General features: G+C 37.8%; 3 protein-coding genes across 5 annotated transcripts in view; all 3 read left to right on the forward strand.

Moving 5' to 3' along the window:
• Positions 1-10031, forward strand: part of si:ch211-116o3.5 (uncharacterized protein LOC325902 homolog) — a 10516-nt gene extending 485 nt beyond the window's left edge. The window contains exons 2-5 of one of the 2 annotated variants that reach the window (XM_036557718.1): positions 508-943; positions 2279-2581; positions 4141-4639; positions 8162-10031. In XM_036557718.1, coding sequence (XP_036413611.1) covers positions 547-943; positions 2279-2581; positions 4141-4634 — 1194 coding nt within the window. In that variant the 5' untranslated portion in view covers positions 508-546 and the 3' untranslated portion in view covers positions 4635-4639; positions 8162-10031. Of the gene's footprint in view, positions 1-507; positions 944-2278; positions 2582-4140; positions 7638-8161 lie in introns of those variants that run through there. The other variant, XM_036557710.1, reaches the window with a different exon arrangement.
• Positions 10032-12540: 2509 nt separating this feature from the next.
• Positions 12541-29289, forward strand: LOC118797267 (calcium-activated chloride channel regulator 1-like). Its single transcript, XM_036556560.1, has 14 exons — positions 12541-12690; positions 18410-18544; positions 18681-18831; positions 19033-19138; positions 19237-19399; positions 19603-19833; positions 22462-22686; positions 22868-23048; positions 23680-23786; positions 24775-24999; positions 25594-25864; positions 25979-26143; positions 28312-28536; positions 28898-29289. Exons 1-14 carry the CDS (start codon positions 12541-12543, stop codon positions 29287-29289), a joined length of 2727 nt encoding a protein of 908 aa, XP_036412453.1.
• A 15626-nt stretch (positions 29290-44915) lies between these two features.
• LOC118798305 (calcium-activated chloride channel regulator 4-like) lies at positions 44916-58322 on the forward strand. 2 transcript variants are annotated; one of them, XM_036557730.1, is made up of 14 exons: positions 44918-45263; positions 47216-47350; positions 47495-47645; positions 48030-48135; positions 48234-48396; positions 48626-48856; positions 50819-51043; positions 51196-51376; positions 52335-52441; positions 53194-53418; positions 53771-54041; positions 54211-54375; positions 55250-55477; positions 55813-58322. In XM_036557730.1, exons 1-14 carry the CDS (start codon positions 45120-45122, stop codon positions 56214-56216), a joined length of 2736 nt encoding a protein of 911 aa, XP_036413623.1. In that variant the 5' UTR covers positions 44918-45119; the 3' UTR covers positions 56217-58322. The 2 variants fall into 2 exon arrangements, with proteins under 2 accessions (XP_036413632.1, XP_036413623.1); XM_036557739.1 differs by lacking the exon at positions 50819-51043 and having other exon boundaries at positions 44916-45263.
• Positions 58323-72089: the final 13767 nt, after the last annotated feature.

The raw sequence follows: 72089 nt of genomic DNA on the forward strand, positions 1-72089 counted from the left end.
AATGCCATAGTACAGCTGTAAGTTAATCTTTTTGTTTGTTTGTTTGTTTGTTTGTTTGTTTGTTTCCTGCACATAGAAAAATAGGGAAATCATATAATTTTTCTACACGTTTTTATATATGTACATAGTTGATCATTTCCACAATAAACATATAAAGACAAGCTGACAACGGCTCTATGCAATAATAACGAAAGTATAAGATATACTTATAGATAAAGAGAGAGAGATAATACTGTGATATAATTTTTGGCCATCCTGCCCACTACTATTAATACTACTAAATTACCTCTAAAGCAGACTTTTGCTGGTATCTTTACAGCACAGGAGGCAAAGAAGTTGTTTAACATTACAACCATCCTGCTGTTACAGCTGTACTAAGTCTACCCTAATAGCCATCTCATCATTAGCAGATAAGAACAGTGTAATGTAACAGACCACAAAATCTAAAAGAAGGGTGTTGAAGTCACTGAATGGTATTTGAAATGTTGGTTTGTTTCTGTCTGTTAGATTCTGTGCCCAATGGGTGGCTGTGTCTGGGAGTAGACCATGAACCTGAGCGAGAAGAGGCCCAACAAGTGGTGGACTGAGCCGGACACGTTCGCCATGCTCACCCTCATAGAGCAGTTGGACCTGGTCCGGGAGTTGGACAAGAAGCGCCAGCGTAACGAGTCTCACTTTCGCCGCCTGCGCCAGAGCCTGGCCAAAAGGGACATCCACTTCACTGTCAACCAGATCCGTAACCGCTGGAAAAGCCTCAAGCACAAGTACCGGAAGATCAAGTTGGCGACTTACCGCAGTCCCGCTGCACGCCTCTCTGCCATGGAGTCCTTTCGCTACTTCCGCAGGTTGGATCGCATGCTGGCCTGCAGGCCCAGGTCAGGAGGTCCAGAAGAAGGCGAATGCAGCCTAGTTGGCCAGTCGGATTTGGAGGATCACACAAACAGTACTGCTGCTGTGGTTTTTTGCCTATCGTTGCTTCCATGCATGAAGTAATGCTTCTTGCTTTTCTTTTGCCAATATCCATTAACCCATCTGCATGCCTTATACTGTTTAATTTTTTAGCTCTTATCTGCATTAAAGGAAAAATTTTCAACCTATTCTGTATCTGCTGCGCCTGCAGTGTACAGTTGATCACTATGGACAGTAACTTTGACACATGTTCTCAATGGGTCAGTAAACCTGTTGACTCAAGACATATTTACAACAAAAGCTAGTGATCAGATGCTGAAGCAGCTACGTCTGTTATAAGTGTGTCAGTGAGTTTTCTGAATGAGTCAGTGAGTATGTGAAAACGTCAAAATAACTGTCCAATATTAGCTAGAGATTAAGTTGAAAATTCTGGATTCCTTTAAGCTTTATTTTCCTACTTCCCCTTTCTTTCCACTTACCATCAAGCAAATTTGATGTGCTTTGTAGCATTAGAACTGTTCATTCTGCTTGACTAAATCTCCTGAGAATACACTGACAGTCTCATAATGACGTGACTGATGGTTTAAGGGCTTTACGGTACTGCGCAAAACTTAGAGATCACCCTTCAATTATTTCATTTTCAGTCAAAAGTTACTTAAGCCATGAATTAATCAAGTAAGTTATTATTTTCCAGTGTCAGGACATTTAACAAAATAACACAGAAGCCTGTGCAACTAATTATAATGTAATTTTTTTTTAGTATTAAGCGTGTTTACCCTTTGCTTTTATAGCGATCATTCTTTTTGGAAGGTGTGCTTTTAGGTTTTTCAAGGAAACCTGCATGGATATTTTTCCACATCCCCAAAGTTCTTAGATTTTGGTTGCTACACATCCTTTCAGACCTGTAGCACTGAGTTGTCTCACAGTGAAAAGATATACAGAAACGCTTGTGATTTTTTTCCCTTGATCTAAGGCAAGAGTGGAGCTTTTCTTCTCTAAAAGACGGAAGCTTTACCATTTTTAGTAAAGTTTATCTGATGGTGACAGTTTTGGTGGTCTACCAGGTCTTGCTCAGATGTTAGGGGTGCCATTTTCTCTGTATTTTTTTTAAACTCTTGTTTTGGAAACTCGTGTTTTTCTCCTATTTTCCTTCCTTATGCAAGTGGATTACTTTATATCTAAACTTCCCAGATGTATCTCCTGTAAAATGACTAAATGGCTGTTCTGGAAATTTAGTAAATGAAGGTAGTTCTCTGACATTTGCACAGTAATGTACATTAAACAAAATTCCATTTTGTTTAATCTCTGAAGTGAATGCAGACATGTTCAGTTAATATAAAAGTAATTGTTTGGCTCTCTCTCATTGCAGTTCTAGGTGATGTTGGCCAATCATGTCCTGTAGCTCCTTGGTCTGGTGGTGCTTCGCTTGAGTCTGAAACCGAAAGCATTGCCCCTAAGCTGGAATCCAGTGCTGATGAGGAAGTGAATGCAGAGGAGCTTGCCAGAACAGAGCATCCAAGCTGGGCTGCAGGCAGCCACGAGGTCATGACGCTGGGACTGTCCGGAGAGTACCTTTATGCCGTCAAGACTGAACCTCATTCAGATCTCAACCCTGTTCCTACTGTTGATAGAAGTAGCGAGGCCACTGACAGCAGACAAACCGCATTTCCAGGCAAGTGTTAACATCACTATTAGAACACCTCCGCTGACAATCCAACATTTTTCAAAGTGTTTCAGAACCTTGTCTATGTACGTTTGTCCATTGTTTATATTCAGAGATTTATTTTTTCATTTGAAAGAAAAAATTGATCGGAACAAAGGCTAGGTAAAAAATACCATCATCTCAAATTATCTTTAAAAGGCCCATGCCATGGAAAACTGATTAAAAAAATAATAATAATAACATCTAAAACAGTTTGATGTACTTTGTAGACATTGTTCAAGTTTACATAACATTCACTCCCCAGTTCATACAATCCATATATATGGAAATGCAGCAAAAACAGCCTGTTTTGAATTCAGTGTTTTTGGCACAAAAACATATATAACATATATTTACATATATCCACCTGTTCACCCTATAGCAATTTAGCCCCATTCAAAAACCATAAGAAGGCCCAACCCATGGCAGCCAATCAGGAAAGAGATTATTAACATATTACTGTCTTAAAAGCACAGTGTTAAAAACAGCATGCGTAATTCTAATGGATAAAGAGAGGTTGGAAAAGGGTCATGTAAAAAATGAATTAGGTCCATTAGAGACCTCCACACAAACACTATAAGTGAACTTCAGGCAAAAAAATAAAATACCAGAAATATGTAGGATATGGGCCCTTTTTACATTTGATTCCAGTTTATTTGGATAGTCCAATATAGATTATCTACAGATTTTCAAGTTGTTAACAAACACTCTTGTGTAACTTAATTGATTCTCAATAGTGTTTAAGAATCACAGTTAGGCTTAGGTTTATGTTTTGGATTGAGGTTAAGATTAGAGTTACAGTGAGTGTTAGGTTTAGGGTTAGAAAAAGGTAGGTTGATGTTAATAGATGCATAGTTGGATGTAAATTAAAGATGAGTTCCACTAGTTTTTCTCCTTGTCTGTATAATGTGTGCATTAAAATGTAAGCAGTGTCATTCAGAGTAGTTTGATATGAAATGCTCTGTTGTAGAGAAACTTATACTGTGTATATTTTGCATTGTGCCAACATCTTAGGCACCTAAGCAAATTGTTCAGAACCATTTCTCTTAGCAGTAAGGGTAAAACAGCATTTGCAGTAAAAAACAGCATTTGAATGAATACAAACACACATTAATGCAATAAAATGTAACAACAGTTCCTTGTTTTTAAAATAGTAATTGAAAAAAGAGGTTCTGATAAAGATTTCTCTTCAACCATTACCAGCAACACTGATTACGTGTTTACTGAGAAAATAAATTATTTACTGCCCAGATAAACACCTGTTAAAATACAATTTCTGCACAGTGCGTGTATCGTGGCAAAACCAAGGAAAACAATTTTTCAGATTTACCACTGTTTCACATTACATAGAAAAAACGTTTGGTGGTTGTTTTGGACAGCTAATAAAATGATATTTGTGTTGCAGACATTCTGTCTAAGCTTCTGTACAATGCACCATTTCACATCAAACCACTCTCATTGAAATTCTCTCCCTTGATCCCTTACTGTGGGCCGTCCAAAATAAAGTGTTACTTTACGTTTCCTCACAGGCACTTCGGAGGATATCTGCACCCTGATCTTACAGCAGCTCACAATTCTGAACCACCAACTGGAAGAGCAGCTAGCAGAGCAGAGAGCCTTCCACTGCAGCATGCTGGGTATGATGGACAGGCAAATCGAGGTGCTGGAGCAGCTCTCTAGCTTCACCCAGAGCCACTGCCGCCAGCCCAAGCCTGAACCCAGCGAGACTGATTCATCAATCAACCAGAAAGTCCATGAAACCCTGCTGCGAATCCTGAGGGGAATGGAGAACCAGGTGCTTCAGCCATGCCTCTCTAGACCTCCACCTTCAACACCTCCCCCCTGGACGGTTTCTCTTGTGGAGGTCCACAAAAGCTCTTCTAGTGTTGATGTGGAGGTAAACAATGAAGCTGAGAACAGTAAGTCTACAGATGGGTGCAAACACAACTCTTCCAGCCTTCCAGCTTCAGAGCTGCTCTCTTCTTCTCCCATAAATGGTACTTTGCAGAATGGACTCTGTTAATGCAAGTGAGTATTGCTCACAACTGTGAGGCTTCAGATATATCCTAAGCCTTTAAGCATGTCGAGAAAGGACATCCTCTTCAGTTTTTTGTATTTCTGCATTTGGTAAATGAATTAGTTGATATATGCCTTTATGTATTTCTGTAGTTAAATGAACGACGCTTACTTGCTGTTATGATTAGCACTTTGGAAGAGGCCAACCATTCTAAACTTTGAGGGCTTAGGCAGTAGGAACTAGGCCTGGGCGATAGGGCCATGTAATTGGATATTGTCGATGACTGACAGGTAACCTGATGACAGTGCTTAAAAGACAATAATCACCATGTTGGAGAAAAAGAACTGACAGAGCACCAGTGAGGACTAATTTACCTTTAAACAGCTTGCTCAATAATGTTAAATAATATGTGCACATAATGTTTTATTCACTTTTTCTGTTAAAACATTGGGTATTATGGAGCCTTGAAAGGTTGTTTAAGCAACGATTGAGTAAATTTCCCACTGTCTCTGCTACAGGTTTCCTGGTATGTGGTTCAAATTAGTTAAATTATGAAAATTTTGAAAACATAATACTTTGTGCTTTTCCAAAGAGATCTGTTGCTGATTTCCAGAGTGATTCCACTATAACAACAGAAAACACTTTGTTATTTCAATATATAAAGCATGTGAGTTTGGCTTTGGAAATTACTCATTTAGTGCATGTGTTGCAGTCTGAAGATTATCCAGCAAGGGGCACTATTGGTACACAAGTCACCATGAATATACCCCAGAAGCAGGGTATTTTATTATTTTATATGATTTTAATTTAACATTAATTTAACATTAATAGTTAATGTTTAAGAACAGCATATAAACTAAATAGAATAGAAAGTAGGTTTTATACTGCGTTCAGGTGCTCATAGGAAGGTTGTATATACCATATGGTTAATTAGTAAATATGACTTCAACCCGTTCGGGGACTTCATAATTTGATACACCCACCGCACAGATAAAGAAAGCCTGGAGGTCTGGAAAAATACTTATTTGTTTTGTTAAAAATTACATTAATATCATAGAAGTGCGTTAAGTATTTTATTTTTTTCACATTCACTGCAAGTTGATTGTTTTTCACTCATGTAAAAGTGTTTAACTAGAAAATATTGTGCTATTGAATTTCAGAAGTCGCCCAGGCCTAGTAGAAACCCATTTCTTTCTCCCTCTGCCATTGAGCACTTTACCCAGCAAAATTTGCGCAATTTGGAGACAGATTCATTTAGAGAGTTTGCTTATTTTCATTGGCCAAGATCTTGGCTTGTGCAGCGTTTGAATGGCTGATTACACAGATCACCATCATGAGGTGATAAAAGATTAAAAAATGATTCACAGTATGTTTGATTAAAAACACCATTATCAAGCTACTTCATTAGCTATGAAAAGTACCAACTGCTTTTCTAGAACAAAATACTTTAAAATTTAAAATTCTTTGATGTTAATAATGTGTTTACTTTTTTAGCCGCAAGCAGTGATTCAAGTCACTGCCTCACTTTTTTTTTTTTTACATGAGAAATTTTAGCACGCACTACATGCATTAGTAAAATAACCCTGTACTGATGTTTTAGTTGAGGGATGTTAGACAATTTTAAGTGTATTAAAGTGTAGACAATATACACTCACTGGCCATTTTATTAGGAACAATGTTGGTTAGAACACCCTTTTACTCACAGAACATGCTGAATTCTTCATGGCATGGAATAAATGTAATTGCTGCAGATTTGTCAACTGCACGTTCATGCTGTGAATCTCCCATTCTACCACATCCCAAAGGTACTGCTGGATATACATCTAGCAACCGGGGCGGCCATTGAAGTACCTTAAGCTCATTGTCATGTTTATGGAGCCATTTTGAGACAATCTGATGCTTTGTGACAAGGCGCATTATCATGGTGGAAGTAGCTGTTAGAAGATAAAATGTGGTCATAAAGGGAAGAATATTGTGAGCATTTATACTCAGATAAGCTGCAGCATGCAAATGATGCTGTTCAATTAGTGTTAGGAGCCCCAGTGTGTGCCATTATACTAGCACTACCAGCTTGAGCTGTTGACACAAGGCAAGCTGGGTCCATGGATTCATTGCTGTTTATGCCAAATTCTGACTCCACCAAGTGCACGTCAGAGTAGAATCAAGATTCTTCAGACCAGGCAATGTTTTTCCATCTTCAGCTGTCAAGTTTTGGTGAGCCTGCACACACTGTAGCGTCAGATTTGTGTTCCTGCTTGACAATAGTGGAACACAATGTGGTCTTTTTGTTGTATCCCATCCATCTCAAGGTTTGAGGTGTTGCACAGTCAGAGATGTTTTTTCTGATCAGTGGTGAAGTGTTAATGTCGGCTCAAAGAAGTCTAGCCGTTCTCCACTGAACTCTTCCACCACAGAAATGCTGCTCAATTGATGTTTTTTGTCTTCTGCACCATTTTGTTTAAATTCTAGAGACTGTTTGTGTGAAAATCTCAGATCACCAGTATCTGAAATACTTAAAATCACCTTTGGCACCAACAACCATACCATGGTCACTGTTTTCCTCCATTGTGATGTTTAATGTGATTGATACGCGAAACTCTTGACCCTTGTCTGCATGATTTTATGCATTGCGCTGCTGCCACCTGATTGAATAATTACATGACTAAGCAGGTGTACAAGTGTTCCTAATAAAATGGCTGGTAAGTGTGTATGCACTGTTTATTTATTGATCTGTCGACTCTGTTACATAACAAAATTAGTAACATTAAAGGAAAATAGATTAGCTTGATAAAGTGATATGTTGACTGGAACTCACGTAAAACATGCTGCTTCTTTCCATTTTGTCTTTTTTATTACTAATGCTTAGTGGAGCGCTGAGCAGCCCAGCTAAAAGTGCTCAGTGTATCTTAGTGACTGACTGTGGATTGTTGAAACAGTTGTGCTCACATGCAAAGTGGACTAATTTTTAATCCTCAATACAGTAATAAATGACTCTGCCCTAAAGAGAAACAACTGTTCTCTCACTTATTACTTGGATGGATGGCTAGTTATATACAGAGCCGAAGTGAGACTGGGGTTTTCAGACTCGGTGTTACTCAGACCAGCACAGCCCAAACTCTAATTATCCTACTACCCACAAACACGCACAGCACATGCCAAATAACTTTTTTTCTAAAATGCTCATTTTCATCTTCTTGATTTCTTACTCTTATTTATTACTTATATCGCTGTTGTCAGAACAAAAACTCATGTCTCCATTTTTGACAATTTTCAGGTTTTGTTCTGACAGCAGCGATGTACTACACTGAGATAAGCAAGGTGGCTAACTAGTGATAAAATGGAAACTGGTGAACGATTTTAGCTAAAATGTGACAACCATGACATCAATAAGCTACAAACTAATGCTAGTATGTTAGTATGCTAGAAATTAAGTTGAGGTCAGCATTTCTTACTACCCACCTGCTTGGATATGTCCTCGTCCTCCTTACGTAGCTTTTTCATTTGTCTTCTTGTTGTCGCCTTGTTTTTTTCAGTTCCTGTCACTGCTGCACATCTACTACTACTACTACCTGCTCTATGTCTGCCAGTACCAGAGTCACACTGCAGTGCTGAATTTGATACACTGATCTCTCATGGCTGATATTAGCTTCTTATTTGAATTTCTGTTCCACCTTAAATAGTGCAGCAGTTACATGCTAGTGCCTGTACAGGTATCTGAATTTAACTGCTACATCACTGAAGGTGAAATGAGAATAAGAAGCTGACAGCTTCATGTAATCTCTATCCACCAAATGAGACTCAGTTACAATCAGCAAACTGGGGCTGCACCACTTGAGGTGGGGGCAGATTTAACCCGTAAATTACTAGATACTGCAATTGTTACATTGGATGTGTTTACATGCACTTAATAATCCGATCATAATCGGATTTCTGCAGTTATCTGATTATTCAAATGGTCATGTGAACAGCACACTGCTTTCTTAGAATTTAAATATTCTACGTCTTTTAGATGAGGTATGTCCATATTTCCAGGTAAAGAGGTGCAATGTTTTAAAAAAAAAGCCGCAGCATGACATTTGAGTTTTACATTATGTTTACGTCACATCTTCTTCCGTGAGATTATTGGCCAGTTTCAAAGCAGAAATCCAATTACTTCCTGACTCATGTAAACCCAGAGTTTTCCCATTATCGGATTACACATGTGCATGTAAATGCATTAATCAGATTACTGACAAAATCTGACTTTCTGCAGTTAGCCGATTGTTAAGTTCATGTAAACACACTCAATGTTTTGCAAGGTGGATAGCAAATTATAGAATACAGATTAAAACAATATAGATTTCAGGTGAAATCCATCTCTCCTCACACTCTGGTCATCATGGTATGATTCCTGGAGAATGCAGAGGATGATGAGCTCCACTACAACGCCAAGCTCTTAGCAGACCACTATAACAGGGATGTATCCTAGTTTTCCAGCGCAGCTTCTCTCATGAAAACTGTTTCTGACTAGTAACAGTGTTACTGTTCCACTCACTGACTACTATTGTTAGAAGCATATCTCAGTGAAAATGAGAGTTAAATCCATGAATATCAATCACTACTGTTAGAAGCCGATCATGACGATATGTCAATATGACTATGTAAAGAACTCTATTGTAAGCTATATTGAGGCAATATATATAGGCAAGTGAAACAATGTCTGTGATTGAATGTTTCTAGTTTAAGTAGACCAATATCATCAGAAGAGTGAGTGGGGCATGCAGGTAAGGCTTTCTGCACAGCAGGAGAGTGACTGGACATCCAGGATTTTTAGCCTAAGAGTTTACTAATTAATTCTGGTGTTTCTGTTTCTCTTAGTGCCTCTACTTTTAAGACACAGCACAAACATTACCTCTCATAGGCTTTCACAGGACAGAGATTAAATGGTTGTTCCAACCGCAAGCATAAAAACAGCTGAACAACATTCTCTGGCTATTTTGAGAATTATGAATGAGAACTATTCATCAAACATCCATCACAAAACTTTGATCAGACAGCACAAAATTGTGATTGGAAAGTGTTGACGTAGGCTTGTTACCTTTAATATTCAGATAAGCACAAAGCAGGACAAAAAAATTGTAAGTAGATAACATGCATTGGGCCTTACAATCAACGGAATATATCAGCTCCAGCATTAGCAACAGGGCAAAAGTAAAACAATGTCTCAGGCATCAGGCAGCATATTTATAACCGTTTCATGTAATAACTTTTTATGACGGAGCTTTTAGAGGCCTTACACTGTTCAGACATCTGGTTCCTATCACTACCACTGTGAACAATTCTGACTTGGTAAGTTTCTCTAGAATAAAACATTTCAAATCAATCCACTCTGACTTTGGTTACATTTAGTTATGCTCAATTATTTTTGAAAAGTTGGTGGAATGCCCCTTTAAGTTCATTGTTAGCCAGATTGGACAAGATACAAAATTCTGTTGTTTTGTTAGTCCACAAGATGGTGCTAAAAAGCCATTTTTGCTTTCTGGTGAAAGGCTCTGTTAAGGATTATTTAAATGTAATGTGCATGTTGGTTTGTCTACTTCACAATTCTGTTTGTGTCAAAAAAAAAAAAGAAAACACAAATTTTATCACTACTTATATCACAAATAGATTTTTTTAAATACTGTGATTGTATTGTATTGTGGCTTATTCTGTGCTCACTGACATTTGCAAAAGGTTATTATTTGCACCATATCTTACTTAAGTACAAATGTCACAAAGAACACCAAAACCATTATATAATAACTTCTATTATCACACAGTGTTTATGGACTGGTTGGCTTTTAAAGTATATCATTGTCCTATGTATGTGTTTTCACAGCATGTGAAAAAAAAATCAGATCTGCACACAGACTCCCACAATATTGGAATAATTTTGTCTGTAATTATTGCAAGTACTAATGTAACTGGTTACCCCAAAGCATATTCTTCCAAATGAAAAGTTCATTCGTGTACTAAACCCTAAACCCTTTGCAGACAGTACTCTCAAACTCCTGTAGCACCTGGTCAGCTTCCTCAGCCCATATTTTAACAGATTTACTTACTCAAGGATTTGTCTGTATGTTAAGTAGAGGAACAGGGTGGTGTGGTGGGAGAAGTGAGGACGGGATGCAATAAGCACCCTTCCCGTTGCTCTAGATGGTTGAGGGTGTTTTTTGTTTTTTTTTTTTCTTGTTGAAAAATGCAAATGCTAGTGGTATTTCAAGAGGACAGCTTGTAAATTGCAGTTATTAAAATTATCAGCAACAATAAATACAGTGTCTGTTCTGTTTCCTGTGCATCATGCAGAAGCCCAAGCAATCCTCTGAAGGACTGCACTTCACTAACAACAGTTCTGCATCGCATGGACAGTATTCATTTTACTAGTCTTAATGGACTACTAAGTCCTGCTTGTGTTGCAATGCTTTGCTACAGAGTCCTTCCTCCGCTGTGGTGGTGATCTCATCAGTGTCCATCAGAGCACACAGTGCACGAGGTGGCCATGGCCCTTGTTTCTGTGACTTATTGATATGAAAAATTATATATGTAGAAGGTAGTTTTGACATGTCAATTTTTTCCCTTTTTCTTTCTTTGTACTCTTTGATTATTTATTCATTCTTTTTTTCCTTTTCTTGCTGTCTTCGGCCTCTTCATTAAAATGAAAACCTGCAACCCTCCCATTTGATAAATACGGAAAAGGCAAAGGCACAGGCAAGTAGTGGTTGGTATAATGTAGTGGGTAACACCTCTGCTTTTCACACTATAGACTGGGGTTCAATTCCCACTTAGGTAAGTACTCTACACTATAGCAATGTGAGTCCTTGGGCAAGACTCCTAACACCACTTCCACCTACCTGTGTAAAATGCTCCAATTGTAAGTCGCTTTGGATAAGAGCATCTGCTAAATGCCAGAAATGTAATAAATATAGGCAAAGAAAAAAAAAATCCTATCTTTAAAGCTTTATTCTACGTAACATTCAATGTTTAAATAATACTCTATACTATATTTAATCTTTAATCAATATTTTTAATATTTGTCCGTTAATAATAACATGCCATCACAACACGCAACTGATATTATCAAATAGTTTTTATTAAATGGAGTTGCAACATTTTGGTATAAGAGCAACAAGGCACAAAATAATGTAGCTATCAACATTCACATACATTTAGTACAGTACATTTTATATAATGAATGCTATGTCTATATATGTATCTTGACTGAAATGCATAGCTATGCATTACAGCAAATGTTTAGTGTACATTACAGATAAAGCATGAATAGCTGTTTAAGTCTGACAGCTAAACATCCTTACAATTACATCTTACATCAAAAGTTTCACCACTTGTCTTATATATTTACTTCTTTGTTTCTAATGTATTGCATATTTATATACAAGTTAAAAGATCAGTATACATACATTAAGATCTTACAGAGCTCTTCAGCCTAAAGAGAGCTACCTGCCTCCCTCCTCACTGGCCTTGTTTACTCTTGTTTACTATGTACTCCTTACATTTCAATTTGGACCTTTTAAAGCACTCGTTACAAAGTGAGATTTTTCTTTTTTTCTATAAAGTTCCTGTGCATGTTAATTCATTGATTTTATTAAAACATCCAGTCAGAATCATATCAGTGTAACATGAAACTACCCACAATTATAGTAATTTATTTTTGTGCAAGATCAAGTAGTACCTGTTTACCACACCAGCACATCAAACAATAAAAGAAAGACCAAGTTCAGACTTTCCCCAGACCATCCATGCTAAAAACAAAAAGAAGAATATTAGTGATGGCATATTAAATACAGCAGGTGATTTCCTCCTTTTGACTCATTGGGTTGGTGCAACTTTAGACATAAGAGTTACACTCTGGGCTTCTTGTTTCAGTGTTGCAGTCATGGCCAAAGTGTTTGCTGTAGTGCTGCTGCTCCTCAATGCTCTGGGACCAAATACAGGAATCAAACTGGATGGAAATGGATACACTGACATTCTCATAGCCATCAACCCAGCTGTACCTCAAAATGAAGAGATCATAAATCAAATCAAGGTATTCAATCATGTGTATTCCAATAATATCAGACATTCCTAATTTCAAATATTAAGTTAGGTTAGCACCAATAATGGACATGAAAATGTAAAGCTGATGTTGATTTCTTAAATATTAACATAGTCTTATGCAAAGGTTTGAAAACCCCCATCAGATTACATGTTTTTTGTTGATTTTCTAAGTAAAATGCTAACACTTGACTGTAGATCAAGTTCATAAAGCTACATAAGAGGCAACAATAACTTTTTATGATAGCAGACATAAACCTATGGAAGCATATCAGTAGCAAAATTCTAATGAAAATGTGATATGTAAAAAGGCAATGTATTCTTATGTTTGCATTTAAGTTTCCCACTTTGGGCTCAAAATGAAAATTCAATTTCAGTTTTACCATTTTCATTTGGCATTTGGTACAATAGTATTGACATTTCATTTAAACAGAGATTTACACACGTTTCAAGAAGCTTTTTTAAATTAAAATGTATTTCCAGATTTTTTCGGATATGCAAGAAAAGCAGCTATAGCTGAGCTAAAACTTAATGGAGAGCAAAGTAAGCCTTAGTTTTTTTTATATTATGTTTTTAGCCTATACTAGGACATTAGCACATACTGAGACACACTTACAACCAAGATGGTAAAATGGACATAAAATGTTGTGGCTCCCAAGGTGGTTTGATTTTTGTTGAAAGGACAAAATGGCTCTTCTTAACATTAGGGTTGCCAACCCCTGACCTAGCCAAATGCAGTTAGGCTGGGAGAAGCACTGATGCTAATGTGCTCTAGTTTTTATAAGGTTATTGTGTTAGGAGAGGGGTCATCGAACCATGACGAAAAAGTTTAACTGTTTAACTGTTCCTTCCTGGATCTGGGCCTTGTTGAGGCGGAAGGGCTTGTGTGGTCTAGGGATCTTCAGAGCTAAGTCGTCGGGAGCAGTATGCTCCTGGTAGGGTCTCCCAGGGCGAACAGGTCTGGAGTGAAGACCCAGACTAACTCGATCCAAAAATCCTCTATGAAAAATGGACACAGACAATCGTGTACCCTGCCCGGGAGAGGGTCACCGGCACCTACCCCTGGAGCCAGGCCTGGGGGTAGCGTCCCCCGGCGAGCGTCTGGTGGCCGGGCAGCCCACGTAACCCGGCCGGTCTCAGCCCGAAGAGGCAATGTGGGGGGACCATGTGGGCCCACCACCCGCAAGGTCCATCATGGGGGAGTGCCGTATAGGCAGTGGGAGATTGCGGGGGGGGGGCCCTGGTGGCCTAGGCCCCTGCGGCAGAAACTGGCTCTTGGTACGTGGAACGTAACCTCACTGGGGGGGAAGGAGCCAGGGCTTGTGCGGGAGGTTGAGAGGTACCAACTAGATATAGTTGGGCTCACCTCCACCCACAGTGTCGGCTCTGGAACTCCTTGATAGGGGTTGGTCCCTCTCCTACTCCGGGATTGCACAGGGTGAGAGGCGCCGGGCGGGTGTGGGGATACTCACGAGTCCCCGGCTGGCAGCCGTGCAGTTGGAGTTTGTCCCGGTGGACAAGAGGGTCACCTCAATGCGAATTAAAATCGCAGAGAGGAAAACTCTGGTCAGGAGGGCATTATGTGTGGAGGCCGAAGGGTGGCGTCTCTGCTATTTGCAGACGATATTGTTCTTTTGGCTGGATCACATGGATGCCTCCAGCGCACACTGGAGCAGTTTGCAGCTGAGTGTGAAGTGGTTGGTATGCACCTCCAAGTCTGAGTCCATGGTCTTAGCCCAGAAAAGGATGGCATGCCCACTCCAGGTAGGGGGAAAGAACTTGCCCCAGGTGGAGGCGTTTAAGTATCTCGGGGTCTTGTTCACGAGTGATGGGAAGAGGGATCGTGAGATTGACCGCAGGCTGGGACAGGCGGCAGCAGTAATGCGGTCGCTGTACTGGACTGTAGTGGTGAAGAGGGAAGCTCTCTGTTTACCAGTCGGTCTACATCCCGACCCTCACCTATGGTCATGAGCTATGGGTAATGACCGAAAGAATGAGGTCGCGAATACAAGCGGAACTACATTTCTTGGCGGAATACTTGTTTATGTCGATTATTATTAATACTATCTCAAATTATTTTTGGAAAAATTGTGTATTTTATCATATTTTATGTTAGCCACCATTTTATATAAGCAATAAGCCACTTAAGGCTGTGCGTTACTGAGATTTTATCACAGGGAAGTGAGTTTTAGGCACTCTGCTTTGCGTCGTTCCTAAGAACACCCTTCCCATGATAAAATCACAGTAACCCACGGCCTCTCGTGCCTTATAGACCACTGTAGTCGTGTTGTCATTTTGTAGTAGGCTCCATGCTCTTATGCCTATATTAGGAACTCCGGGTCTAAGCTCAATTTCTCTATGGCCAAAATGAATAGGGGTTTCAAAAAATCGCATCTATCACACCCTGTGTTAAATGAAAATGTTCCGGTCTTCATTGGTTCATCTTTCGTTCATCTTGCCTGTTTTTCTTTTCTCATAATGCTCCATTTTGAGCGAGCCTCCAAAAAACCTCCATTTGGAGGGCCATGTAGCCATAACACTTCACCCTACCCCTCTATCTCAAGAAAAATCGGGACACCCTACTCCTAGGTGTGAATGTGCAAAACGGAGGGCTAAAGCCTAAGCGTTAGGGGCAAAGGGTCAAAAGGAACTGGGCCTTTGACTCGTACTTAAGCTTTATGACTCTGAAAGACTCAAAACCCAACATGAAGAAACCATTAGGTTTTAACGTTAAACACGGATACGAATGGAGCCTTCTGTTCGTACTCTGCGTTTGTTTCGTTCATTCTCTGAAAGCTTACAGATACGGATGAAATGGAGCAGTACCACCGGAAGCCGTGGGGGCAGTGTAGCCAATAGTTCGCGAGAGATGCAATGTCAGTTTCTCTCATTGGCAATGTAAGTTAAAAAAAATCTCCATCCACATGTCACAAAGTATTTAATTGCCTCACAGACCACCAGAGTCTACAATATTGCTTCGTTCGTCTCTTTTGTAGTTGGTACATTATAGCGACCTCCTCCACCTTATCTGTGTTTGTTGTTGTCAGAAACTTTTTACTCTGGACTGACCTCTAGTGGATGTACTGCTTAACATACTTGCCAACGTAAATTACGCATGGAAGTATGTGGGCAGTGACGGTTACATTACGGTCGTGTTCTTTTTCGTATGTAAAGGGAATATAAATGAGGCTTTAATGGTTTCTGTGTTTTTTTTTTCAGCAGGGGTTAGCGGTTATTTTTAGTTTGCTGTGTTAGTCTTAATGCTGAGCTAATTTTAATTTTGATCCTATGCTTATTTCAGTGTTCCCAGAAATAATTAAATTATCTTCAAATATAGTTCTTTTTTAATTATGTTCAACTGTACTTTGAACATTCTTTTCATGTGTAGTTGCACTACTCCGTGTTTATGCCATTATTCTTTTATGATTATCTGTCTTCCATGGATTTTGTATTTTATTTGGAAGCGGAAAAAAGAATATGCAGCCACACACTAATAACATGCTGTCAATAAAAGGCTATATTACTGTTACCATCATTTTTGGTTTTCAGTGTTGAAATGGCCTGAAATTAGCTGAAGAATGCAGACTGACTTATTCAGGACTTGAAGATTAGGACTTGGGCCTTGAGACTTGCCTGTACTAACTCCGGATTTGAAAAGGGACTCTAGAATATTAGCAGGTGCAGTGACGGCAGAGCAATATATCCACATGCTCACTTTGTAGAAGATTTCCCTACATGGCATCAGCTTTAATCTGTATGACGGGTCTCCCTGCTACCCTGGTAAACTTAAACACCCTTAAACGGTGTTGCTGTAACATTCAAGAGCATTTAGGCACCAGAATGTAACTACAGCACTGTTTAAGGTGGACCGAAAATGTGAACAAAAAAGCCAGCGGATTGGATGTGAATTGTTCAGCCTCATTTTTATCAGCCAGAATGATAAACCAGAGACTTTGGCCGCAAATTCGATCAAACGCTTTCTCATCGGGTCATCTACAAAACAGTAAGCATCATAGGTGGACATATTACTCTGCCTTTTCTGCCGAGAATGCTGTTGGCCTTGCCCTGACAGAATGATTGACAGGTTGGGAAGTCAAAATCCTTTTGCCAAAGAATGAGTGCAGTAGGTGAGGATATTTAATTGCAAAGAGGAACTTAAAACGTAAGAATACGTTGCTATTTTACATGTTTTCATTTTAATTTTGCTACTGATAAGCTTCCAAATAAGCCTACAGAAACATTTATAAAGGCCTATGCCAATATGCGGCAGTCGTCATTAAGGCTGTTTTTCAAATTCAGTGTCAAGTTCACATAACAGCATCTCAACAGCAAATGTATTTGCTGACATTAGGTATTATCGTAACAATTTCTGAGGTGAGTTGGCATTGCATGTTCTGATAGCTGACTTTGTAGCTTAGAAATTTTGTCAGGAATAAAATGTCCACTTTAGTGTTTTAAGAATTGCATGTGAAGTGAACACTATTAGAAACAGGAGACAAAGTGTGAAATGGACACAATTCCTCTAAAAATGTCAGCTTGACACTGAACTTGATAAAAGCAGCCTTAAAGGCAGCTGCTGCTTTTTGGAATATGCCTTCATAAATGTTTATGTAGGTTTGTCAGTAGCCATGAAAGTCTTATGTAATTCTCATGTAGCCTATTGAACCTGACCTACAGTAAAGTGTTACCATAAAAATAAGTTAACACACAGTACAGAAACAAACTTAAATATGCCATTATTCTGTGAATGGGAATGCACAATTTTTATTTATGTGCTGCGTTTAACACATTGGAAAAAAAACGAAATGTAAAATGTACCATAACTTTTGCACATGCCACATTTTACGTTTTATTTTTACAGCCTGTTCAATTCGGCATAGAAATATGCAGATTGTGAACGTGAGCGTGAACATTGTTGCCCTTAGAAAATTAACAATATGTAATTTGACCAGGAGTGTTCAGACTATTGCATATGACTATGCATAATAAGGCAAATACTTTAGATATACTATTAAAGGACTTCCTGTACTAATTTACAACTTTTTGGGGGTTGTTTGTTATATTTGGTTATATAGTTTGTTCACTTCATAAATATAACAAATTCATAATGTCTGGGTCCTTTATAGACTATCTCACGTCTTTACTAGTAATACAAAAAAAAACACAGCCAGTAACTTTTATTTACCATTTACTATTTCTCTGCACTTAAAATAACCAAAAGATATTAATGTAATGTTGGTGGTGTGTGTGTGTGTGTGTTTGTGGATGGGTGGAAGGAATCATGGACCTCACATGTTTTTGAAGCTTACGTTTATACATGTTGTCATGTTTATACATGGTACTTTGATTAGAACGGAGCTGGGTGTAGAAGTGATGCAAATTTGAGGAGTGTTACAATGTAAAAACACAGCACAAAGGATATGACAGTTACATGGGGGAGTACTCAAAACAGTCAGCTGTAACGTCTGAATTTCAATGTATTAATAAGACCTCTTCAATAATTTTCACCCTTTTTTCCAAAATGGCCTTTGAGTGTGCTGATTTGTTCTACTGAGACAGTAGAAACAGTAGAAACAGTAATACTTTTACAGATTCAACAGCTCTTTGTAAAGCTTATTTATTTTTCATTTTCTTCACTCATATTGATATCAGATTTATTTTTGCAGAGCTTTGATACTGACATTATAATGCTTTACTTTTTTTTTAATCAGGAAATGACTACCAGTGCATCAAAGTATCTGTTTCAAGCTTTAGACAACCTGCTGTTCTTCAAGGAGGTGAAAATACTTGTACCACCAAATTGGAGCGGAACATATGAGCGAATAAGAAGAGAAACCTATGATAAGGTACCAAATGTAGTCACTTTTTATATAGTGGCTGTGGAGACAATATACTGCATAGGAGTAATAATATTATTTATTCGAGAAATTATTGTGTTGATATATAAGAATATTCATAAAATGTCATGCATTCCAATTACAGGCTAATGTAATCATTGATTACCCACACCCAGCATATGGTGATGAGCCATACACTAAACAGATAAAAGGTTGTGGAGAAGAGAGCGAGTACATTCACTTCACCCCAAACTTCCTCTTAAATGATGATCTTCTTATTGCATATGGGCCTAGAGGTAGGTGCTAAATGTAATCTTTGTCACAGCATCAAAAGATGATAAACACAATTTAAAAGAATTTGAAAGAAATTTGTGTTTTAAAATGTAATTATATTTGACATCAGTGATCAAGGTGTAACACGTTTTGCACAAATTTACAAGCATGTAATCAGACATGTGGCCTCTTCTGTCCTTAAAATACATATGTTTTATTTTCAGGAAGGGTTTTTGTGCATGAATGGGCTCACCTCAGGTGGGGGGTGTTTGATGAATATAATGAGAGAGAGTCATTCTACATGTCTGACAACCAGGCCCATAAGACAAGGTCATATCAGCTTTCGAAGATATAATATCTCAAATATCTTTTTTACATGAACATGCATAAAATTTTAAGATATACTTATGCACATCTGTTTACTGCAGATGCACTGGGCAGATAACTGGCCAGAGATACGAAGTGATCAATGGAAAATATCTGTGTTGCCGCTATGATGAAACTGGGTTACCCACAAAGGAATGTCAGTTCTTTCCAGACAAAGAGCAACAAGCAAGTACCTCAATAATGTACATGCAAAGTTTAGATTCTGTAAGTTAAATGTATAAACAGAGGTAACATGGTTATACCTTTTATTTTCTTGCCTTAAGACCTTTAGAACACTTTTGAGTAGCTGGAATCATTGAGCTGCTTCTTTAAAGGCCAAACAAAGAGACCACATTGAGAAATATAAATCAGTTATTATTTCTTGATGCTCATGAAAACACAGCCTAACACAGTAATTCTTCCTGTAGGTGACAACATTTTGTCAAACAGGGGAACATAATGCTGAAGCCCTAAACATGCAGAACCAGAAATGTGACAACAAACCTACACGTACAGTGATTTTTCAAGACTCTGTAGACAAAGACGCCCTTCAGACTTTAAAACCTCTACAATCCCCACCACCACCCCCAACATTCAGGGTGATCCAGAAGCAAAATCGGGTCATCTGTCTCATCCTTGATGTCTCTGGAAGCATGCAGGTATGTTAGAATGCAACAGACTTTTACAAAACAGGAGAAAATTTAAATTTAAGACATTGTAATATAATTTATAATATAGAGGAGTATATTATAAACAGATATTATATTATTAAAAATATCTTGCCAAGAGTTGTTCTGTGGTCAGAAGCTGGTCATTGATGAAAGATTAAAAAAATTGCATGGCAACAGATGCGCTACAGTTAGGTGCAGGAAAGGGTGCAACTACATATCACCTGCAACAACACTGCTGTTGAACACTAATTAAACAAATTAAACAAATTCAACTCATTAACTAATTAGCAAGAAAAAAATGCTAACAATGCAAACTGCTTATTTTTGCACCCCTGACCTACAAGCTAGATGTTTCTAATAAACTGGCCAGAAATAGGGCGCTGCAGTCTGGTGTTTTTTATTTTATTTTATTATTTTTATATTTTTTATTTTATTTTTTATTTTAGATTTTTTGTTTTAATTTTCTGACTTTAAACTGTGACTGAGTAACAGGCAATGCTAATACTGCATTCTTAGAAGTGAAGTAGCCACCTGCTTGTTAGTAGTATTCAGCTGCAGCCCTATTGCAGAACTGGTGAGCCTAGGCCTAGTTGTTAAAGGAAAAGGTATTCTTGCGTTAGGTTGTTTAATATGGTTTTTGACTGCAATTTATGACTGCAAACTTACATGCATTAGTGAGACCTGCTGGTGTGGGCCTATGCCAGTCGCTTCTCTTTCAGTGGCTGTGGGAACAGACACCTTACAGCATACAGCAACATCATCAAAATTTCTGATACTATGGCCTCAGGCTTTAACTACAGGGTAATTGTGTTATTGCCCCACAAAATTAAAGAAGCATTTTACAGTTAAAAAACTGTTTTAGTGGGTATTTCAAGCATGCAGGGATGCTATGGCATCAAAAAAAAAAAAAGTACTGTTTTCATCACATGCATATTCCACCTGCTGGTTCATTCACCATGCAAGGAAGCCATACTCGCGGTTATCCCACGAAATTAGGCTACTTGAAAGTGCAGTAACAGGTGGAAATTATAAAGTTGCAGGGTGCAGAATGACTGCTGTTGGTAGTAAAAACAAATCGCTGTATGAATATATATATATATATATATATATATATATATATATATATATATATATATATATACAACACTAGGAACTATATATATAGAGATCCTAGTGTTGAATAGCTGGCAAACTAAGAACACATGGGCACATAGAGTAAGAGGTGGTGCAGTATGAATGTGGCATGTTTTGTGGCACATCACTAGTCAGCCAGCTCTCTTTATATGGCAATCTGATGGATGAGTCTGGTTTTGGCGAATGCCAGGAGAACGTTACCTGTCTGATTGAGTGTGCCAAGTGTAAAGTTTGGTAAAGGGGGGATAATGCTTTGTTTTTCAGGGGTTGCCTTAGGCCCCTTAGTTCCAGTGAAGGGAAATTATAATGCTTCAACATACTGAGACATTTTGGACAATTCTATGCTTCCAACATTGTGGGAACAGTTTGGGGAAGGACCTTTTTCATTGTAGCATGACTGTGCCTCAGTACACAAAGCAGGGTCCATGAAGGAATGGCTGGGTGAGTTTGGTGTGGAAGAGCTTAACTGCCCCTCACAGAGCCCTGACCTCAAACCGAACACCTTTTGGGATGATTGTGAGCCAGGCCCTCTCGTCCAACATCAGTGTCTGACCTCACAAATGGTCTTCTGGATGAATGGGCAAAAATCCCCACAAACTCCAAAATCTTGGAGAAAGCTTCACAGAAGAGTGGAAGCTGTTGCAGCTACAATGGGGGGAACAGCTCCATATTAATGGCTGTGGATTTAGAATAGCATGTCATAAAAGCTCCTGTGGGTGTAATGTGTAGGTGTCCCAATTTTTTGGTCTGTATAGTGTACCAGTTGACCTACAGAAAAATATCCCTCACTACTCTATGCAGTTTTGTGTCACACACTTAGTAAAAAAGAATTACAACTCAACACCTCATTTATTTCATTATTTATGGAGCTACACAAAGCACACATAAAGCACAGGCAAATATACATCACCTATAGTCTCATCTTGTTTCCTAAAACATTCAGTTTTCCTGTTAAGTGAAAGTTGTTTTATGTTTTGTCTTGCTTTGTCTTGTCTCTTGTCTTTTTTCTTGTTGAAAAGTAACATTCACTCTTTCCAACAAACTCTGGGGACATTAATCTGATTATGGTAATTATTTGCATTAGGTTACAGACTATAACAGGTAATCTTTAATTTTAGTCACAAAATATTTTTAAAGTACCTTCCCAACCTTAATTATTTGCATATTTAATCTAAGTTTATTGATAATTGAAATTAAGAAGTTATCAAATGTTATAGGCTTTCAGGAAGAAAAAAACACTCTCTTGCTGCTAAGAGTCATTTGATTTTACCGTAGAAAACACAATGATTTTTAAAAATTGTATTATTCTGTTCATAAATATTTGTTTATCTGATAGATTTCAAGAAGAAGGTGGCAAAGCTGTTAGAGCATGTAGTGACCTACAGATTTCTGATTTAAGAGGCTAAGATACTCACTGTGTGGTTAAAAGCAGTTTGAATTTTTTTTCTGATATTTGGCTGTTTATCATCTTTGATTTTAAAGGGCCAGAGAATATTTCGACTACGACAAGCTGCTTCGCTGTTCCTAAGTGAGATTGTGGAGGATGGAGCATATGTGGGCATTGTCAAGTTTAGTACTGCTGCAGACATTATAAGTTCATTGACTAAAATAGAAGGTAAATTTTCAAGACACAGTTTAATTAATAAGTTGCCAACAGCTGCGTCTGGATCAACCAATATGTGTACAGGTCTTGCACTAGGTTCTGAGGTAAGACAATATGTGTGTAAAATGTGCTTTATTATTTGTTATATAGAATTTCATACAAACATGTTGTACTAGACAAGATTGCCCTGTCAATGGGCAGTTTCTGTTGGAAAAAATAATTGTTTAATTTTCAGTCTAGATGTAACCAACCCAGAACAATCTTTTTTTTTATTGTTTATTTCAGGTACTCAAGAAAGATGATCAAAGTACAGAAGGAGATAATGTGATTTTTCTGACAGATGGTGAAGCGACAGATGATATTCAGAGTTGTTTACAGTCAGCTGTGGACAGTGGTGCCATCATCAACACGGTAGCACTTGGTCCAGCAGCCTCTAATGTGCTGGTAACCATGGCGGATCTAACAGGTATGATAGTCAGAGTAATGATGTGTATCAGGGAAATTAAGTTGGTCATCTATACACTTCTGCTTATGTTTAATCTGTTGGAGCTTTAAGCTCATTCCTCAGCAGTGTGTGTGGAATGCCCCTGAGTATTCTGGGAGTCCCATATTGGGACCTGACTACTCCAGCGTTGGCTATCTGCTAACTCACTGCCATAACAGCACTGATGCTAGCTTCAGATTGCAGTAATAAATGAGTAATAATTCAGTCTTTCCACCAAAATTTTCAGATTTACGAATATGCTGCGGCATATTGTAAAGTTTTTCAGAGGTATCCTGGTATCCTGGGCATAGTTATAGTTTCAACAGGGTCAACCAATTTACCACTGCGCCACACTGAGGCAGACTAGCACTGCACCTCTAGTTAGTTACTTAAGAATATCTAAGACAGAAGCTTGCCGACTATGGGTAAAGCAGGCTCAACAATGATCCTATAATCTTATAATTTCCTTATAATTGTATTTAAGTGCTTATTTCTCCATGATGGACAACATAACATCATAATAAATGTAGCAGAAGTCCTGAAACCCGATTGGATGGTAATGTGACTTTGGTAATTGAAGTCAAATATTTACTTTTTTAATTAATTTTGTTAGATGGAAAGTTCTTCTTCGCTGATGAGAGTTTGCTTTCCAACCAACTTGTGGATGCCTTCTCTTCATTTACAATGTCAGATGGAGATCCCACCAAACAGACAATTCAGGTAAGCTACTTACATATTCACTGCAAGAAACAGACCCTTTCCATACTTTCTTACTTGACTTACTTCATTTTTCAGCAGAAAAGGTCATGGTAGGGAAAACATTATACAGCAATCATGAATATGAGTTAGAATGTAGAAAGAGTCCTCCTTTGTAATGTCCCTGATGTAGAGAACTTGCTTATTTTTACATTTTTTTACAACTTATTAGGGTATTTACATAATGTTTCCACAAAAGACATGGAGCAGTTTATATTTTTAGAAGGAGCTAGCTTGACAAGGTCTACAAGCTTTTCTTTGAGCATGACCACAAAGTTAAGTTAAAGACCTCAATGAGGTTAGCTAAAGTTAGCTGCTAATGTTTTCAGAATATAGTTAATGTTGTGAAAGTTGGGAGTGTAGTTAACATAGTCAGTTATACCTCATTGTCCTTTGCACATGTTCAACTTTACATTTTAAAAATTTTTTCTCTGTCTAATGTTAATGTTGCGGTGTTCAGTGTCCAATATTGAAAATGGCCAGATTAGTATTCTTATGTAAGCTAACCAACATGGCAATTTTTAATTATTTCAGTGTGATCAGTAATATCGCTGACTATGAAAAAGTGTCAAAACGTAACGTAACACTACCTATTTTTAATTTTTTTACTATGTCACATATTTTCTCTCTTATCACAGACAGCTTTTTATCTTCTCTAAATCTGTCCTGCTCACCCATCCTGCACTGAAGCAACAGGTGTCAGTAGCCATTTGTTAACATAGGCCTTGTCAACCTTGCTTGTCTCTTAAAAAAAAGACTGCTCTACTAATGATCGCCATCTTTAGTAGAAAGATTATGTTAAAACCTTAATAAAGAGTCCTCTTCATTCTCATTTATAAATGCCGCCACTGCTGTAATGTTTTCCCTACTGTGACTGTTTCTGCTGCATCAAATACAGATGTGTAAAAAGCATCGTGAGCCAGCATTTCTGAACAGCTTTTTTTCTGAACAGCTTGAGAGCACTGGAACGATTACTACCAACTGGTTCAATGGAACAGTGCCCATAGACCGCACTGTGGGAAACAGCACCACCTTTACAATAATCTACGAAAGAAGTGCACCCACAGTGTACATACAGACACCAAGTGGTTCAGTGTATGATCAGAATGATCAGACTCATGTCACCGATAACGCAGCAATAAAGACAATCACTTTAAATGTTCCTGGAACTGCAGAGGTATGACACCGTTTCTGGAGAGTCATCACTTACTTCACTGTAATTCTTGGCTAATAATCTAATAAATGAATTAGTGGCAACAAAAGCACAATCTAGGAATCCTGGTAAATGCTGTATCCACCAGTTTATGCTGTATGAAACTGACAAATGTAATATAGCATATGAGGCATATATACAGTACTGAGCAAAAGTCAGAGACCACCTTTCATTTATATTATTCTCAGTCAAAACAACCATTAAACACAAGAAAATCAAGCTCCACTCTTGCTTCAGATCTGTCCATCCTTCCACCGTGAGAAGACAACTCAACACTGTGGGTCTGAAAGGATATGTAGCTGTCAAAAAGCTGTTACTGACAAAAGGAAATACACAAAAAATAAGAAAATTTACAAACCAAACAAAGAAGCTGCTGGTGTTCTGAGAAGAACTGTGGTAGAATATTCCTAATAGTGACATTTACTGTTTTGCCTGGAAATAAAATAAACTGAGGGTGGTCACTTATTTTTGCACAATACTATATATCTACATTTGATGTATACATATGAGACTTTATGATTTTAGTGAATTATTCCTGCTTCCTCTTGTGCATGGCAGCCTGGAGACTGGAGATACAGCTTCCTCAACACAGAATCAACTGCTCAGACTATGACTTTAACAGTAACAAGTCGGGCAGCACGTGGCAACGTTCCACCAGTCATGGTTAAAGCCCAAATAAGCCAGCCAACCAGTGATGGCAGTAAACCTGTGGTAGTTTTTGCTGGGGTCAGTCAGAATTACCTTCCTGTGCTGGGGGCCAAAGTCATAGCCACCCTGCAGTCAGATACTGGACATTCAGAAAAATTAAACCTCTTGGATAACGGAGCAGGTACTGCCCTTGAATTCTGTGTTCTACATGCATATACAGGTTTTATTAAGCTTGCGTTAAATAGCAATAGATTTTAGATGCTGCATATATTGAGCAAGAATGTATCTTTTGCAGGAGCTGATGCTTTTAAGGATGATGGCATCTATTCTAGATATTTCATAAAACTACAGAATGGAAGGTACAGTCTGAAAGTGCAGGTTATACACCAAGGTGGAGTCATCAGTGGTTCACACAACAGAAACAGTGGTGCTCTGTATGTCCCTTGTTATAGTGTGCATGGTATGTTGGGCAAACTTTCATCATACTACATGGTAACCATTGTTTTTAGGACGTTCATTGCTGAGTACCTCTACATCTATGTCTTATTACTGTGTAAAAATCAACTCGAGTCCACACCTCTGATTTTCACACGAATCACAAATTTAATGACTTCAGTGTCGTGTCGAGAAAATCGAGAAAGACTTGTGACTCGACTATGACTTCAACACCGATGACTCTGACTCTGACTCGGACTTGAGCGTCATGACTCAGGAAGACACAAGACTTAAACTGGAAGAAAGTTGGAGAGTCTGATTGCAGACGGGACTCTACACAGTAAAGAGAATGTAAGTGAATTCGTTTCCTGATGTAAATTTAATAAACAGCAATGTCATCAAGTGTCTGTTACTGTGCTTATGCTTGGCCTACTGCAGAAACTTACCAGACGAACTGACCTTTTTCCTCATGGTAGTAAAACAATAGAAACACAGCTTTCTCTGTCTTGACCGATTCTGTAGGTAAAACAAGCGCAACATCTAGCACAAACTTGACTTTTTATTTGCTTTTAATTCTATGTGCCAAATGTTTTTAAAAATTATCAAAAAATATCTTCAAATAAAAAGTGTGAGTGTGTGTGTGATTGTGTATGTCTGTCTGTCTGCCCTGCGATGGACTGGCGACCTGTCCAGGGTGTATCCTGCCTTCCGCCCAATGACAGCTGGGATAGGCTCCAGCACCCCACCGCGACCCAGAAGGATAAGCGGTTTAGATGATGTATGTATGTATGTATGTATGTATGTAAGTTCAGTAGTACTTTCATGTATAGTTGCACTATGCTTTGTGTATACAGCATGCCTGTCATGGTTATCTGTATACCATGGATTTTGCATTTTAGTTGGAGGGATAAAAAAATAATAACAAAAAAAAATTATATACAGCCATACACTGCTAACGTGCTGTCATTAAAACATGTAACAGTACTATAACCTGTTACATTATTCAGAGTTATGACCTTAAATTAGCTGAAGAATGCATACTGACTTGTTTAGTACTCAAAGATCAGGACTATTGACTTGGGACTCATCTTGAGACTCACCTGTACTGAATTGGGACTTGAATCAAGACTCGACTATCTTGACTCGGGAATTGAGAGTTACTTAATGATGCTTTACCACACTCAACCCACTATAGTTAGAGAGGGCAAGTTCTTCTGATTGTTATGATACTTGTTTACCTGTTCCTGAGATATGAAGCCTAACATCAGAGAAATAATATCAGGATAAGGAGTGGAATTTTGGGTCGTGTTTCAAACACACTCTGATGCTATATATATATATATGTATTATGGCAAGCCAAACAGGAAATATTTAATGAACTTTGATATATATACAATGAACATTTATATATATATAAATGTTATAAATATATTGTGTTATTTTGTGTCCAGCTCAGAGTTAGGGAGAGTGTGTTTGTGTTTGGTGACCATCAGAAAAAAGAGTAGGGCTAGGAGTGACCTACCTCAATTTTCAGTTGCTTTTCAAGTGGCATTGTTTTCCCTTGCTCTCAATGAAAGACCATTTTTCAAACAGAAATTATGGCCTCAGCTGACTCTTCTTCTGCACCATGTCAAATTATGTATATATTGAAGCTCCACCCATCTGTAGCTTCACCATATATCAGCCACTCTCAGGTCACTCTGTCTAAGGGATCACTGTGTATAGATACTGGTCACTTTATCAGAATTCCCTTCCTTTAAGCTCCACCTGGAGTTTGTTAATGCCCATTTATTGATGTACAGTTTTTCTTGGCCATCCTCAACCCTTCAACAGCGACTTTCATTCAATATATATCAAAGTTCATTCCATATATATCAAAGTTCATTGTATATATATATATATCAATGTTCATTAAATATTTCCTGTTTGGCTTGTCATAATATATATATATATACATATCTGTTTTATTAACCGTTCCTGAGTCTGGAGTACAGACATGCAAATTGCCTGTGTAGGTTCTAAGGATTAATGCCTGACACTGGATAGTTGCACTCTAGTCTCGCCACAGAAAATGCTTCTGAATTAGACTCTTTAATTAATAAATGAGCAAGCGGTTTAGTACCTGTGTGAATCTAAATATGTCCAGTCTCTCAAAATGCAGCATGAAGACTGCCATTGAGCCCTTATTTTCAGGTCAAGTACAGCGAAACCCTGAGAAGCCCCCAGTAAATGTGCAGTTGGCAGATGTTGGCAGCTTCACTAGAACAGTCACTGGAGAGAGCTTTGTGGCGAAAGTCCCACCAGGTGAAATCCCAGACTTCCCTCCCAACAAGATCATAGATCTGAGGGCGGAAATGCGGGAGGACACTGTGCTTCTCAACTGGACGGCTCCTGGCGAGGACTTTGATCAAGGAACAGGTAAATATTGCAAGATTCCACTTTAGACGACCCACTGCTCTAACACTGAAGGACTTGATAAGGATTTGTTGACAAACCAAATTAAGTGTGCAGAGAATGCATGAATACATATCCTTAAGCCTGTAAAAGTGATTACTGCTGCAATGTCTTTCTTTAGCTTTTTTCTTTAATATTGCGCACAGATAGGCACCAAGACAGACTAGAATGGTAGAGATCAGGGATTTCAGACTGACAGCACTGCAGAGTTTAGCCTTTTACCTTGTTTAACACACCTGATTCTTCACAGCTAATTAGTAAGTTCTTTAAGTTAAATTGAGAATATATTTTATAAACCAGGTAATTTCTTTCTTTTCTTTTTAAGCTGAATCTTATGAAATTAGATGGAGCAAATATTTGGAGACACTTCAGAGCAACTTCAGAAAAGCTAATCTAATAAACACATCTGCACTCCAACCACAAGAGGCAGGTTCAGATGAACAGTTTTCCTTCCTGCCCGATGTCATAATCCAAAATGGGACCACTCTGTACTTTGCTGTTCGGTCAGAGGACAAGGAGGCAGTGAAGTCTGAGATATCTAACATTGCTCGAGTGACAAAGTTTGTACCAAGTCCTAAACCTTCAGTAATTTCAAATCAAGGCCTGAACCTGACCACTATTATGGTCTCAGTCTGTGTAGTATCTGTTTTGGCATGTCTCGTAGTTGCTGTAACCATTCTGGCAATGAAACGAAAGAAAGCTGGCAGAGCAATTTAAAGTCACAGGAGAGTTACTGATGCCTAGCAAATGACGAGATTTAACAGAACATTTCACCCAAAAGTTGTTTATATGAGGCATAATAACATCCTAATATGCTAACTGTTTTTTTTTTTTCAATCTTTTATTCATTATTAGTTAAATCAGTATTTTGAACAAAGTTTTCCTTTAAGTACTGGTGTTTTTATGATACCTTTCCAATGTTTAATTGAAGAGCTTTGCTACAAGCAACTGATAGAAATGGCAGACTTTCCTTAAAGACCATTTTTGCGATCTGTACACAGGGGAAATTGTGGGATTATGTTATCCATCCAATTTAGTGTTAGCCTATTATCCTGCTGGGGTCTTTATTTCAACAGCGTGAGTTGGTGCATTTGGTTTGAGCAATAATATAATGTTGTTTCTTTTCACTTTTTTGTTTTTAACAAATGGCAGTGTTCTCCTAGCGGCAAAGATAAGTTAATGTTACTCAGCTGTCAAGCAGAAATAGAGCAACCTGCTCATATCATGCCTTTCAAGTCTCCATGAGGCTGAAGTTAGCTTTTTTTTCGCCAGCTGCTTGTTCGAATTTTCCTGTTCCACCTTAAATGGCACAGCAGTTCAGAATGTAACAGAATGTTATCGGGGGAAAACAGTAATATTAAGCTGAGTCTGTACTGAATTAGCTGAGTGCAGGTAAGCTTGTAGGGTTTTTTTTTTGATCAAGCTATGTACAGAACGGAAAGATCTATCGTGTTTCAGTATCAGATGAAGAACAGAGAACTGCAGGGAAATCTGCTTCTTTTGTTCTGACTTTTTGTCATCTCAGCCCTCAGTCTGTACATGGAAATACGCTACCGTACTGATAGCGTGCTTACGGAGGCTGCCAGTCTAATGTTGTTAATTCAGTATGCAGTAGCTTTAGCTTACATGTAGCAATATTCATATTTCAACTCTTTAACAACCTCATAATTCAAAGGATTCAGAGATATTCGAGAGAAGTCTGTTCACAGCACAAAATCTGTTGGGTTCTGCACATTTTCAGGGTGTGATAGAGGTGATTTTTCAAAATCCCTATTCATTCTGGCCATAGAGAAGTCGATCTTAGCTGCGGAGTTCCTAATATGGACATAAGAGCATGGCACCAATTACAAAATGACGACACAACTACAGTGGTCTATAAAATGGAGAACTGACTCCACGTTATTTTCTCAGTACTCCAGTTACTGCACAGCAACCACTCTACACTATTACTCCAGGACTTCAGTTCACACTTTTAGTGTGCAAGTGTTTAAATTTGGTTGGCTGCAGTTAAAAGATGTGCCTGGGGATGATTTAAAGTGAGGTGCTGTCCTGTAGAGTATGTCAGTTTTTACCCAAAAAACTTTGTTTCTGTCATTGTCAGTTTACTGCAAATGGGCTTTGAGAAAATGTCAAAGTAAACATCTTATGTTACTTCAGTGCATTAGACATATATATTTTTTGTGGCTCCCATGGCTTTGATGATTAGGTTTAGGTTTTTCAAATCAGCTGCATTTCCTCGTTTTTGCATGTATCAGCTTTTACCCTTTATCTCAGTCATGTCATCTTCTTTGGAAGGTGTGGTAGTGTGCTTCAATCTAGCATGATTAGATTTGGGTTTTAGATTTCGTGAGTTTTCCCTCACCTTACATCTTATCTTGAGTTGAACTTATTATGAAATTGCAATGTCATGGTTATTGGGCAAACATCCTGCGGTGAGCAGATGCTTTATAGCTAGTCTGGTGACACTTTATTTTGAGTGGTCCTTTTCAGATGAAACAAATACTCAGTATTATTCAGCAGTGAATAAATTCAGTAGATTATTAAGAGACTTTTAATTAACACTGTAAATAATTTGTTTATAGTCTGCTGAAATCAGTTGCTTTTCATTTTATTTGGAATGACATTCATATCTGTAGATGAAGACCTGAGAGATGACTGAACATGTGACAGGAATAATACAGACCATCTTAACATCCTCCACAAGCTTTTACAGACATGCTGCTGACACCATTCTGTATGTGGAGCTTAACTGGATTAGATTTTGGTTTAGATTAGGGTTAGGATTAGGGCCAGGGTGAGGGTTAGGATTAGGTTTTGGGCAGAGGTTAATCTTAGGGTTAGGATTAGATATTGGGTTGAGGTTAAGGTTAGAGTTAGGATTAGGGCCAGGGTTAGGTTGAGTAAGGTTAGGTAGGTTTAACTATTTGTTAAATTAGAAAATGTCATTTTGACCAGGTACCACCTTTGCCCCTAAACCAGGGGTGTCCAGTTTTATCTGCAAAGGGTCGGTGTGGCTTCAGGTTTTCACTCCAAACAAGCTGAAGCACACCTGATTCTACTTGTTTAATCAGTTTGTCTTAGTCTTCAAATATTTTATCAAGTGACCTCCTGCTTTGTTGAAGTGAAACCCTACAGCCACACTGGCCCTAAAAAATTCATTCCATTTCTGATACCTTTTCTTTTTTTAACCATAATTTGTATCTATCATACCTGTTAGTGTGGTGATTGTGGTGTTTTAATGCATATCTTGTGCACTGTGTTTTGTAATATGCTTCTTTTCTTGGTAGTCTAGATGTAGATATTTTGCTTCTTAGTTTTACCATTTATTACCATTTCTGGATCACTTTTGATCACTGTTGTTCAAAAAAAGTATGTAATGCTTGCTCAGGTTTAAATATATTTAAATATCTCATGAATAATGCTCTGACAAAATGTCTTTTCACAGTCAAAATGCTGTACAAGATACTTTTTTTCTATTTTTTTAAGAATACATGAAAAAAGAGTGAAAGTACATACAGGACTGCTCAGCTTGTAAAAACAGGAATAAAACATGCATGTACAAAAATGTCATTTGTTTTTATTTAACAAGTTTTCAAGTGAGAAATATCATTTTGTTCACCTTTGTACGTTACTAACAAAGACCCTACAGGACATCCACGCACAGCTTCAGAGTTTGTTTTGCTAATTTGTTACAGGTATTCCATTACAAAGAAAGCTGTTTATGGCAAAGGTTTGTGGAGAACTGGTGCTACTGTGCTGTTTTATAGGCTGCTTTTTCAAACGTTCCTGCACACTGCAGCACAGCTGCTAGTTAACTATGACAGCTACATGCTATGCTCATAAATGGGGGTGGTTAGAAATTAGAACTTGAAAATGATCGAGTGACACCAGTGAGTGGAGCTTCAGAGTTTTCTGTACTGTATTCTAGTTTGCTGGTGCACTGTAGCTAAAAGCAGATTTTCCCAATTCAGAAAAACTCTAGAAACCTAACAGGTGATGCAGTCGCTGAAATGAATCTGATAACTACCATCAAAAACCAGATTAATTCTGGCCATAGTGAAATCGAGCTTAGGTCTGGAGTTCCTAATATGGGCATAAGATCATGGCACTGACTACAAAGGGACAACGTGACTACAGTGGTCTATAAAATGGAGAACTAACTCCACCTTATTTTCTCAATCCTCTAATCGCTGCACAGCAACCACTCTACACTATTACTCCAGACCTGAACGGATTACTTCAGTTCATTTTTAGTGTGCAAGTGTTTGAATTTGGAGCTTCAGCTGCTTTTAGCTGTAGCTAAAAGCTGATTTTCCCAATTAACAAAAGAAAAAAAACTCTTGGAACCTGACAATCACTGGAGTGAGTCTGATAACTACCATTACTTACAGGCAGCATAGATGTGATACAAGATGGCATATAACTGGAGAGCACCCTATAAATAAAAACAAACCAGATGAGTATCCCACTGCACAGCTAAAGAGGACCAACCCACTTTTTCATACAGTCATCCAGGATGGATAGTAAGGTAGTCTTAATGACCCGTTTCCTAGTATGCATTGGGAAACGTCTTATTTCAGTACTAGTATCTGAGCTTGTACCTGCATTTCCTGACTAGCTTATTAATGTGATGTATAAACATAAATATATTGTTCAGCCATATGCCAAGGTACTTACACTCAGTAATACTCTCAGTAGTGGATCCTGCCAGGCTGCTGACATTTACAATGTAAAAATCAGTATTGGGGGTTCTGGAAAACCATGAATTTAGTTTTTCTTGCATATAAAGCTAGTTTATGCTTGTACAGAGCAATATGTAAAGTATTGCTCTGTATAAGCATACAATTATTTTGTGTGTGATAATACAATAATATGCAATGTAATCATATAATGGTGAAAGCTAACTGAAAATAATTGCAGTACAAATAATCACGATTACATACTTTAAAAAGATGGTTTTTCAAGAGGCAATGGTTCTTTGCATGATAAAATGGTTCTTCAGATTGATGGAGAAATGTGTTGTATATGGTTCTATGGATAACATTTCTGAAAATGGTTGTATAAAGCACCAAAAAAGGGTTCTTATACTGTTACAAGCTTGTCACCAACGCACACTGGCTGAGCAGCCAGGCTTGAACGCAGAAACACACATCCAGTGACCAGCATATGTGCATAGCATACACTCTTAGCAAAAAGGGTTCTTTGGCTTGTTACAATAATGGAACCCTGTATGGAACCATCTACAGCACATTCTCCATCAATCTGAAGAACCCTTTCTTGATACAGAGAACCCTGTAATCATGCAAAAGATTCTTTGAGTATTGATGGTTCTATATGAACCTTTTTTCTTTACTAAAGAATCCTTGAAGAACCATCTTTTTAAGAGTGTAGCTTTTATTTACATATAACTGAACACAAAATGAAACATGAACTGAAATAGGGCCCTTTCCTTCCAAAGTCCTCTCCCTGATGGCTTAGGCAGCCTGGCTTTTCATGTGTCCTGGCTGAGCATGGATTCTCTTAAGTTGAGCCTGATGTACACATTTCTGTGACTCAGCAGCAGCTCTGCCTCTCCACCACCACACCTGGTGACTTCAAACATGGTACCTTCCAGAGATTTTATAAATGGTCACAAACTTTTCCTGATCCGTGTTTTTTCACAAGTATTTCCATTTTCTTTGCTGTAGCAACAAAGTGTGTTATCAATGCTTGTGTGCAAAATGTTGCAGAGCTACCTGACTCTTATACTTTACTTTGACAAGGACTATGGCATTAGTGCACACTTGTTTTTAGCCCCATTATTGTAACCTGAGTTCAAGGATTCTAAAACCCTAAGCATCAATGATAATCAATTATTAGCTTTCATGAATTTCACTTGCTCTTTATTTGGTTTTTCCTTAAATCATTCACAAGCCTCCCCTGAGTGATCCTTTCAACAAAATCAAATAAATCTTTTGCAAGTAGCCTAAAGTATCATTTTCTGAATGACGGTGTTCTGTTTCAGTTAAGGTTTGGTTTGTTAAACTGCTCCCTCTTGTGGTGAATTTGGAATTTTTTTTTTCTGCCTTTTAGGCTTTAAAATACCATCTACTAGGTTTTGTATTTTACCAAAGTCAGGGTGCTTTCGCTGTTTGACTTAGTTTGAACAGTATAAGTGATATGTAAACCTCACTTTACCATACTCTAAAAAACAGCTAATTTCCATTTGTCATGAAAATTTGAATGTAATTCGGACTTGACTATCCTCATTTTGGATGAATTTTCCAGTTCTTCCATGAAACCAGCTTCCTGTATTGTAAGCAGCTTTTCAAGGAAAATGATCATCCCAAAGCTGGACCATCTTCTGCCTTTACAGCAGCCCAATGTAGTACTTTATTTGTGAATGTTATTTCTTATTTGTGTGCAAGGTTTCATTCAAGTTGCTCTTGTGCCTATTTGTATCCTCATTGTAGGCCTATATACAGACAGCTGCTGGCACGATTTCTGGGTTGTTCTGCTGTGAACAGACCCAAATAACAAAGCCAGTCTTGTTCTCTGTTTTGCTGTTATTGCTTTGCTCAAATGCTTTGATGAATGATCTGAGCTAAAGAGGAGGACTTGAAAACATGGTAGGAGAGAAATGTTCTGTTGCTTTACCAGCAATCTATCTCATTTTGCCTTTTTCTGCAAGAGAGTTGGGGTCAAGGTGAACGTAGCTATTATTTTTTAGCAGGATACACGTCAAGGCTTTCCTGTTCTGTTTTAAAGGACTGGTGTTTAGTTCTAGATGATGATGGGGTTTATTATGTGAGAAAGAATAATTTTTGGTGTTTAAAGCTTATGAGGAGTTGCTGGAGGTTTGCAGTCAGTGTAAGCTTCAGAAAACATTTGCTGCAGTCACTCTGATAATTTGAAAGCCTTTATTTTAGCATTTGCTGCAGCAGGCCCAGCATGAAGAGGTCATTTAGCCGGGCAGTTCCGCACAAAACTATCATATCCCACTAAACCCATTACGTTTTGTGCATGCTTTTAAAGTGGCAGGCAGCAAAAAACAAAGAGAAAGTTACTGGGCTTAGGATGTCCTAAAGGTGAGCAAAACATTATGTACATATTTCTAAATACTATTATTACCTTTTTTTCTGAGAACACCAGCCCTAGACAGGGATCAGAAGAGCTTTCTCTCCAAGTTAGAGCTAAATTAGCTGCTGTAGAATAATATCCAGTCAGCTCAACTTTTTTTTTTTTTTACTGCAGCAAGTTAACAAAGTAAGAAGGGGAAGCTGTGCATTAAAGCTAGCACTACAGTGCATAGCAGAGAGAGCCAGACAGCTTCTTAAATGTGAACCCCAGTATCCCAACATATCGTAGTGATTTGAGAAAATGTTTAAATATTTATTCTGGATTATCTATTCTGCTGCAGTTATTTTCTGGGTTTATTGCTAGAAGGACTCTTCACTATTGTGAAGCCTTTTTTCATGTGGTGATGCTTAATAAAGGAAGAGAGAATCTGTTTTATCACTGGCAGCCAAGCAAGTTTGAGGGATCCGTCATCTACAATATCAGATTACATTGTTCTATTGCCCAGATCTAGTATGAATACCATGCTGCTCTAAGATGATTGATGCTGGTGTAGCACTGACCTAGTGTTGGTTTAGCTGGACATCCAGTATAGTAATGCTGTTTGACCTGCATATCAATATCCAAAACACAACATATGCTGGTTTTGCTGGTGACCAGCCTGGGTTTTTCTAGCAGCGAGAATCATGCGTTTAAATAATCAACAACATGCAGAAATATCTGATGATTTTAACAAAACAAATTTGGTGAAAATTATGGCCAATTTAATCATGAAAACTCAAGTCCACATACACATGTATTGGTTTACAAAAGGGAGCTCTTGATTGCTCCAACATAGCGGACACGCAGGCGTATCACCGTGACTGAGAACAATAGACAATGCTGCAATTATTTATATATATATATATATATATATATATATATATATATATATATATGTGTATATATATACAGTGGAGGAAATAAGTATTTGATCCCCCACTGATTTTGAAAGTTTGTACTCTGACAAATAATTAAACAGTCTATGATTTTTATGGTAGCTTCATTTATTTAAATAAAAAATAATTTGCATTTCATTGAGGGAAATAAGTATTTGATCCCCTAAAAACCATGACTAATATTGGCTCCCACAGACCACTGACACACCCTAATCTCAGTGAAGTCGTTACCTGCATGAGAGACACCTGTCCCAAATTGTCACCTGTATAAAAGGCCACCTGCCAACAGACTCAGTGACACTCCAACATCTCCACCATGGGCAAGACTAAAGAGCTGTCTAAAGATGTCAGGGACAAAATTGTTTACCTATACAAGGCTGGAATGGGCCACAAAGCCATAAGTAAGAAGCTGGATGAGACGGTGACAACTGTTGGTGCAATTATTTGGAAGTGGAAGAAGTACAACATTACTGTCAATCGACCTAGGCCTGGAGCTCCATGCAAGATATCACTTCGTGGAGTCTTGTTGATCATGAGAAAGGCTAAAAATCAGCCAAGAACTACACGGGAGGAGCTGGTTAATGATCTCAAGGCAGCTGGGACCACAGTCTCCAAAGGCTCACGTCCAGGCCCGCCTCAAGTTTGCCAATGAACATATTAATGACTCCGAGAGAGACTGGGAGAAGGTGCTGTGGTAAGATGAGACCAAAATTGAGCTCTTTGGCCTCAACTCAACTCGACGTGTTTGGAGAAAGAAAAATACAATATGACCCTAAGAACACCATCCCCACCATCAAGCATGGAGTATTATGTTTTGGGGGTGTTTTTCTTCTAAGGGCACAGGCCAACTTCACCGCATCGACGGGAAGATGAACGGGGCCATGTATTGCAAAACCCTGGGTAACAACCTCCTTGCCTCCGCCAGACCACTGAAAATGGGTCGTGGATGGGTCTTCCAGCACGACAACGACCTAAAACATACAGCCAAGGAAACAAAGGAGTGGCTCCATAAGAAGCATATCAAGGTCATGGAATGGCCTAGCCAGTCTCCTGACCTCAATCCTATAGAAAATCTATGGAGAGAGCTGAAGCTTCGCGTTTCCAAATGCATGCCTAAAAACCTTAAGGATTTGGAGACGATCTGCAGAGAGGAGTGGGCCAAAATTACCCCTGAAGTGTGTGCAAACCTTATAAAAAACTACAAGAAACGTCTGACTGCTGTGCTTGCCAACAAGGGTTTTGCCACCAAGTATTAAATGATGTTTTACTCGGGGGTCAAATACTTATTTCCTTCAATGAAATTCAAATTAATTTTTATTTCTCATTTCATGTAATTTTCTCAGTTTTTCTTTTGATATTCCATGTGTCACTGTTAAAATAAAGCTGGCATAAAATTATGAGATGTTTCATTTATTTTTTTGTATTAAAACTTTTAAAGTCAGTGGGGGATCAAATACTTATTTCCTCAACCGTATATATATACACAACAGCTACTTAGTAACGCTCCAATCCCGTACAGTATCTAGTATATGACAGACGCTGTGTGCAATACTATATAGGACAGGCGCGTGACTAGCCAGTCAACATCAGGCAGAGTCTGTCAGACCAATCTCAAGACCTGCCCCTTTTTCCTCAGCCCTCCGGTCACTGCTTAGAAACCAATAGAGCAGTGGTTCCCAACACTGGTCCTGGAGCGCCCCTGCCCTGAACATTTAAATTTTTCACTGCTCCCATCACTCCTGATTCAACTTAACAGCTAATGAAGAAGCGCTTCCTGAGTTGAAGTCGGTGTGTTAGAGCAGGAAAAAACAAAATGTGCAGGACACTGGGTACTCCAGGACCAAGCTTGGGAACTCGGAGAGAGGAAGAGACAGAAAGAAAGAGAAAGCACAAGCAAGGAAATGCATGAGTGCCTGTAAAAAGCTACTACACTGTAAAAAGCAATAATCATTTTAACTTATAAAAGTAAGGAAACTGCACGTCAAATAGTAAGTTAACAGATCAGTCAACATGTGCGTTGCCTATTATGTGTGTTGCTTTCTGTCAATAGGGAGGAGGCAGGTTAATATTACTATGTGCTTTAGAGGCTGATAAAGATAAGTCTGATGACCATTAGACAGTTGTGTAGTGTATAAGGAAAATATGTTAATCTGTTATTAGGGTTGGGTCGGTAGACTATGCCATCGTCCATCATCAGTGGCTGCCAGATATTACGATGTTGAGCTAGTATCGTGATACCACACACCCCCTCTGTCCCGCATGGCAGTGCCCCCCCTTGGTCCCCCCTTGATGGTGCCATTGCCCAACCCCCAATGTCATTGTCCATCCTAATGTTTCCCTGTAGACATCCCTCAACCCTATCTGCTATATACGACTGAAGCTGTTAATTGACGATGAATGCCTACACAATAGAAAAGTAGAACTAAAAGCTTTCAGTCAGATAAAAGGTTTGTAGTGATATCGCTACTAACCAATGAATGAATAAACAGTATTGAATGCTTTCACTTGGATAAAGAATATATAGCAACTGTTACATGTCTCAGAGGCTATTTACTAATTCTGGATGCCTGCAAGACAGATATGTAGCTAATGCTCTCATCTAGATAAAGAAGATATATTACAGTGGCTACATCCCCCACATGCTGTTTATTAATTTTAGATTCCTGTAAGACAGACAAGTAGTGAATGCTCTCACCTAAATAAAGAAGATATGTTACAAATGCTGTATGCCTCACAGGATGGTAACTCATTTAAGATGCCTGCAAGACAGACAAGTAGTAAACGCTGTGATCCTGATAAAGAAGAAATATTACAATTGCTAAATGCCTCAGAGGCTATTACTTATTTTAGATGCCTGCAAGAAGGACAGTTAGTGTATGCTGTCATCTTGATAAAGAAGATATATAATTCAGTTTGAAAAATAACACAAAATCCACTCCATATCCTAATATAGCTGTTTTGAGCTTCCATTAACATCACATACTGCATGTTTTTTAATCAGTCCCTTCACACTTCCCCCCATGTCTCCGATCGAGTGTGTATATATAATAATTATGTTATATCATGACATGTAAGCGGTCAAAGTGAAAAGGTTTCTTTTTTCGATGCAGCCTTTTAAACAAATAATAATAAATGAAAAGCGAAACACCTAACCACTAGATCATGTATTTGCTGGATGTTATGAATATAAATGCATGCATCATAGGAATGCAAAGGTCATAATAACATGATCTGCAAAGGTTTTGATTAAACTCAATATTAAAAAATATTCTTCTTGTAGCAGTATCAGAGTGGCTCTCTTGCTCTCCCTGCTAAAAAAAAAAAAGAACAGACCATCATGCATTCCATGCGTGTCTTAGCTGGTTTATGGTAGTCTAGTGCTGGTTTAACTGGTCAACTGGCATAGTCATGCCGGTTGACCAGCATACTAGCATCTAAGCGCAACTTGTCACTGCTGTTGGAACAAAACCTCATGTCTCCAAAATAATAACTTTACAGGAGAAGGAAAACAACCTGCTTTACTTTTGATGTAAGTCAATGTAACAAGACATTTTTCCAAGGATTTTTGGGCATTTCTTTGGTCGATTCAAATTTAGAAACAATGTAAAATTACACATAATGTAAACTCTATTACAACACTCACGCCACTCTCCCCCATGCTGGAATAAATAGGTCTGGGTCAAGGTCATATCTTAGTACATCTTTATTGACTTATCTTAGTATAATTATCTTTTACATAAACATTTCCTTAGGTAGAGGCTCACTACCTTTCAGGAAGTCTCTGTGGTTTCCTTTGTAACCGTAGCTGCCTCACAGGGGTGATGTTCTTGATCACTGCTTCTGCTTGCTTTCACTGTGGCTGCACAAGAGTAGAGTTCCACCCTTCTTCTGCATTTTAGCTTTGCACATCTGAGAGATGCCATCACTCAGCACCTTCTGCTGGATCTCTGGGGGCCATTCTTTCTTTAACATTGTAATAATTATTAAATAATAATACTATTTCCAAATATTGTATTAACACCAAGAAATGTGGTAAAATCTTTCACTTGTTCAAAAATATAATAACATAACCAAAAACGAAATACAATCTCTTAACTGATAATAAGATTTGTTGCTGATAATGTAATGCCTTAGACATACACTATTATTAAATACATTATTGGGAATTTATTACATTTTCATGAATTTGTTACATTGTCATGTATCATATTGAACATATTTACTATATATTATTACAATATTGTAAATGTGTTACATTTTCAGGTTGATGATATGTAATACATTATAACATGATTGAGACTGTGTCATATTTACAAGTTGATCATTTTTCCAAATGAATGATGTAATACTTCTGTCTGTGACAATGAAAATTTAGTTAGTATTCCACATTTTGGGCCAGAATTATTTTAAGATAGTAAGATGACAGTAAAGATGTCTTCATAGATCAATCAGACGCCACAGCCCTGTGCTGTGTTACTTGACATGCAGCAATATTAACATGTAGCCCACAAGATGTCTCAGCTGGTGAGAGGTGAATTCAGCTTCTAATCCATTCATCAAATGGAGAAGGACACGTTCAGCACCTCTGTACTCTGGAAAAAAAAGTGATGAAGTAATTTATTCAAATGTGTACATCATTTCCACGTTAATAAACATACACAATTTGGTCTTCCAGTTTACTTACTTTTGACAGTGTATTGATATATTTAATTAATGTGGAAATAATGTACATCTGAATAAGCTGAACAATTGAAAGCACTTGTCCTTAACAATTTTTTATAACAAAACATGTCTTATATTAGACTACTGTAAATTTGACATCACATCATGTTTATTGCTTTTCTGCTAAATCCTAACTGACAGCATATTTCACTCATAGTGTATAATCTGCTCGTTAGATGAGATTGTCCTCATGTTTCACCATCAGCTAACCATCAGCTAACCAGCTTATGGAATGTTAAGTTTGGAGGCTGAATAATTTTTCACACTACTATGTCAATCTGATTTTTTTTTTTACATTTTATCAAGAGTGATTTCCCTTTATATTCAAGACACAAGACTTCTGACATTAATGAGACAAATGTACCTATTACTCTTACTACTCATTTATAGCCAGGCTCAGAAGTTACTGTATATGACCACCCTTACTCTGGGCCGGGCTGCTTTCTGTCTACAACATAAAAGCATTGTAGGAGACCTCAGGTAACTGCATTTAAAAGTATTGTGTCTTCTTTTTAGAGATATAATTGGAAAACATAGCAACTTCTCAAATCAAATTCTCAATAATTTAACAATGTATTGCATATGGCCAACCTAAAAATGTCATAAATTCCCAAGAATGTAATAAAGTGTTACATTATTGGTAAAAATAGCATTACACTAGCATTACACTGACATTAGATCACATTGTTAGGAAATGATTACAATATTGGGTTCTACAGCTCCTAACCTCTGGCCATTAATCAGGCACTTTCTTGAGGTAATCAGATGTATTGACATAATCCAACAAAGCTTAAAAAGTACAACTAAGACAAGTATAAAATGTTCAGGTTTAACAGGTGTAGAATGAAATTAAGGAAAGCTACTAGCCGTCAAACCCAAGATACTATCTGGGTGTTTTCAGGCTCTTTATACTGAAGGAAGTCTCTGTGGTTTCCGTTTTAACCATATCTGTGTTACAGCTTGAGACAGGAGTAGCAGGAGTAGTGCTGTGGTTGTTGTTTCTGCTCTTTTTCACTGTTTTCTGCATAAGTGTTGAGTTCCAGCTTTCCTCTCCTTTCTGCCTTTGTAGCTCTGAGATGTGACATTACACACAGCAAAAGGTCAAACAACCTAATAATGACCTAAATTGTGTCATCGGATGCATCAAAAATGTCCTGATTAAACCTGTTCATTTATTACATGCATTTACGGCAGCTTGCAAAAGCATTTATGTCCACATTTGTTAAATTACAAAATGTAATGTTGACCCATTACCACCTTTTCCTCTAAACACCCAGCCCTTCTCCTTTTTCACCATATGATGTATCTGTCATATCAGTTATTGTGGTGATTATGGTGTTTTTAATAAATATTTTAAGCATATCCTATGTTTTGTATTATGCTTGATTTCATGGTAGACCAGATAAGATATAAAGCATGCTCAGGATACATATACGTACACCAACCACCAGGATACACCAACCCAAGAACCTCAGAACGAACAGTTCTAATACTGATGTTGCTTCCAGAGATAGAGTACTTCAGCACTCAGTAGTCATGTTCTTGTTTACATGCATGTTACCAAAATGACTTATAATAGTTATGCATTTAAGTAACTCTTGCCAAATGGTTACAGTCACGTAAGTGTCAGTGCTTAGAAGCAATGGAAGCATGGGCATAAATTTCCTTCAAGTAAATAAAGAAAAGAAGTTTTATTTGGCAGTGCAAAAGGAAAAAAAGGTCAGTGCACATTTTGCACATGACTGTGCGTATGGGTGACTGAGGTTTCACTGATTAAGTTAAATGTATTATTAACTGTGTAAACTTGTGAGATGTTTTTGTCTAGTGGACACACTTTACACTGCATAAAACTATATGATGGACAAATATCATTATATAGCTTTGACAAAGTAAAAATGACACAGAATCAGAGTAAAGATCCATTACCCATATGCAACCGGTGTTGATGTGACTTGTGAGCTCCTGGAAATCTCAGCCATGGTTTGTGAGGTTCATTGACTGCTTTAAAAAAAACAACGCTTCTCATTTTTGTTGTAAATTGCATTATGTGCTCAATTCCTGAGGCATCTGAGAGAAGATGTGCAGACGGAGCTTGCCTGCAAGGATGAGGGCCTCTCACTTAGCAAGCTTCTAAACATGGTAAATCATCTTGATAGCCTCTTGAGGGAGCGTCGCCACCATGGGTGAGCTTTCCAGCTTCTTCCCAGAAATGTCTTCCAAGATTTCCAACATTTATCTCCTCACAACAGAACGTAAGAGGTGCAAACAGCTGGGACCCTAAACACCAAATAGACACCTGTCCAGTCAAGACCAGCAGACCAGCTCCCTATGATCCCCCTACTTCTAAAGCTGGGTAAGCTGTCCCTTATCTCTGGTTAAGCAATTATAAATACTGGGAATGGTACTGTGATCACTCTCCTAGGTTCTTATCCCTCTTAGACTCAACAGGAAATTTGTTGAAATTTGCACTTGATGGCAGACCAGTAGGACATCACACATTCCACAGAACCACTCCACTTCACATCTGAAGCCATCCAACTGTGACAAACTGTGACAATAATGAAAAGAATTGGAAAATAAATACAGCAGGAAGCGCACTTTACAAAAGATCCACCATGACCATCATGGATCTGATCAAGGCAGTAGCCACGCAGGCTAGATTGATTGGCGATCATCACTAGGAGATGCCATAGGGTGCACCTTCGATGGGTTCAGCTATCAAGCGCCATTCAGCTTTTTTAGCCTGCAGGCAGCGCTCTAAACCTCTGAGAATCTGCCAACCCCCTTGCTCCTGTCTTTTCATTGATCATTGTGATCATTGTGTTTTGCTCACCAGTAAAGTGCACCTGGTGCTGATTCAGCAATAGTCATTTCCTTGTAGGTGGACAGAGCGCTAGACCAGACAACAGCCATTGGGAGAGAGGAAGACAAGAGGTTACATTATTTGACTTGTTCATAGCCGTCCATTGTTCATAACTTGTTCTTTCACCGTCCTCCGGAGAGAAAGAAGAGTGGTGGAAAGGTCTTGCAGCTCCATCAGGGCACACTGTTCTATACTCTGGCTGGACTGTCTGCATTATGTGCTCTATTCTGGAGGCATTTCAGAGAAGGTGTGCAGACGCAGCTTGCCTGTGTGGATGAGGGCCTCTCATTTGACAAGCTTGTAAACATTGTAAATCATCTTGATAGCCTCTTTAGGGAGTGTCGCCACTATGGGCGGGGTTTCCAGCATTATATATAAAATGTATATATAGCTGCTGTCAGAAGAAAACCTCGTATCTCATTTCTTAGTTTTTGACATAATGTGAAAGTGCCTGTTGTCCTATACGTTGTGTGTAAATTTCATGAGGAATGTACCAAAAGAAATGACCCAAAATGACTTGGGAAAAATTCTGGTTCCATTGACTTAAAAGTAAATTATGTTTTTCTTTGCAGTTTGTTCTTTATTCTGCTTTTGAATTGAGATTTTGACACAGTACCCATACTTTCACCTAAGTGCAGTTTCTGGATGGAACATATGTGGATTCCTACAAAACCCAATCTTGTCTCATATCCAGTTTGTGCCAAAATGTATCCATTTGCCCCAGTTACTGTGCACTGTAGCACAGCAAACGACAAAAGAGTGGCGCAGTTTCTAAAAGCACATGATTTGTGATGGCTTGTAGCCATGTTTGGTATAATAGCAGAACAAAGGCCATGCTCTGATTTTCCCTGGACCTTCCCTACTAACGTCTGACAAGAAGAATTTTTTCGTTATGACTCAGAATAGGGGGACGTACAACTTACAGTACAAGAGTTACACTCTGGGCTTCTTGTTTCAGTGTTGCAGTCATGGTGTTTGCTGTAGTGTTGCTGCTCCTCAATGCACTGGGACAAAATACAGGAATCAAACTGGATGGAAATGGATACACTGACATTGTTGTAGCCATCAACCCAGCTGTGCCTCAAAATGAAGAGATCATAAACCAAATCAAGGTATTTATTAATTATTCAACATGTTTTTTTCTTTTTTTCTGTATGTCCTTTGTAGAAAATGTAGAAACTCAACAAAACAAGTAATTTGACCAGGCATGCAAAACTTTTGTATATTACTTTTGCATTCGACTATACACAATAAGGAGAATACTTTAGATATGCTATTAATGTACTGTTTGGACTTTTTCTTTTATTTAAATTTGCTTCACTTTGTAAATTTAACATTCTGTAATACAGCAGCAAAGTGTTTTCTGCTCAAATTCATTCATTCGAGTTCCATATGTATAGTCAAATAAATCATGGACCTGGCATGTTTTGAAGCTTATAAATTTAAACATGGCAAGTTTATACATGATAATTTCATTGGAACAGAGCAGAGCATAGAAGAGGGCAAGTTTGAGGTGTTGCAGTATGTAAAAAGCTTTAGTGTACTTACAGTACACTGCAGAACAAAGGATTTACGACAATTACAAGGGAGTGTTTAGAAGGAAGCAGCTGTGATGGCTGAATTTATTAATAAGTCTTTTTTCCAAGAGGGCCTTTGTCAATACATTTGGCTTGTTCTGTTCAGAAGGTAGAAGCAGTAAAACAGTAATCCTTCTACAGATCCAACACTTCTTTGCACAGCTTATAGGGGTTGTGCAGTATCTTGTTTCTTACCTTCAAATCATCTAGCGCTAAGCATCAAAAGTAATGTAAAAGCATTTATGCCACTTTTATGTAATCTCTTTCTGTGTTATTATTTTAAAATCAAAAATATCCATACGGAAATCTGATACATGGCCACATATGCACATGTTATGAAGAGTCTGATATATATTTCAAAATATATGTATGTAAATGTAAGTATCAAATATTGGACATGTATGGATCATACATATATTTCTGATAGGTGGGTGAACACATGCATAATATATGGATAATATATAGACTGTTCATATAGTACATATGTCTGATACAAACACTGAAAGATTTTTAATAATAATAAACCAAAATGAAATACACCAAAGGCATACACTCAATGAAAAAAACTTATATAGCATGAAACTAGTATATATGAGTTACTTGTGCCATCCATACATATATCTATATATCATATATTTTTAAATACATGTGTTACACATATCGTTTTGTATATGCTGATAAATGGCTGAAATATACATCCCATATTTGAAAATGGCCAATTTCAAATAAGTTGGGATGTAAGTCACATAAATGGCCATATGTGACAAATTAAAGTTGAACATAAAGGAAATCCATATATGCCAATACATGTCATATGATTGAAATCCATATATTGCCATATATCAGATTTTTGTATGGGTATAAAATTTGAGTTTAGTTTGCTTACATGGTCACAGAAAAAATGAACACAGTGCACAATTTTCAAGCCACAATTTAATAAATGTGAAACCATCTGTCTAACAATTGCTAAACATTAAATGTCAAACCATCTTTTCAACAACTGCTGCATGTGCTGCTAAATAAGAGAGAGAACATGTATGATTATGGTTTTCCAAAACAGTGACACACAGTACAGGCTTGAGTCCAGCTAACTGATGAAAATATGACCCCCATTCAGAAGATATCTAAGAGTGCAAAGTCAAGTGGCCGGTGTTAGAGTGAAATCTGAAATCAAACATGTTGTGTGGCATACGTAGCTCTCAGCTTTTGCTGATCCATTATCATGCTTAGTTTTTCTGAAGTTCTTTTAATGAGCTCTCACACCACAAATCAGTGAGCCTCTCTAAAAATGTAAATGAGTGGAACGTGTTTATCTGGCCATTCAGATGTGGAATAGAAATTTGATGTGACAATTTAGAAATATCAACATCATTTTTAAAAACTGCCATATACCTTATTACTTCTATACCACCACCCACTTCTCCAGTTATTATTGATTTGAGGTTTGTTTTCTCTGACATTATAACTTCACTGATTTTTTTAAACAGGAAATGGTTACAAGTGGATCAGAATATCTGTTTCAAGCTTTAGACAACCTGGTGTTCTTTAAGGAGGTTAAAATACTCGTACCACTCAACTGGAGCGGAACATATGAGCGAGCAAGAAGAGAAACCTATGATAAGGTACAAAATGCAATCAATTCACTTTTTATATAGTGGCTGTGGAGATAATATACAACATAGGAGTAATACTATTTATTCCAGAATCTATTATGTTGATTGTTATTGTACGTAAGAATATTCATAAAATGTCATGTGTTCTTTTAGGCCAATGTAATAATTGATTACCCAAACCCAGCATATGGTGATGAGCCATACACTAAACAGATGAAAGGTTGTGGAGAGGAGAGTGAGCATGTTCACTTCACCCCAAACTTCCTCTTAAATGACGACCTTCTTAATGCATATGGGCCTAGAGGTAAGAGCTATATACATCTTGTCATATCATCAAAAAAGGGTAACAAACATAATTTAAAAGAATATAAAAGACATTTGTGTTGTGTAATTACATTTGACGTAAGTGATCAAAATGTGATCAAGAAGTGATCACATTTTGCACAAATTTACAAGCTTCTGGCCTTTTCTATCCTTAAAATATATCAGTACATATTGGAGCATTCAAGGCTATTAAAAAAGACACAGCTTTCACACAAGTTGTGGTGCTCTATTAACCAGTTCTTGTTGGCCACAGTTACAAGATATATAAGCAGAGTTTTCTCTTTACTAACACCTCGTTCGCTACTCAGCTCACATGTAACATGTAAACATTTCTTAAACATGCTACAATATGTTTCATTTTCAGGAAGGGTTTTTGTGCATGAATGGGCTCACCTCAGATGGGGAGTGTATGATGAATATAATGAGAAAGAGCCATTCTACATGTTTGACAAGCAGGTCCAGGAGACAAGGTCGTACCAGCTTTCAAAGATATAATTTCTCATATTTTTTACATGGACATGCATAATATCATTTTTTATATATACTTACACTTATGTGTTTACCTCAGATGCATTGGGGAGATAACTGGCCAGAGATATGAAGTGATCAATGGAAAATATTTTCGTTGTCGCTATGATGAAACTGGGTTACCCACGAAGGAATGTCAGTTCTTTCCAGACAGAGAGCAACAAACAAGTGCCTCAATAATGTACATGCAAAGCTTAGACTCTGTAAGTTAAACATATAAACAGAGTAAATATTGCTCTACCTTTTGCTTTCATTTCTAAAACAGACGTGTACAGCCATGAGACCAGCTATTAAATAGAACATTATTAAGTAGCTAGAATCAATGAGCATATTCTTTGAAGACCTCAATGACAGCACATTCACCTGAGATATTTCAGTTATTATTTCTTGATGCTTATGAAAACACTGTTAACACTGTTATTCTCTCTGCAGGTGACAGCATTTTGTAGCGTAATGGAACATATTGCTGAAGCCCCAAACATGCAGAACAAGAAATGTGACAACAAAGCTACACGTACAGTGATTTTTCAAGATTCTGTGGACAGTGATGCCCTTCAGACTTTAACACCTCTGCAATCCTCACCACCACCCCCAACATTCAGGGTGATCCAGAGACGACACAGAGTTGTCTGCCTTATCCTTGATGTTTCTGGAAGCATGCAGGTATGTTGCATGGGACAGTGTGACATACTTACAAAAGTGGAGTAAATTTAACCAGACAGGTTTATAAAATAGAGGAGTATATTACAGAAATATATTTCTGTAATATACTCCTCTATTTTATAAACATGTCAGGTATATTTTATATATATATATATATATATATATATATATATATATATATATATATATATATTTAAAAAAAATCTTGCCAAGAGTGGTCAGAAACTGAGGACGGCCAACTAATTGCCTGTGGCAACAGATGTGCAACAATGCAACAATGAGGTGCAGGAAAGGTACCTATGTCTTCACCAGCAACAACACTGCACTGCACTGAGTTTCGCATTCTACCTAATTAAACACACCTAATTCAACTTATCAACTAATTATTAAGACAAAGTGCTAAAAATGAAAAATGCTAATCTCTGCACCCCTGACCTACAAGGTAGAAGTTTCAAAATTTAAAGTTTTAAATTTAAAATATTTTGGTTAAACTGTGACAGGATTAACAGGCAGTTTAGCCAACTGCTAAATCAGTTTGCCATCAGGGAGCTGGGGAAAGGAAGTAGCTCATAACTTTATTCTTTAATTACAGAAAAAGATGAAAAGGCAGTGATCAGATAACCAGGCTTGTTGATAGTACTATCCAGCTGCAGCCCCTTGGCCTAGTTGTTAAAGGAAAAAGATGCATTAGTGAGATCCTGTTTGTGTGGGCAGATGCCAGTCATTTCTCTTTCAATAGCTGTGAGAAAGGATACATTACAGCATACAGCAACGTCATCAAAATGCTTGTTACTATGACCTTTATTTCCTTTCTTTCTTTTCTCTGATTTCCACAGTGAAAACAAACAAAAAAAGTCTGATTTTTTAAAACTCTTTTCTTTATACTTTGTCTTTAAACAGTAGACACTAACACAACCCCACTGAACAATCAGTTGTGCAAACTACTACATCATGACAAAGGGCCTATTTATCTTAAGGAATGATAGAGGACAGCTGTGTGAGCAATTTTCTTTTATGTATTCAAGTCTGTTTGGAGCATGATCTGTTTATATTGTCAGGTATAAGCCACGTTAAAAAGATAATTTGAGCTAAATAAATAAATTAATTAATACATAGGATTTGGTCATGGGTAAATGGGACACTTGATTGGTAAATGGGATACTTGAGTGTTAGTAGCTCCCCCTTGTGGAGAGCTTTAGACAAAGGCAGTTAGGCATGTGATTGAACATACTACCAGCTGACCCACAGAAAGATAACTCACACCACTTGCGCAGTTCTGTGTCACAACCTTAGTAAAAAAAAATACAACAAATTTATTTTATTATTTATGGAGGTACACATAAAATGCAGGCAATTCTACATCACCTATATCATTTTTAGTCCTAAAACATTTAGTTTTTCTGTTTGCCTTGTGTAAAGTGAGTCTTGCCTTGTTTTGTCTTGTCTTTTTCTGGTCTTGTTTTGTTCTGGTCTTTTTTTTTAAATCAAGTTAATGAAAAGTAATAGACATTAATCTGATTGTGGTAATACTTTGCATTAGGTTACAGACTACATGTTTAACAGATAACCAGAAATCGTAATCCCAATATATTTTTAAAGTACCCTCCCAACTTTAATTATTTGTATATTTAATTTAGGTTTATTAATAATTGAGATTTAGAAGTTATCAAATTTTATAGCCTTTTGGGAAGGAAAAACATCTGTTGCTGATAAGAGTCATTTGGTTTTGCCACAGTGTTTGACACATACTACAGAAAATACATTCTGTACATGAATGTTCATCTAATAGATTTCAAGAAGAAGGTGGCAAAACTGTTAGAGCATAGAGTGACCTACAGATTTCTGATTTAAGAGGCTAAGGTACTCACTGTGTATTAAAAAGCAGTATGAAAAAAACACAATTACATAAAAACTAAATTACCAAAAAATAATATTTGGCTGTTTGTAATATTTTGTTTACAGGGTGAGAGAATACTTCGACTGCTGCAAGCTGCTACGTTATTTCTAAGTGAGATTGTGGAGGATGAAGCATATGTGGGCATTGTCAAGTTTAGTACCAATGCAGACATTATAAGCTCATTGACTAAAGTAGAGGGTTCAGCCCCAAGAGACAGTTTAATTAATAAGTTGCCAAGAACTGTGGGTGGATCAACAAACATGTGTACTGGACTTAGACTTGGCTTTCAGGTATGATACAATATGTGTGCAAAATGTGCTTTATTATTTCCTACATTCTTTTTGTACTAGACAGTGCTTTTCTGTTGGAAAAATAGTAGTTTAATATTGAGTCTAGGTGTGACCATCCCAGAATTTTTTTTTTTTTTTATCGTTTACTTCAGGTCCTTCAGGAAGATGATCAAAGCACAGTAGGAGATAATGTGATTTTTCTGACAGATGGTGAAGCGACAGATGATATTCAGAGTTGTTTACAGTCAGCTGTGGACAGTGGTGCCATCATCAACACTATAGCACTTGGTCCGAGTGCCTCTAAAATGCTGGAAACCATGGCAGTTCTAACAGGTATGATAGTCAGAGTAATGATGTAGAGTGGGTCAGTGAAATAAAGTTTGTCATCTATTTCAAGTTTGCTAATGTTTAATCTGTTGGAGCTTTAAGCTCATTTCTCAGAAGTGTGTGTGAAATACCCATTTTGGAAATGCTCTTTTCTACTTTCGTAATGCAGTCTATCACACATTAATTGATCTTAACTGATTTTCACATCTCGTCTTTTGCCTTAGTTTGAGAAATGAGTAACAATTCACTTGATCCACCAATCTTTTAGGAAATTGGGCAGGTTTTCACATTTACAAATATGCTATGGCACATTGTAAAGATTTTCAGAGGTATTTCAGGCAGTTGCTAGTCTGTGATGTAGGGGCCAACAGATATGGCTTTTTCAGTGCCCATACCAGTTATTAGTAATCACGGTTAACCGATATTTGGGACTAATATTTATGTACCATAAATTTGATGTTTATAGTGTGAAAATTTACAATAGAAGTGTGTTTTTTTTATCATGATTGCATCAGATATGTGTATATATAACAAAAATAGCTTTCATCAAGTTCAAGTGCCAGTTCTAATAATCGGAAAAATGCTAAATTTCAGCTGCAATTATCGGTCAGGCCAATAACTGGTGAACTGCTCTGAAGGTCCAACTGGGCAAACCAATGTGCTACGGCACCACACTGAGGCAGACCAGTGCTGCTTCTCTTAGAATATCAGACAGAAGTTCGTTGTTTCATAGTTAAAACAGCCTAAACAATGATCTTTCCCTTGGTGTCTATTTTACCTTAACTAATAGCATAACAGCATAAGTTTATTTCCAGGGAACCACCTAGAATTTTCACTTTGAGACATTCAAAGGGTCCAAGAGGTTAATTAGGAAGTCCTGGACCTACCAAGACCCTCTGTATTCCGCATCCTGGCAATGACCAGAGTGGATGGTAATGTGACTTTTTTCTATTCATTTTATTAGATGGAAAGTTCTTCTTTGCTGATCAGAGTTTGCTTTCCAATCAACTTGTGGATACCTTTTCTTCATTTACAGTCTCGGATGGAGATCCCACCAAACAGACAATTCAGGTAAGCTTACTTACATATTCACTGCAAGAAACAGACCCTTTCCATACATCCTTATTTGACGCAGCAGAAGACATCATAGCAGGAAAAAACATTACAGCAGCAGTAGTGTCTATGATTTAGAATGTAAACACAGTCCTCCATTATAATGTCTCTAGTGTAGAGGACTTATTTTTACATCCTTATTAAGGTATTTACATCATTTTACCACAAAAGATGTCATTCACTGGAGCGGTTTTCATGTGTAGAGAAGGGCTATGAGCTTTTCTTTAAGAGCTATCTGCATGATTACAAAGGTAAGTTAAAGGCCTCAGGACAAGTTACTCAATGAGGTCAGCTGCTAATGTTTAGCAGAATATAGTCAATGCTGTGCAGGTGGGATTTAACGTTAACATAGGCAGTTATACCTCATTGTCTTTTGTTTATAGATAATGTTACATATTCTCTTTCTGATCACAGACAGCTTTTTACCTGTACCGCTCGCCCAGCCAGCACTGAAGCAACAGTAGCTGTTCTTAATGAAGACCTTGTCAAGGTCGCTCATCTCTGAAAACTGCTTAACTTAATAACATAACTTAATAATGATGTAAAAATATGTAGATCCACTGCATCCTCATTCGTAAATACCACCACTGCTGTAATTTCCCTACCATGACTACTTCCGTTGCATCTATTACAGATGTGTGAAAAGGGCTCATTGGTCTGATTGACATTGTGAGCCAGCATATCTTCCTCACTACTTTTTTTCTGTACAGCTCGAGAGCACTGGAAGGATTATTAATGACTGGTTCAATGGAACAGTGCCCATAGACCGCACTGTAGGAAACAGCACCACCTTTACAATAATCTATGAAAGAAGTGCACCCACAGTGTACATACAGACGCCAAGTGGTTCAGTGTATGATCAGAATGATCAGACTCATGTCACTCATAATGCAGCTGCAAAGACAGTTACTTTAAATGTTCCTGGAACTGCAGAGGTATGACACCGTTTCTGGATTGTCAACATTTACTTCACTGTACTAGATGATTAGACTGACTTAATATTACACAATGTAATAAATGAATCAATGGCAACAAAAGCACAATCTTGGAATCCAGGTAGAAAAAAATTATGTATATAAATGTGTGCATATATATCTATATATTATATATATCTATATCTATCTATCTATCTATCTATCTATATATATCTATCTATCTATCATCTATCTATCTATCTATCTATCTATCTATCTATCTGTCTATCTATATATATATATATATACATTAACATATGGGACTTATATATGACTATAATGAACTATTCCTGCTTCCTCTTGTGGATGACAGCCTGGAGACTGGAAATACAGCTTCCTCAACAAAGAATCAACTGCTCAGACTATGACTTTAACAGTAACAAGTCGGGCAGCACGTGATGATGTCCCCCCCATAATGGTTAAGACTGATATGAAGAAACCAACCAGGGATGGCAGTAAACCCATGGTAGTGTATGCTGAGGTCAGTCAGAATTACCTTCCTGTGCTGGGGGCCAAAGTCATGGCCACCCTGGAGTCAGATACTGGACATACAGAAACATTACACCTTTTGGATAACGGAGCAGGTACTACCCTTAAATTCTGTTTACATTAATAAATTATCCAAAATATGATATTATGGGTTATATAAATAATTTCATTAAGGACCACATGAGATTGCTTTAAATAATATTTTTTGGAGGCTGTTTATATTGAGCAAGAATGTATCTTTGTATTTTTTCATAACATACGCAGGAGCTGATGCTTTTAAGGATGATGGCATCTATTCTAGATATTTCCCTAAAGCACAGAATGGAAGGTACAGTCTGAAAGTGCAGGTCATACACCAAGGTGGAGCCATCAGTGGTTCCCCCAACAGAAACAGTGGTGCTCTGTATGTCCCTGGATATATTGTGGATGGTAAGTTGGGGAAATTTTCATCACATAACATAAACCATTGTTTTTAGGCCATTCTTTGCTGTGAACCCTATCGCCTGATCATAACATGTATCAGGCTTGCATATGTCTTTGTGTTAAGTATTCTTATAAAGTGTGTGCATACATTTTTTGATCAAATATTTACTTAGTAGCTTATTATTGTGTGAAAAAATATGGTTAGCATTAAACAGTCATATTTTTAAGTTTCCTCTTGGATCCATGGTGAGTGCTAAAACTACAATAGCTAACAAAGCAGGCCAAGGTATAACGTAGGGGGCTGAAGCAGGTTGCAAACACGAAGTGTCTTTATTTAGAGCAGTCCAGTACTCACAATCCTTACAGGTGGGGTTCAAAACACAAGCAGGAAATATCGAAGGAAGATACATTTTAACAAAACCAGGAGAGAAAGTGATGGTCAAAAAACAGTAAAGTAAAAAAAAGGAAAACCATAGCTCCGAACTCCGATAACAGGAACTTCACAAACACACAGGGAAAACAAAGTGGTATGTATAGGAGTCTCAGTTTGTCCTAGGATGATTCACAGTTGTGTGTAGTGGCAGACTGGGTGGAACCAGGGTGGAGCCAGAAAAGAAAAACAAAAGCACATTGATGTAATATGTGTCTGTGTTTTCAGTCGTTCCTGAGTGCTGCCATGCAAATTGTCTGTAAAGTTTGCGTTCTAAGGGTTAATGCCTGACCCTAGTATTTTCATTATTTACACCCAAAAAGAGCTCAGCTAGTTGCACTTTAGTCTCATCACAGGAAATAAGCAAGCAGTTTTGTAACTGTGTGAATCCGAATATGTCCTGTCTCTCAAAATGCAGCATGAAGACTGGCATTCAGCTCTTTTTTTCAGGTGAAGTACAACTAAATCCTGAGAAGCCCCCAGTAAATGTGCAGCCGGCAGATGTTGGCAGCTTCACTAGAACAGTCACTGGAGAGAGCTTTGTGGCGAGTGTGCCCTCAGGCGTAACCCCACCGAACTTCCCTCCCAACAAGATCACAGATCTGAGGGCTGAAATCCAGGAGGACACAGTGCTTCTCAACTGGACGGCTCCTGGGGAGGACTTTGATCAAGGAACAGGTAAATATTTCCCAGTTCCAGTTTAGGCTCTATCACTGAAAGATTTGAAACCACACTGAGTGTGAATAGAGAACATGAATACATATCCTCAACACTGTAAAAGTGATTACTGCTGCAATGTTTTTCCTTTGCTCTTTTTCTTCAGTATTGCACACAGACAGGCACTGACTGGAATGGTATAGATCAGGAATTTCAGATTGACAGCACTGCAGAGTTTAGTGTTCTACATCATTTAGCACACCTGATTCAGCTCATCAGCTAATTAGCAAACTCTTTGTAAGTTAAATGGAGTAGACCAGATCTCTCTAATAGGTTTCTTGCTTTTCCTTTTTAAGCTGAATCCTATGAAATTAGATGGAGCGAACATTTGGAGATTCTTCAGAAAAACTTCAGCGATGCTAATCCAGTAAACACATCAGTACTCCAACCACAAGAGGCAGGTTCAGACGAACAGTTTTCCTTCCTGTCTGATGTCACAATCCAAAATGGGACCACTTTGTTCTTTGCTGTTCGGTCAGAGGACAAGGAGGCAATGAAGTCTGAGGTATCTAATGTTGCTCAAGCATCAAAGTTTGTACCGACTCCCAGACCACCAGCAATTTCAAAACCAGGCCTGAACCTGACCGCTATAGTGGTCTCAATCTGTGTGGTAATCATTATGGTATGTCTTATAGCTTTTGTAACCAAATGGGCAATGAAACGAAAGAAAGCTAGAGAATTTGTACTCACTAATACCTAAATTACTGATACCTAGCAAATGACCAGATTTAACAGAACATTTCACCCAAAAGTGATATAATAACATACCAATGTGCTAACCGGTCTTTTCATGCTTTCAGTCATTATTAAGAAAAATGGGCATTTTTGGATAGGTTTTCCGTACAGTACTGGTGTATTTCCAATTTCCTAAGGGAGAGCTTTTCTATAAGCAACTGATAGAAATGGCAGACTTTACTGAAAGACCATTTCTGCAATCTGTACACAGGAGAAATTGTGGGATTATGTTATCCATCCAATATAGTGTTATGTATTATCCTGCTGGGGTCTTTAGTTCAACAATGTGAGCCAGTGTATTCAGTTTGAGCCATTTCTAACGCAATGCTGTTTCTTTTCTTTTTAACAAATGACAGTGTTCTCCTAGTTTGTTCTTCGTAACATACATTCATGTGAAACAATGTAAACTTCAAAAATCTGAAAATAAACTAATCATAAAATGTGTGATATAGCAAATTGTAATAATACAATCAGGAAGGAAAAATGTGCCATTAATACATGGTAGTGTCAAAATTAAAAAATGGAGAATGTATGCAAGCTTAAAAAATAAAATGTTTAGCCAATGCATATATTTAATTGCATTAATAATTCATATTCATTTTGAGGGATTCCAACTATTAGACAATCTTAGGCTCACTGCAATTGATTTTTTCCATCATGAATGTCCTGATTAAACTCATGCATATGCTACATATATTTACAGTAGCTTGCATTTTTGCACACATGTTAAATTGCATATAGTCAGTTACCACCTTTTCCTCTAAACATTCAATTTCTGATGGAAAACGCTTCTCTTTTATTAACCATACTGTGTATCTGTCATACCCGTTACTAGAGTTATTATTGTGTTTTAATGCATTTGTTACTATTTCTGGATCTTTGACTGGATACTATTTCTGGATCTTTGATTACTGTTGTTCAAGAAAGTTTATAATGCATGCCCAGGTAACATATATTATATGGAAATACACAAAATGTATAGATGTACCTAAAAGAGTGCCACACCTCATATGAATAGCTGTTGAACAAAATGAACTTTAAAAGTAAGGATTTTCAGACCCATCATCAGGAGATAAGAGCTGCATACCAATTTAAGCTAACAGTTCTCTGTACCATGGACCACACAGCATAATCAGGCGTTATAAAATTAAGATTAGTTTAGACTCCAAACCACCAGGAGTAAAAATGAATGAATTGAAAAGACTGTGTAGGCAGTAGTGAATAACGGAGCAGGAAGTTGTCAAGAAAGTTTACAGTCATTGCCACTGGTGCATTTTTTAAGAGGCCCACTAAACCAGTCGTATAATGACAATGGATTTGAATGGACAGTACACTGAGGCTACAAATAATCCAACACATCAACATAATTTCAGTGTTAGCGTGACAGGTTTTCAGCCTGTCATCAATTTTGGTATGTCAACAGCAAAAAACAACTGAAGAAGACTTTAACAAGCTAATGCGAAAGCAGTTTGTTGAGTTTAAATCCATTCTGTGGCTAACCTCATTAGATTTAGTTAGGTAGCTAGCATAGCTATGTTAGTTAGCTAACTCACTGGCAGTTGAAGACTTCAGTTCTTTAACTGAAAAAGATAAAAGTAGTTTGTAGTCATTACAAGGAAAAGTGTGCCTTTAACTATGTTTATATTTCCTGCCTATTTTTATTGCCTACTGCATTCTATGTTTGCAGCTAAGTTACTTATTCAGATATTCTTTTTCCACCTTACATGTTGAAGCAGTTTCATTCTGGCACATGTACAGGTGCCAGAATGTAACTGCCGCTCTACTTAATGTGAAACGGGAAAGTCAAAGTCACTACTGACAATATTGGAATATGTTTGTCTGTAACTGTATATATTCATATACCTCCCTGCACTGAAGTCTGTGCACACCACCATATCACTCTGTCAGGTTCTAGTACAAGGCAAGTAGCCCTCACTGTTGGAAGTCACATTAATATGAAATATTAGTTATCAGATGTGACTACAACATGAGACTGGAAGCTTGGAAGCTTGTATATGTGTGTATGTTTGTGTCTGCTTAAAATAAATAAAATAATGTGTATGCAAATACATTAATGTGAGACTTTAATTATTTGTTTATTTACATATACTATTTACATTTGTTTTTACATGTGTTTGCATTAATTTCTAAGATTTTCTTTCTATATTTTATTGTTTATTATTTTATTTATGTTTCACACTAGCAGACCTTGTCTTCCGTAGTGTTTGTGAGCATGTGTTTGGGTGAGGTTTGTGCAGGAAGGTCTCTGGGTTTGGAAGTTTCTGTACATTGGACAGTCTTCTTCTGCAATATAGAGTTGTGTACCTCACATGCAAAGGAAACCTTGGTAAGCTATGGATCCTGAATATAGTTTACAAGTAACTGTTGAATTTTTAAGTTGGTAATAGGATGCTGTCTGAAAAAAGATTTTTAATGCACAAAATTTATTTGTAATCATGTTTATACTTGAGGGACATTTAGCATTTAGTGTTTAGAACAGATATTATGTCTTAACATCATAATGTTGAGGTACAGTTTGCATATACTGACACTGCGGACAAACCCACACTTAGCCCATTTCAAAGGTACGTCCCTGCATATACTATGAAAAGGTGGAAACCCGTGGGCTTCAGTGTTGGCAGGCCATTCCCAGCGGTGGGCTAAAAGAACAAGCTAAAAATTTGACCATGCTTTTTGGGGCCCCTGTTAGTTGTTAAACCGGGACACAACCGTGGATCCCCAATTTGGGGCCACTATATCGGCAGCCCACTATAAACCATGATATGAGGGCATAGTGTGAGCCGCCAGCATTGGGCCCTAACATGGGGGCCCTGCAAGTGCTGTATGAAGGCTTGGTGTGAGTTTCAGTCATGTGAGGATTTGGTGTGGGTTTCCCTCATGTGTGGGGTGGGGCCCCGGTCAGTTGTGAAACCAGGTGCATGTGCGGACGCCCTGTGGTGGCAGTCCACCCTAAGCCCTCATATGAGGGCTTAAAGTGGGCTGCCCATAGTGGGGTGCCAGTCAATCATGAAACCAGGGGCACATGTGGAGCCCCATGTTAGGCCACCTATGTTGGCAGCCCACACTAAGCCCTGATATGAAGTTGTGCCCTGTGACCGCAGGCCGCAATGTGGGGAGGCACTGCTGCTGCTGTAACCCTGCACTGCCTCTGCTATGCTACCAGCCAAGTTTACTAACTTAATATGAAATGTGGAACCCCCAGCTCAACCAATAATATCAGACCTGGTAAGTTGTACACCAATTATATCAGACCTCGCAAGTTGTAAGCCAATCATCATCAGCCCTTGGGGAGTGTCTCTGGTTTTACTCGGTCTGCACAGTAATGTGATTCAGTAACCAATGAATCTGAACATTTTGGTTAAAAGCTCACTAAAATACACACTTTAGATCCTCGTCAAAACTTATGATATACAACATGAAACACTAAGTAGTTACAGAGTGAAGATACCCACTTACACTATGACAACTTACGGACAGAATAGCTGGCTATCAGGTTTTTACTCAGTTGTTTGTTTGCTAGGTCAGCTCACTTTGGATTTATGCGAGGCAAAGAAAAAGGGGTTAGGCTAACACTAACAGCTTGCTGAGAAGCCATGCTTTTATATCTCCTTTGTTTTTATGTTCCTCCTTATTTCTACTTATTTCAAGTATTTGGAAACACCAGTATTTGCCGTATATGTTGTTCACAGTAAGGCTAAAGGCCAGTCAGATAAGAAGATTTTTATCAGTTAAAAGAAATTGACCCCTTATTGTTCTCGTGAGTTCTTGTAAATCTTAGTTTAATAAATGAATGTATTACTAAACACAGGAAGAGAGGGAGAGAAAGAAGTTGAAGGAGACTGACAGGACTGAAGGAGCAGATCTTATTGAGGTTAGTTATTAAGAAGAAAGCGAAGGTTGTTCGAAAGTTGTTTAAGCTTTCGATTAGAATTAATACTGAACTTAATTGAACTTTACTGAGAAAGTATTTGTCACTATGACCTTAATTCACCTAACATATTAAGCATGCCTACAGAGTAAACCCACACTCTTTCTAAGTGTACCAACCGAGACTGAACTGATCTATAATCTGTGTATTCAAAATATGAACTTCTAGGTATTTTGTATTCCTTGTTATGAATGAAGTCTGACTTTAATTGTAGTCCAGAAAAACCACAAGTTCATAAAAACGGCTAAGAAAACTGTCAAATCTCTGAAGTAATAGTGGTAGATTCTGAAGAGAAAACTACCGCATCTATGCCACAACAATCTATTTAGTACCAGCATATGACCACAAGATGTTCCCCATGTTGCACAGCTTAGCCTATATACACCGATCAGGCATGACATTATGACCACCTCTTTGTTTCTATGCTCATTGTTCATTTTATCCATTCCACTTACTATATTGGTGCACTTTGTAGTTCTACAATTACAGACTGCATACATCTCTGCATACTTTGTTAGCCCCCTTTTACCCTGTTCTTCAGTGGTCAGGACCCTTACAGAGCAGGTACTCTTTGGGTGATGGATCATTCTCAGCACTGCAGTAACACTGACATTGTGGCGGTGTGTTAGTGTGTGTTGTGCTGGTATGATCTTGTTCCTACGCTGTATTAAGTCATGGTCACACATTATTTTTATTTATACAGGTTGTCACCGGCGGGGCTCTGTAGTTTTTTAACATGTGAGAGTTTAAAGGTTTGGTAGGAGACCATAAGATCTGGCTCCACTGTGTGACACCCACTGCATGAGAGATGAGAGATATATATAATGACAGCCAGCACTGTGCCTTCCCATAGCACACTTCCTGCCATTTCCAGGACAACTTGCAAAATGTCTTTCATTTTCAAAATTTCCATTTTTTTCCCCATTGTGGGAAGCTGACTTTTATTTATTACAGGATCTGGATTGTGCCATGCTGGTGTACATTTGCAAGGTGTCATGTTGCTATTGGTAGACTTACTGGCTTTTCAATAAGCTGTAAAAAATGCCATTGCAGAGTTGTTAAATAGAGAATACCGTCATACAGATCCTGAATATTTACTTTTCCACTTTCAAGTTGTTCAGCATCAATTCACTGGTTTTGTGGATTAGGGTGTTACCAATATATATATTCTGTAGTTGATTAGATAGGAAGTAATGTAGAAAATTTGAGGTATTGTGTACTTCTTGTTTTTTCCCCTTCTGTAATATAAACAGTTTAATTTGAGGTATGTTTTTTTAATAAAACTTGGTGATAACTGAATCAGGTTTGCTAGCCATTAGCCATTTGCCAGCCTCAAGGTAACATGGTAATGATTTTACCATTTATGTTGTCAAATCTGGCAAACTCATCATTTCAAACATTTAAATTTTGTCACCCACTGCTTCTGTAAATAAATAAAAGCAAAAGCAGCCCAAGCACAAAAGTCAGCTTTTGCATAAGGCATTGGGTGAAAATTGGGAATGTAAACGCTGCCCAGGAACAGTTGTGGGGGCTACCACTCACTGTACAAAAATCCACTTCAGCTGATTTTAACAGGTTGATCTCCAAGCTTACACTCAAATGAATTCCTGGCATTCAGAATCACCTCGATAATATCCTAATGAACAGGATGGATGCAGACAAACACAACCGCAAACTTCAAGGAAGTACTGGCTGCAATAAAGAATGCAGGGCTCCAGTTCAGCTCGGAAAAGTGCTGCTCTAATCTAATTTGCATAAAGTTAATCTAGAAAGAGAGTGTAGAGACAGCAGGGTGTGCATCAATGGTTGCTCTCTTGGTTATATAGTCATGTGAAGAAGTAAGTGTATCTCATGAAAAATGTAGCATTTTTAACAAATTTGGAGATGCAGATATAAAGTATTAATTGAAACAGTGTTACTATTTAAATTACTATTTAAGCCTCAGATATCTGGTCTGGTTTGATCTTTGTTATTGGAATGTGTGGTATCATATTACATAGATCAAAAGAGCTCTCTGACACCTTCAGAAAGCAACTTGTAGATGTCTATTAGTCTAGGAAGGAGTTCAAGAAGATATCCAAAATATAGGAATATTCCACTGTCCAAAAGTTAATCTACAAGCGGGGTAGATTTTAAACCACTGCCAATATGTCCAGACCAGGCTGCCCCAGTAAATTTAACCCTAGAGCAGACTGTAAGATGCAGGATCACAGGATCTGCAGGTAGCTATTGCCACTTGTTATGAAAGTGCATGCATCTATCATTAAAGAAAGACTGTACATGGGAGGTTTGTCAGGAGGAAGCTTTTCGTGTCTAAAAAGAACATCAGGGCTAGACTAAAGTTGGCTAATGAATATCTAGGCAAGGCCTTGGACTTCTTTGACAACATGCTATGGGCAGACGAATCAAAAATTGTTGAGTTGTTTGGCTGAAGTAACAGAAGCCATGTTTTGTGAAAACCAAAAACAGCATTTGATCAGAAGCACCTCATATCAACTGTAAAGCATGAGGGTAGAAATATTATGTTGTGGCACAGAGAGTGCTTGAGGAGAATGTTAGACTATCTGTAAAAAGGTTAAAGAAGTGGACCTTCCAAAAGGATAATGATCCCAAAGATACAAGTAAATCCACCAAGAAATGGCTCAAAAGGAAGAAATGGAGGGTTGCGGAATGGCTAGTCAAAGCTCAGATCTGAATTCTACTGAAATGCTCTGGGTGAATTTGACACAGGCTGTACATGCAAGAAACCCCTCAAACTGCACAGTTTAAATATATATGCATGAAGGAATGGGCAAAAATTTCTCCCAGTAGATGTCAGAAACTCGTAGGCAGTTACAAGAAACATCTCTATAAGGTTGTTTCTGCCAAAGAGGCAGTACCAGTTACTGAAGCCAAGGATGTACTTACTTTGTCAACAGACAAAAATGCCATCTCAGTTCATTTGTTTTTTAAATAAATGAGGGCAAAGTCAAATTTCCATTGTTTACGTTTATTTATACATACTGTTTAACTGAAAATCAAATACTCATATCTCCACACACATGTGTACAATTTACAGTGGAAGCTTTTGGGGTGACAATAGCTGTTTCACAGCTTAAGACAGAAGTGGCATTGAATCATGCTTCTTCATGCTTTCACTGCTTTCTGCATACACATTGAGCTTCAGCTTTCTTCTCCTTTTCACTTTTGCACCGTTGAGAGATACTATCACTCATGATAAGAAAAACAGAAATTAAACTGACCTTGTCACTCATGTCATCATGACACAGTGAATCATGACATCAGATACAGTGCAATAATCAAGGACACAAAATGCTCTGAAATCCTTTTGTGAACATCTTTGAACAAGCTGGTGTGAAGCACAGGCTGCAATGTACTCAACACATTTTGCTCCCACTTTTACATCCACTAAACTGCGAAGCAGCTTTCCACTACACTCATCTCAGACTCAACCTGTCCTTTAGGACACTATTTAAAAAAACACCAGACCCATCCACTGGCGAAATGAAGTCATTGCACCAATGATACCATTCCACCCATTATCCAAACCGAGATCCATTCTTACTGTTCATGCTGCTCTGGCTAGTGCTGCCTAGTAAGGATCTGCACACGTGGCCAACATCTCTGGCCACACACACTTTCCCTGACTGCACTCAGCACTCCCCACACGGCACCCACAGTCTCGAGCAGTGAACTTGCCATGTCACGACCCAGGCCCACAAATCTCCACTCTCACTCTTGTCTGTGTCTTCCTGCATGCTTAATTTCCATCTTCTCCTCTTTTCTCATGTCTATTGCCCCCTTCTACCCAGCACACTATGCTGTACTAATGCTTTACATTTATTTGGTGGGACACACTGCCTTCATGCGTTTATTCTTTTATTTGGTTTAGTTTAGTTTGGCATGTAGTTGTACGTAGTTAATTCACTAGTTTTTAATCTGGCTGTTTTTTTTGTCTGCAGTGTTTCCTGTCTGATCTTTTAGCCCCAAGCTGAAGCTGTCAAGTACTCTAGCCCAAGTTCTCAGAGTTCTCTTCTCTCCTTTAATCATATGTTGTCACCCTATGTTGAAGGCATGGTCCAAACACGCAAAATGGGGTTATGCAATAAGGACCATGACTGAAACCTCCTACTTCCAAAATAAATAGACCCCATAAATTCCTATTTCTACCTTCCACTACCACCACTCGCCATCTCCTCCCTCTGTACATAACTGGTTGAGCCACCTTTAGCAGCAGCAACTACAACCAAATGCTTCCTATAACTGTAGATCAGTTTTTTGCATCGCTGCTGAGGAATTTTTTCACTCTTCTTTGCAGAATTAATTCAGCCACACTGGATGGTTTTCGAGCATGACCTGCCTGTTGAATTAGCTTAAATCAGGACTTTGACTAGGCCACCGCAGAACCTTAATTGTGTTTTGTTTGAGCCATTCAGAAGTGGACATGCTCCTATGGATCAGATCATTGTCTTGATACATTACCGAATTGCGCTTGAGTCCATCTGTCCACTTTTGACTCAGTCCACAGAAAACTATTCTGCTTAGAAATGGCTTTGTAACCCTTTCCATACAATATATTCAATAACTTACTTTCTCTTCCAAAATTTCTTTTGGTCATGGCATAATGTGCTGCTTGTAGAGATCTTTAAGCCTGTTTCACATTGCTGGTCTAGAATAATTAATCCCAGTTTTCAATTAAATTTGGTTAATTCGTTGACTGATTAACTGAGGAGGCAATTACTTTTTCACAAAGGGCCATACAAATGGGTATTTTAATAAGTCTTTAGTAGTGATTATACATAAAGAACAGTGAACACTCCAAGAAACGTGAATGTTTAAATGGTTCTTCACATGGCTAAACGGTTCTTTTCTATGATGGAAAACTTGTATATAGTTCCTTAAAGAACATAGTCTTGTATGGCACCAGAGATCGTTCCTAGTAAAATTGTTAAAGAACCTTTTGGTACTTTTTGCAAAGAGCAGGGTGTTGCATCACCCTGCTGCTTGCTTTCACTGCATAGGTGTTGACCCATATCTTCTCCTTTTTTACTTTTGCAATTCTGAGAGATACTATAATTTACGATAACATACTATGGGAGGCAAATCCAGCCAAAAAAGAAATGAAAATTAAAACAATAAAATGTAAATGCAAACCTCTTTTTGCCATTTCTTTTTCCAAACATCTGCACAAATATATTGCTAAAATTGAAAATGAAATGAAATACTTACATTTGCAATTTCATTTTTCAGCTATTTGTCATTTCATTTTAGTCATTATTCTGGTATTTCATGGCCGTATCTAAAATAAAAAAGTTAATAGAGAAAAGAAAATCCAAGCTTCACTTTGGCTTTGGCTTTTCTTCATGAAATGCAGAATATGTGTCAAAACTAAAATCAAAATGCAATGTTCACATTCTTATTTATTTTTCATAGCGATTGGCTGCATATCTGCCAAAACGAAAATGAAAATGCAAAACGGATAATCAAAAGCAAAGTGACAGTTTGTGATTCAGTTTTCAGTGTGGACGCGCTTTAAGTGTCAGAACGAAAAGGCAAAAGCAAACGAAAACAGGCGCCATCTGCTGGAGATTTACTTTACATTTCCGACTTTTCTTTTTCGTTTTCTTACTGACCAACATACAAATATATGTTAATTAGCACTAGGCGGGACTACGGGCTACATTTTAGGACATCTTCATACCTCTGCGTCAGAACAGCATCATTCCTCAATCTAAACGACATCGAGTCTCAAGAAAAACCACCATCATGACTCAGATCTGGTGAAACTGAATATCAGACCAAACGCCGTCAAACCAAACGGCCTCAGAGAAAAGGTATCAGACCAAATGCAAGTCTGGTCGAGCATATAGTGGTTCGTATAACTTGATGAACTCGATATAAATGCCAGTATAACATTTTCAGTTTTTTTCTGAGGCCGTTTGGTTTGATGGCGTTTGGTTTGATGTTCAATTTTTACCAGATCTGAGTCATGATGGTGTTTTTTCTCGAGACTTTAGTCGTTTTAAGTTGTTTAGCTGAGGAGTGATGCCATTCTGACGCAGAGGTCTGAGGATGTCCTAAAATGTACCCTGCAGCCCCGCCTAGTGCTAATTAACATATGTTGGTCAGTTTGAAAACGATAAAGAAAAGTCGGAAATGTCAAGTAAATCTCCAGCAGATGGCGCATGTTTTCGTTTGCTTTTGCCTTTTCATTCTGATACTTAAAGCGCCTCCACGCCGAAAACTGAATGACAAACTGTCACTTTGCTGTTGATTATCCATTTTGCATTTTCATTTCATTTTGGCAGATATGCAGCCAATCGCTATGAAAAATAAATAAGAATGTGAACATTGCATTTTGATTTTAGTTTTGGCCTGTATTATGCATTTCATGAAAAAAAGCCAATGCCAAAGTGAGGCTTGGATTTTCTTTTCTCTATAAGCTTTTTCATTTTAGATTTGGCCATGAAATACCAGAAAAACGACTAAAATGAAATGACAAATAGCTGTTTTAAATTTATTTTTAGTTTTGTCACAAATGACTCGTGCTTATATGAAAAATAATATTGCAAATATAAGTATTTCATTTCATTTTCAATTTTGCCAGGATATTTGCGCAGATGTTTGGAAGAAGAAATGGCAAAAAGAGGTTTGCATTTACATTTTATTGTTCTCATTTTAATTTCTTTTTTGGCTGGATTTGCCTCTCATAAACACACAGGCAGAAATCTAACAAGCCTAGGTACCATGAAACTGACTCTGGCTCCTCAACAGATACAGTACAAAAATCAAAAAGGATGTCAAAGTCTAAAAAATGCTCACATGAACATCTAAGAACAAGTTGATGTGAATCACAGTTGGCTGAGCTGTTCTAAGGATATAGAAATGTGTAATAAAACAGACAGACAGCAATATTAAAACTTGGGCCTGCTGCTGGGCCCTGGACATTTAAGGGGTTAAAGCAAAGCCCTGGTGGTCCAGAGAAGGCAACTGTGGAGTCATTGCAGAGGAAAAGGGCAAAGTTTTGGAGAGTTGGCAAACTGTACATTCTGGTTTATCCTTGCTTTCCCAAAGCAGTGTGGCAAGAGCCAGCTCGCGAGGTGTTTCTCAAGAATTATTTGAACAAACAATGACCGAGGCATAGAGAGCAGAGGCCATCCTGAGTGATTTCACACGTTCAAGCTATCAGCAGATCTGCAGCACCTAAAAGACTGTTGCGCCACAATTGTAGTGGAGGTGTGGGGTTCAGCTTGTTCAGCAGCCCGCATGACAGCTGATTCGGTAGCACAGCAGAAGTAGAGACCTCAGAGTCACATCATTGCCACAAGCCTGAGCCAGGAAAACAGTGAAGGTCTGTGGCACACAAAGATAAACGAGAGCAAGAGAAGTTGTGTCCAGTGCTGCAGATTACGCTGAGCGATAAGGCTGCCAGCAACTTCAGTTGCAAAATAAAAATGCAATTATATTTTTCATTTTACACCAAAGCAGGGGAACCGATGCCATAGTCAATATAACCAATACAGTTATGTTCCTAAAGAAGTCAAACATTGTCAAATTAAAAACAAAATCTTGGGCTTTCCAGAGTGTCAGCAATGTTTTTAATCGCTGTCCAGGATGTGAGTGCATTTGAGGTCGCATCCACACACTCTAGCAGTTTAGGCAGATGGAAGTCTTATTCCTTGCCTACTAGCTCTTACGTTTAGGCTGCCATTTATTTATTTATTTATTTATTTATTTATTTATTTACTCATTTATGAGTTTTTATTTAGTAATCAGGCCCTAATTTTAATTTCTCAGATTAAACAAGCTTTTATTATGAGTAAGTAAGAAAACAAAACATTTACCACAGCATGGCATAAAATAAGAATATTATTTTCTTGTCCACTGCATAACTCCACAACTCTCACTCCAGACTAAGTTTATATGCTCAACTTCCTGTCTTAGTGGGAAAAAAATCCCTGGCATAGAGGGTCTTTGTTGTACCTCAATCAGATAGTTACTTTCCTAGTTAGTAGGCTTTCTACATCTCTGGAATTCTATAGTAGCAGTAGCTGCTTCACAGCTTGAGATAAAATTGGTGTTGCATCATGCTTCTGCTTGCTTTTACATTTCACTGCACAGCCGTTGAGCTCTAGCATTCTTCTCCTTTTTGCTTTTGCAACCCCTGAGAGATACCATCAGTCATGATAAGTCAAACAGACATTAAACGAACCATGTCACTGTGACCCATCATTAGAGAGTGAGTACAAAAAGGATGTGAAGTGCTCAGAAATGCTCATGAACATCTCAGGTCTGCTCTTACATCTGCTAAACTATGAGGCAAATTTCCACTACACTCATTCAAAAACCCAACCTGTCCTTTATGATGCTTTCTCTAAATTTCGACAAACACAGAGCTCAGCCTTTAACTTTTGACCCTGACAAGCACAGGATGCTCCCCCAGTCATAGTTAAATAGATAAAAAATGAATAATAACATAACAAAATAATTGTAAATGTATCATCATTAGCTGTCAAAATTTTATGTCTGTTTAGGAACTCATGTTTCTGCTGCTGAAATATTACCATACACTTAGCAATACGGCTAGCTATCTATTAGCTATTGCAGCTCATAATCTCATACACAGTAACATAAATTGTCAATAGACCAAATTAAAATGTTTGTAATCATAAAAGTTGGCTATACATTGATGTACATGTATGTTGATGTGTTGTTTTTGGAATGATCACTTTGAGAAGAGATGGTGACGACTTAGTTTGGAGGCTAGCACTAATGCTATTAGCATTTATGCTAGCCTCCACAGAATACAGAAGTGATTTTGTTCATGCTTTCACACTTCAGTGTGTGTGTGTGTGTGTGTGTGTGTGCGCAGTGAATCATTTCAGATGTGCCAATTAGTAACGCTATAAACAAGGTAGCTATTTAGCTAAATTAGACACTTGAGAGTCCCATAAAATCACCAGAAAAACAATTTAATTGTTAATCATGGTTATTATGATGGTTCCAGATGTCTCTGTAGAAGGTGGAATGAACTAACATTAAAACTAGAACCATAAGTTCCATTGGTTCCTGGATGGGGAACTTCAGTAGTATAAAACAACCCTATACAGTAAAAGCTTCTATATTAAACACTGCAATGAAATGTATGACCAGTGCATGTGATTTGAATAAATACTCTTCTGATCAGTAATCAATAGGTAAAATATTGACTAGAAAGAGAATATTGATTTCTCTCACAAAGAGGTAATATAGAAAAAAGAATAGGCTATGAGCTGTGTGCATGGAAGATTCTAACTTTAGTGTACTTTAGAACTCACAAGGAAAGTTATATAAGATGACTTTGTAGGGACAGAACGGCCTGGAATGAGCAGGATGAAAACATTTTTTGAAAAAAAAAAAGTATATATATTATATACATTTTGATTTAAGGATGGCCAAGAAAGGTAAAGGATTTGAGGGGACTGAAATGGAATGGAAACTTTGTAAAAAAAAGGGTGGGGTGATCATCTTATCACCCCAAGAATTGTATAAAAAGGGTTGTTCTGAAGCTGTCATTGCATTTGGTTTCTGAAAACCTTTGCCACTTGATGCTTGAATAGGGAGGGGACCTTTTCAGCGTCTGAAGTCTTTTTTTATTCTTTTTGAGAACTTAGAATTAAGATAGTTATCAGTGTAAGTGTACAGTAAGAGTTAGAGATTCAACTATATATCCAGGCCCTGAGCTGTAGGGATAGCTCTGGGCTACGACACATGCTAATGATCAAATAACAAAAATAATTCACCTGGGAAGATTCAGAATTAACGGCTAACTTGGATACCATATCTGTTAGCATAAACCCAGAGGAAAAAATCTTTTTTAATATGGTCTCAGTGAAATAAAGCAGATCTCAAAATTACATTAATGAGGGATCACTGATTTCTGAGTTGTTTCTCCTAAACACCACTTTGGACAAAAGAGGAGATTAATATCAACCTTTCACTCTGAGAAGTTCTGGTAATGAAGGAGAAAATCATGAGTTTTGCTTCTGCACTGACAGACTGCTGAAAGAGTTCTGTGATATAGAATAGAGTTGTATAAAAAAAAAATGAGATCTTACACTCTACATATGGAAATATTATTCAGCTGAGACTGGGGTGAGATGAGTCAGACACTAAAAACTTAAGCCTTATATGTGACAACATTTTGATCAAAGTGAGAAAATCCAAGTTTTATTTCTCAGGAGCCAAATTTCAGAAACAGGAGAAGATGGCATAAATCTCATTCTGATCTCCAACTGGGCTTAACCATGTCTAGGAGAAGTATTTGAGATTAATAGGGGATCTCATTTAGAATATTTCTTTCCTCTGGGAAGGCGTATTGATATGAACAACACCACTGAGTATTTTGACATTTCATCACTAGATCACAGAAAGCTTTGTTTTTGCCAATGCTGTGTTAAATAATTCTCAGGGTTAGTACAAAATCCTGTTGTAACTGAAGGGCTGTCAACATTATCGACAAAGATTTAAGTTCTTTGCTGTTGTGTAACACTGATTTGTCCTGTAGGTTTAACAGATCAAACAAATCTGAACAGTTATAGGCACATAACGTGTGAATCCATTCATTATTATTAACATTTAATTTTTGTCTATACAGTTTTGTTAAACTCTCCTCAATTTTCTATAACAATGGACTATTCCCCAGTCTTTTATCTTTATATGATGATCTACAGCACTTGCAGCTGAGTTGCCATGTTTGTGGTTTTCCTGCCAAATTTTGTTTTGTTAGCGTACATCTTTGACTTAAATTACTTAGATTCACAAAAAGAAGGTAAAACCACATTACGCCATCCTGCACTATAAATAAGTGGAAAATAATAGAAAGTTAATTATGAAGTGGAACAGGAGTACCCTGCTGAAAAACCAGTGCAGGCTAGCATGAATTCTATACTGGTCTAAGCTGGTTTATGCTAGTTTATGATGGTCTAGTGCGGGTTCAGCTGGTCACCCTGCATGATCATGCTAGTTGACCAGCATTCCAGCATCCAAAACACAACATATGCTGGTTTAGCTAGTGACCAGCAAATTAACTTCCATTGCAGCTGACCAGCATACCAGCATCCAAAACACAACATACTGGCCTATGCTGTTTTTTCTAGCTAGTTGGCATTAGTAATATGTAGTAAAAAAAAGCTAACATTAGGTAGGTGAAAGTACACTGTAAACCATTTTAACCATAATTGTATCTGGACTTTGTAACTATGTAACCTTTTTATATCTAGCTCAGTTCTTGAAAACTCATGTTTGTTTGTTTTTTTTGTTTTTTTTTTATTTAATAGGTGATGCAAAGGAGTAATGCATTTTTCCCCTGTTTAAGCAGGGGCATTTCCTTCACTGTGGCACTGCCCTACCATTTACCTCAACCAAAAAAGAAGAAATAAACATTGAAATATATAACAATTTTCTAAATACTTTCCAAATCATATTTACAACAGCTAGAAGCTTTAACCATGATTTCTTTATGTGCTGCTGTGGATTTCAAACTCTCCATCAGAACTCTCATCAAAAATGAACACTTGCCCACTTTGGGCCTGCCGACGGGCCCTTTCCGTGTACAGGGTTAAAACAATTTGCATATAAATTGGCATTTTACTTTTATATGCAAAGCATCTCATGGACATGGCTTGTGACACTCTGAAGTTTAGCAGGCTGAAGATCCTCCACAAGGGGACACTATTAACACTCAGGTAGCTTTTTTGTGCATCATTAGAATGGAGGAACTAAGTAACGGTTATGAGAACAATTACGATTAAGGCATTTGTGCTGTCTTTGTAGCAATTATGGTGTTTTATGGGTTTGCTGATGAAAACCAAATCTGCCGCAGAATACATGTTCAGTTTATAACCAAAG

The sequence above is a fragment of the Colossoma macropomum genome, unplaced genomic scaffold, assembly GCF_904425465.1.
Source record: "Colossoma macropomum unplaced genomic scaffold, Colossoma_macropomum, whole genome shotgun sequence".
NCBI classification, from domain to species: Eukaryota; Metazoa; Chordata; class Actinopteri; order Characiformes; family Serrasalmidae; genus Colossoma; species Colossoma macropomum.

Excerpts from the sequence above, each read along its gene's own strand:
- LOC118798305 (XM_036557730.1), top strand. The coding sequence starts at position 45,120 with ATGGTGTTTGCTGTAGTGTTGCTGCTCCTCAATGCACTGGGACAAAAT. Across the intron at positions 48,857-50,818 it reads ATGTTTCTGGAAGCATGCAG|GGTGAGAGAATACTTCGACT; the intron begins GTATGTTGCATG and ends TTTTGTTTACAG. Across the intron at positions 52,442-53,193 it reads CCACCAAACAGACAATTCAG|CTCGAGAGCACTGGAAGGAT; the intron begins GTAAGCTTACTT and ends TTTTCTGTACAG.
- LOC118797267 (XM_036556560.1), top strand. The coding sequence starts at position 12,541 with ATGGCCAAAGTGTTTGCTGTAGTGCTGCTGCTCCTCAATGCTCTGGGA. Across the intron at positions 12,691-18,409 it reads AGATCATAAATCAAATCAAG|GAAATGACTACCAGTGCATC; the intron begins GTATTCAATCAT and ends TTTTTTAATCAG. Across the intron at positions 22,687-22,867 it reads GTCTTGCACTAGGTTCTGAG|GTACTCAAGAAAGATGATCA; the intron begins GTAAGACAATAT and ends TGTTTATTTCAG.